At 40.6% G+C, this 72089-nt stretch overlaps 1 protein-coding gene across 1 annotated transcript; it reads left to right on the top strand.

The window, feature by feature from the left end:
- Positions 1-26298: 26298 nt before the first annotated feature.
- Positions 26299-28076, top strand: LOC127135318 (probable pectin methylesterase CGR3). The gene is made up of 7 exons (XM_051062058.1): positions 26299-26436; positions 26520-26659; positions 26762-26801; positions 26935-26976; positions 27113-27487; positions 27602-27654; positions 27824-28076. The coding sequence occupies exons 2-7, from the start codon at positions 26543-26545 to the stop codon at positions 27974-27976; spliced, it is 780 nt and encodes a 259-aa protein (XP_050918015.1). The 5' UTR covers positions 26299-26436; positions 26520-26542; the 3' UTR covers positions 27977-28076.
- Positions 28077-72089: the final 44013 nt, after the last annotated feature.

The following is a 72089-nucleotide window of genomic DNA, read 5'->3' as shown; positions in this document are numbered from 1 at the left end:
CTATTAACTGTTTTGATAAGACTGTGATTTTTCCTGAGATTGAGGAAGGAAAGAGTTTATTTCTATCTGCAAGACAGGTGAATGAGGAAGTGGCAGATGGGGCAGAGTTGTTTATGCTGTTAGCGACTTTGGAGGCTAAAGATAAACTGGTGATTGGTGATCTAGCAGTGGTGTGTGATTTTCCTGATGTGTTTCCGGAAGAGGTGAATGAATTGCCACCAGAGCGTGAAGTTGAGTTCTCGATTGATTTGGTACCTGGTACTAGACCGATATCGATGGCTCCGTACCGTATGTCTGCTGTTGAGTTAACTGAATTGAAGAGTCAGTTGGAAGATCTGTTGGATAAGAAGTTTATTCGTCCGAGTGTGTCACCGTGGGGTGCACCAGTGTTGTTGGTTAAGAAGAAAGAAGGTACTATGAGGTTGTGTGTGGACTACAGGCAACTGAATAAAGTGACGATCAAGAATCGGTATCCTTTGCCGAGGATTGATGATTTGATGGATCAGTTGGTTGGTGCGAGTGTGTTCAGCAAAATAGATTTGAGATCTGGGTATCATCAGATACGTGTGAAAACTGAGGATATTCAGAAGACTGCTTTCAGAACAAGGTATGGACATTATGAGTATTCTGTGATGCCTTTTGGTGTGACTAATGCGCCTGGAGTATTTATGGAGTATATGAATAGGATTTTCCATCCGTATCTAGATAAGTTTGTTGTGGTGTTTATTGATGACATTTTGGTGTATTCGAAATCTGAAGAAGAGCATGCTGAGCATTTGAGAGTGGTTTTAGAAGTTCTCCGAGAAAAGAAGTTATTTGCTAAACTCTCTAAATGTGAATTTTGGTTAGAAGAGGTTAGTTTTCTTGGTCATGTGATTTCAAGAGGTGGTGTTGCTGTTGATCCTTCTAAGATAGAAGCGGTATCTAAGTGGGAAGCTCCTAAGTCTGTAGCTGAGATTCGAAGTTTTCTTGGATTGGCTGGTTATTATAGGAAGTTCATCGAGGGATTTTCTAAGTTGGCGTTACCGTTGACAATGTTGACTAGAAAGGGGCAAGCGTTTGTTTGGGACTCAAAATGTGAAGAAGGTTTCCAAGAGTTGAAGAGAAGGTTGACTAGTGCTCCTATTCTGATATTACCGAGCTCGTCGGAACCATTTGAAGTTTACTGTGATGCTTCATTGTTGGGCTTGGGTGGTGTGTTGATGCAGAATAAGCAGGTTATAGCTTATGCTTCGAGACAACTGAGGGTTCATGAGAGGAACTATCCGACACATGATTTAGAGTTGGCAGCTGTGGTATTTGTTCTGAAGTTATGGAGGCATTATTTGTACGGGTCAAGATTTGAGGTTTTCAGTGATCATAAAAGTTTAAAGTATTTGTTTGATCAGAAAGAGCTGAATATGAGGCAGAGGAGATGGTTAGAATTTCTGAAGGATTATGATTTCGGTTTGAATTACCATCCGGGTAAAGCAAACGTAGTGGCTGATGCATTGAGTCGGAAATCCTTACATATGTCTATGTTAATGGTTAGAGAATTGGATTTAATTGAGCAGTTTAGAGACTTGAGTTTGGTGTGTGAGAGTACTCACAATAGTGTTAAATTGGGAATGTTGAAGTTAACGAGTAGTATTCTGGATGAGATTAGAGAGGGTCAGAAATCCGATATGCTTTTGGTCGATAAGTTGACTTTAGTGAATCAAGGTCAAGGTGGTGAATTCAGAGTTGATGAGAACGGTATTTTGAAATTTGGTAGTCGAGTGTGTATTCCGGATGTTACTGAGCTTAAGAAGAGTATTCTGGAAGAGGGACATCGTAGTGGTTTGAGTATTCATCCTGGAGCTACGAAGATGTATCATGATCTGAAGAAGTTGTTTTGGTGGCCGGGGATGAAAAGAGAAATTGCGAGTTTTGTTTATTCTTGCTTGACTTGTCAGAAGTCGAAGATTGAGCATCAGAAGCCGTCTGGGCTACTGCAACCGTTGGCTATTCCAGAGTGGAAGTGGGATAGTATCAGTATGGATTTTGTTTCTGGGCTACCGAGGACGAGTAAGAGTTTTGAAGCCATTTGGGTGATTATTGACAGACTGACGAAGTCGGCTCATTTCATTCCGATCAGAATGGATTATCCGTTAGAGAGACTAGCTGAGTTGTATATTGAGAGGATTGTAAGTTTGCATGGTATTCCGTCTAGTATTGTTTCGGACAGAGATCCTAGATTCACATCGAAGTTTTGGGAAGGTTTGCAGAGAGCTTTGGGAACTAAGTTGAGATTGAGTTCTGCATATCATCCGCAGACTGATGGTCAGACTGAGAGGACGATTCAGTCACTAGAGGATCTTTTGAGAGCCTGTGTTTTGGAAAAAGGAGGTGCTTGGGATTATTATTTACCTTTGATTGAGTTTACCTACAACAATAGTTTTCATTCGAGCATTGGTATGGCACCGTTTGAAGCTTTGTATGGTAGGAGATGTCGGACACCTTTGTGTTGGTATGAGTCCGGTGAGAGTGCTGTGGTTGGACCGGAGATTGTTCAACAAACTACCGAACAGATTAAGATGATTCAGGATAAGATGAGAATTGCTCAGAGTCGTCAGAAGAGTTATCATGATAAGGGGAGGAAGTCACTTGAGTTCCAAGAGGGAGATCATGTGTTTCTTCGTGTTACTCCGATAACTGGTGTTGGTAGAGCTTTGAAGTCGAAGAAGTTGACACCTCGATTTATTGGTCCTTATCAGATTTTGGAGAGGATAGGGGAGGTAGCCTATCGTGTCGCTTTACCGCCGTCGCTTGCGAATTTGCATGAGGTTTTTCATGTGTCTCAGTTGAGGAGGTACATCCATGATCCGTCGCATGTTGTCCAAATAGATGATGTACAGGTGAGAGATAACCTGACTGTGGAAACATCACCTATGAGGATCGAGGATCGAGAGTTGAAGCAGTTGCGGGGTAAAGAGATTGCCTTAGTGAAGGTAGCTTGGGGAGGACCAGCAGGTGGCAATGTGACTTGGGAACTGGAAAGTAAGATGAAGGAGTCTTATCCGGAGTTGTTCGCTTGAGGTATGTTTTCGAGGACGAAAACTCTTTTAGTGGGGGAGAGTTGTAACACCCCAATAAAATAAAATAACTATTTAAATTGAGTTAATAGTATAATATTAATTTAATTGAATAATTGGGTTATTTTATTATTGGAATAAAATAAATTGGAATATTATTATTGGATTATAATTATTATTATTTTGGAATAATAATTATTGGATTTTAATATTATTATTGGAAAATATATAAGTGGAATAAGGAAATAGGGTTCATTTGGAAAAATAAGTTTTTCACGTGAAACTCAGAGAAGCTGCAGAGAAGAGAAAAAGGGCAAAGAGACAGAGCAAGGGCTGAAGGTTGGAGAAGAGCTTGAAGCTTAGAGATTTTTGCCGGATTAATCAGGTAAGGGGGGTTTATCGTCGATTAATGGGTATTATGGGATAATACGTAGTGGGTAGTGATAAGCCGTTAAATTAACCCTAATTGGGACGGTATATGCTGATTTTGATGTTGGATAAACGGTGTTAAAATCTGTAAATTGAATCGGTAGTGGTGTAAGTCGTAAATGTTAGACTAGAACACGAATTCCAGTTAAAAACTTGAATCGGCGCTACCAATTTACCGGGCAAATTGTTCTGTTTAGAGATGGTCGTAGTTGAGGAAACGGCCGGAAAACCTGTGAAACGTAAGCTAACGGAACCCTGGAAAACTCAGAAAAATCTGAGTCTGCGCGCGAGCGGTCGACCATAGGGTCGGCGTGCGCTGACCCGTGAGGCATGCGCTGACTGCATGCGTCGACGCATGGTAGTTTTGCGCCGATCAGTGAGCTAAGCGTCGACTGTATGCGTCGACGCATAGGGCTTTTGCGCCGACTCCCTCCAGTTGAGCAGAGTCTTTGCGCCGACCTGTGAGCTTCGAGCTGTGGAAAAATTGATATAGTATGTTGCAGAGTGGGAAAAATGAATATTCTAATGTTGTGTGCCTATTTGAGGGTTGGCCTATGTCGGCCTATGATGTAATAGGGATTAATTCCCGCTGTTTTGAGCAGTATAGATATTAGTGGAGTGTGCTAATATTGTGGTTGTTGTTTGGCATGATATAATATACTTTTGTGATAAATTGTGTCGATAATGTGGAATGGTATACATGATGTTGTGAATGTATGCATTTGTGAATAGACTATTCTATGGCTTAGAGTGTGAGCATGTGTCTATTCTTGATTATCGTTGATGTTGCATTGCTAGGTGATTAGCATGTGTATTGTGGCCTTCGGGTGGTAGCTAATTCCCATGGTGAGGAATTAGTGAGTAAATCATGTTGGTTGTTGTTGTTGTTGTTTGCATGCTAGGTGATTAGCGTGCATATCATGGCCCATTTGGGGTGGTAGCTAATTCCCATGGTGAGGAATTAGTGAGTGAGTCACTATGTCTCAAATGAGTGGGACTAGTGAGCTTGGTAGCCGTGCCTGGATTTGGACGGTGAGGTTGAACTATATGTTCACAACATAGTCGGTACCGCATGCATAGAGTCTCATTGCATAATGAATGTGTGGCATATGATATGATTGGATGTATTCCAGTATCATATGTGTGATGTGTGTTGGGTTGTTAATGATTGAATATGATGGAGAATTGTACTGTTGAGTATGATGTTTGAATGGATATTACTGTTGCTGAATGTGTAGTCTAATTAGGGTGAATTAATGTGTTAATTACTTGGCATTACATGTTGTTCTATAATGCTTATTATATTGATTGAGGAACTCACCCTTACGCCTATTTTTCAGGTAACGAGAAATGAGTTGAGTAGAAGCTTATGCTTGGAGTCTAGAGTAGTTTCTTATGGGTCATGCTCTGATAGATGTAACATCGGGAAGGGGATGTTTTAATTAAATTGATATTGGTTGTTGAATGATTTACATGTATTGTGTTACATGTTTTACATTGAGTTGAATTATTCCACTGCGAATTATGCAAAAGAATCTTATTGTGATTTAAACAAATGAGCATGACAGGATATTTTGATAAATGAAGTGAAATGATTGTGTGACACCCTTCGGGGCATAATTACTCTGATGAATATATGTGTATTTTAATTATAATAATTTGGGGTATTTAGAAGGGTGTTACATGTGTCGACTATAGAGATTTGAATAAATCCAGTCCGAAAGATGATTTCCCTCTGCCACACATCGATATGTTGGTAGACAGTACTGCTAAATTCAAAGTCTTTTCGTTTATGGATGGATTTTCCGGATATAATCAAATCAAGATGGCACCCGAAGATATGAAGAAGACCACATTCATTACACCCTGGGGAACATTCTGTTATAGAGTAATGCCTTTCGGTCTAAAGAATACTGGTGCAACTTACTAGAGAGCAATGACTACTCTTTTTCATGATATGGTGCATAAAGAGATTGAAGTTTATGTCGATGACATGATTTCTAAATCGATTGATGAAGAGGAACATGTTGAGCATTTGATGAAGCTATTCCAGCGTTTGAGGAAGTATAAACTCCGCTTGAATCCCAATAAGTGTACTTTTGGTGTTCGTTCTGGTAAGTTGTTGGGCTTTATTGTCAGCGATAAGGGTATTAAAGTTGATCTTGCCAAGATCAAAGCAATACAAGAGATGCATGCCCCCAAAACTGAGAAGCAAGTCAGAGGTTTTCTCGGCCGCTTGAATTATATTTCCAGATTCATTTCCCACATGACTGCCACATGTGCGCCTATATTCAAGCTTCTTCGGAAAGATCAGTCTTGTGATTGGACCGAAGATTGCCAGAAAGCATTTGATGGTATCAAGGAATATTTGCTTGAACCTCCTATTTTGTCTCCACCTGTTGAAGGAAGACCGTTGATCATGTATTCGACTGTGCTAGAAGATAGTATGGGTTGTGTTCTTGGGCAGCAAGATGAGACTGGGAAGAAAGAATTTGCAATTTACTACCTCAGTAAGAAGTTCATTGACTGTGAGACTCGGTATTCAATGCCTGAGAAGACTTGTTGCGCATTGGCTTGGGCTGCTAAGCGTCTGTGTCAGTATATGTTGAATCATACCACTTGGTTGATATCCAAAATGGATCCAATCAAGTATATTTTTAAGAAGCCTTCTTTAACTGGGAGGATTTCCCGTTGGCAGACGTTGTTGTCAGAGTATGATATCGAATACCGATCTCAGAAAGCGATCAAAGGTAGTATTTTGGCTGACCATTTGGCTCACCAACCAATTGAAGATTATCAGTCAGTGCAATATGATTTTCCAAATGAAGAGATTTTGTACTTGAAAATGAAAGATTGTGATGAACCATTGCTAGAAGAAGGGCCAGAACCTGGTTCCCGTTGGGGCATGGTATTTGATGGAGCTGTTAATCAATATGGAAATGGCATTGGGGCAGTTATTATTACTTCTCAAGGAACGCATCTACCATTTACAGCTAGATTGACTTTCAAGTGTAGAAACAACATGGCAGAATATGAAGCTTGCATTATGGGGATTGAAGAGGCCATGAATCTCAGAATCAAGTATTTGGATGTCTTCGGTGATTTGGCTTTGGTTGTGAATCAGATCAAAGGAGAATGGGAGACAAATCAACCCGGTTTAATACCATATAGAGATTATGCAAGGAGGATTTCAACTTTCTTTACAAAGGTTGAGTTTCATCATATCCCTCGAGATGAGAACCGGATGGCAGAGGCTCTTGCAACGTTGGCATCAATGATTATGGTAAAATATTGGAATGAAGTTCCCAATTTATCTGTGATGTGTCTTGATAGGCCAGCTCATGTGTTTGCTGTTGAAGAGATCAAAGATGAGAAACTGTGGTATTACGACATCAAGTGTTTCCTCCAAAGTCAGATTTACCTGCCTGGGGAATCTTTGAAAGATAAGAAGACTTTGAGAAGATTAGCCGGTAATTTCTACTTGAATGGTGATATACTGTACAAGAGAAACTTCGACATGGTTTTGCTCAGATGCGTGGATAGACACGAAGCAGACTTGTTGATGACCGAAGTGCATGAAGGTTCCTTTGGTACTCATTCCAATGGACATGCAATGGCGAAGAAGATGTTGCGAGCAGGTTACTATTGGCTGACAATGGAATCTGACTGTTGCAAATTTGTGAAGAAGTGCCACAAATGTCAAATTTATGTTGATAAGATTCGTGTTCCTCCGACACTATTGAATGTTATCTCTTCCCCATGGCCCTTCTCCATGTGGGGAATTTATATGATTGGGATGATTGAGCCCAAAGCTTAGAATGGACATCGTTTCATTTTAGTGGCAATTGTCTACTTCACAAAATGGGTTGAAGCGGCATCGTATGCAAATGTAACCAAGCAAGTCGTTGTAAGGTTTATCAAGAATCAGATCATATGTCGTTATGGTGTGCCAAGTAAGATCATTACTGATAATGGATCGAACTTGAATAACAATAAGATGGAAGATCTTTGATTGCACATCATAATTCTTCTCCCTATAGACCCAAGATGAATGGGGTTGTTGAAGTTGCGAATAAGAATATCAAGAAGATTATCCAAAATATGGTTGTCACATACAAGGATTGGCATGAGATGCTCTCATTTGCTTTGCATAGGTATCGTACATCCGTCCACACTTCAACAGGGGCAACCCATTTCTCTCTTGTATATGGTATGGAAGTCGTACTCCCTGTAGAGGTTGAGATTCCTTCATTACGTGTGCTCATGGAAGCCAAGTTGACTGAAGCTGAATGGTGTCAGATCAGGTTTGACCAGTTGAATTTGATTGAAGAGAAGAGGTTAACTGCCATGTGTCTTGGTCAGTTATATCAGCAGAGGATGAAGAAAGCTTTTGATAAGAAGGTCAAACCTCGTGTGTTCAGAGAAGGAGATCTTGTGCTCAAGAAGATTTTGACATCCAAACCAGATTCCAGAGGAAAATGGACTCCCAATTATGAAGGCCCATATGTTGTTAAGAGAGCCTTTTTAGGCGGTGCATTAATTCTTACAACTATGGATGGTGAAGAGTTCACTCGTCCTGTGAACGCAGATGCAGTCAATAAACACTTCGCCTAAAAAGAAAAGAACAACTCGCTAAGTTGAAAACCCGAAAGGGCGGCTTAGGCAAAAATGAGCGTCTCAGTGGATTGAAAATCCGAAAGGGCGATCCAGGCAAAAATTAGAGACATAAAAACAGAAAGAATTTCCCGATAAGTTGAGTACCCCACCTTGGGGCAACTTATGCAAAAATTAGGGATTATGGCAAGTAACTGCATTCTGCTGATCTTCATTGATTTTGAAGACTTGTTTGAGCACAAGGGTTGACATCAGTTCATCATCCCAGCAGCAGCCAAGAGCTCAATGGATATCAAGAGTTGGTAGAAGGATTAAGGATCATTTGTATTCAATGTACCCTTTTCCATGTAAATCACCATTTTCAATTTTTGTAAAATCTATGGAGCCTTGTTTCTGCTCTTATTTACTTCAACCAATAGTTTTAAATTTTATTATGATCATTTTTAAATTAAAATTTTTAAATCAAAATTAAGTTTTCTTTAAAAATAAATATAAAAGCAAGAACTTTTCCAAAGCAAGTAACAGTAATATCAACAACATTTCAATGGATAGCAAGTCCTTAAGTGCGAAGCATCTGAGGTTCCCCAAGCAGTAACTCTTCAGGTATCCTTAGACATCAGTGTTGATTCATGCTGTTATCCCTAGCTGATAGATTCAGTTCCCCGGTGGAGTGTTTAATCCCCAGTAGAACTTCTTTATCCCTAGCCGATTGGGTTGACTCAGATACTCTGTGGCGTGTTGTTTTCCTCAATGAAATCGCCAGATTCTTTTGTACATCCTCAGCAGAGCTTGTACATCCCCAGTGTAGTTTCTTTCTCCATCCCCATCAGAGTTTTGGCCTTCCCCATCGGAGTTTGTATATCTCTAGCGAGGTTCGTATCTCCTCAGCAGGGTTGATCTTCAGAGATTGGTTAATCTTCCCCAGCGGATTGCTTTTGATCCCAGTCAGAGTGTCCTCCTGGTTTTTGAGTGGCTTTTGTTAATTATTTTCTCTGTAGGGTTGTCTCCCATTTTTATGGTGTTGACCTAAAATTCCCCACAGATTCGGATGTTCCATCCTCAGCAGATCTCCTCTTTCCCCAGCTAGGGTTAAGCCCTTGGGATGTTGATCTCTCTGTTCTCCGGCAGTTGTCTCCATATTTTGTGGATTGACCGAGGATTGTACCGGTGGTTCAATTTCTTTGCGACACCTCTGTATCCTCTGTGATCGTTTGTCAACATAATCATCATATATACATATACATATACATTCATAATTTCATGATTTGCATATCCTGCATCTTCATATTTGATTTTCTTGAGATTCTTATTCTCTGTTATGGCGGTACTTTGTCCCCATATCAAATCTGGTGTCTGTCCTCCTTCAATTATAAAGTGTCAGCCCCTTAAGCAGAAAGACTTTAACCTTTCTCTATTTCCCCACTGAGTTTGTTTCCTCATGGATGATTATTATTTCAGTTTCCTCTCCAGTAGATTTTCTGGATGGAATTACTCCCCTTGAGTTATGTCCTCATTGGGTTGAGTCTTGATTGACTGTTTCTATCTAGCTCTTACCTAGATAGATGTTTAGGTCTCCTCAGTAGAGTCCCCTGGAAGCATATCCTTGATATGTTCATCCTAACCGGTGACAGATATCTTTCTTTTCCCCTGCTGGAGTTTATCCTTGATATGTTCACTTTAACCGGTGACAAATTTTCTCTTCTTTGGTTTTCTACCCAGTAAAAGGTAGTTGTAATTCCTATTTTGTTCCTCAGAGAGTTAATCCTTGATATGTTCATCTTAACTGATGACGGGTTTTCTTCTCCTTGTTGGTTTTCTATCCAGTAACCGGTAGTTGTAAATCCTACTTTTTTCCCTGAGCAGAGTTAATCCTTGATATGTTCACTCTAACCGGTGACGGATTTTCTCTTCTGTGGTATTCTATCCAGTAACTGATAGATGTAATTCCTACTTTTGTTCCCCTTTTCAGAGTCTATCCTTGATATGATCATCTTAACCGGTGACAAATTTTCTCTTTGATTTGGTCTTCTACCCAGTAACCGGTAGTTGTAAATCCTACTTTGTCCCCTCACAGAGTTGATCCTTGATATGTTCATCCTAACCGGTGATGGATTCTCTCTTCGACGGTTTTCTATCCAGATTTCGATAGATGTAATTCCCCTTTTGTTCAGTTGGTATATCCTTGATATGTTCATCCTAACCGATGACGGGTATCCTCCTGAACATCCCCAGGAAAGTCTATCCTTGATATGTTCACTTTAACTGGTGACGTATTTTCTTCCATGTCGAGTTTATCCTTGATATGTTCATCCTAACCGATGACAGATACTCTCACCCTTGGTCTTCTGCCCAGTAACTGGTAGTTGTAAATCCTACTTCTTTTGCAGTTTTTTCCCAACAAGGCTATTCTTACCCAGTAACCGGTAATGAATACTCCCTCCTGGCATTTCCTCAGCGAGTCATCCTTTATATATTCATCTTAACCGATGACGGATGTTTCTCTCTGTCAAATCTTTATTGTCTCCTTACCCAGTAACAGGTAGTGGATAATAGATTTCTACTCCTCCTATGTTGAAGTTTATTTCTTCCTCAGTTGAGTTGAGTGCATATTTCCTTAGTGAAATTGTTTTCCCCTGCGTGAGTCAAGTACTTCAGTTTTATCCTGACTTACTCGTATCCCCCGTAGACGTTTTGTTTCCCCGGCTGAGTCTTTCCATTTTGTGTGGAATATCTCTAGTCCCCTAGTAGTTTTAAGTCGTAGCATAGCCTACGCATACCTCCTTATCCCCCCAGAGTCTCTGTCTCCCCAGTGAGTTTTCCTTATGGAAGGAATTATGCTCTTGCGGACTTTCGTTCTCTCTGATTTCTTTTTCCTTTGTGGAAATATCTCCCCACAAAGTGTTAACCTTTGGCATTCATACCATATGCATCATGAGGTCTCTTAGGGCATTCATATCATATCATAGGCAGCTGTAAGACCCTAATTTTGACCCTAAGATCCCTCATGCATTTCATCATAAGCATAAGCATTGGGATCATATCTTGACATCCTCCTTACCCCTCCTTCATTGGGTTTATTTTGGGAGAGATCACCAAGCACTTTGTGATTATATCATACTTGTATATTATCATTTATACTAACTAAAATACCAAAAATATGTCTTTGCATCTATCTAACTTTCTTTTGTAGGTAGGGCATGATCTCATTGATTCATTGATCACATTTAGGGTTTGAGACCCTCATGAACAAAAGAGCACAACCAAGAATTGATTCAGGAATGGTTGTAATCATCATATATGAGTCCCAATGATCTCTACATGTTATATTGATCAAGTTTGCTTCAAGAGTTTGAGGGTGATTTGCCTTGGAAACCCTAGTTTGACTAGGTATCTTGAGTAACTTCTCCAACAAACTATCTCACCAAATGATTAAATTTCTCAAGGGATACTTCAAATTTCATCATCTTATGCATATATTATCTACCATGAGCCAAGAAAGTCAAGAGAATTGGAAATTAGCAAGTTGGTTGATGGTGGTTGGCCAGATGAATTTATCTGATCAAAAGTGGGTCTCCCTAGACCCTATCTCCTACAATTTTCAACATATGAAAATTATTCCAAGAGAAAACATACTCTAAATTACATTACAAACAACTTTCATGTTAAGAGCTAGGTCTAGGTTTGCATGGAAAATCATTTTCTATATTGAAACATTATAGGTCATTTTGTCTAAACCCTAATTTGAAAGTCAACCTCCCAAGGCCATAACTTGCTCAATTTTTATGAGATGAAAGATTTACAAGTTTCAAAATCAAATTCAATGTGTCTACTTCAACTTTGATGTTTAGATTGGAATCTAATTCAACTTGTTTGAGCATGTGATATGAGGCTACATTATAGGTCACTTTTGACATATACCATTGATCAAGTGATTTTTCTAAACTTCAAAAATGCATAACTCTATCATTTCAAATCCAAATGATATGAAATGGATGACCATTTTGAAGGTATTTGAGAGAGATACAACTTTGATGAAGACACTTTTCTCATTTGAAGTTCCCATAAAAAGTTAAGCAAGGTGGAATATTGAGACATATGGCTTGACACTTAGAAAAATTTTATGTCAAATTTTTCCAAACTTCTACCTCAAAATTCTCCAAGTTCTAAGCTCCAAATGAAAAAGTGTTCAACATCAAACTTGTTCCTCTTGATCTCACCTTCCAAAGAGCTCAAATTCATTCATTTTGGATGAGAAATGCATAGGCTACGCATGGCTTAAACAGGCTGATATCATTTGGCATGGATCCAACTTCAAGCAACAATGCACATGTGCCTTGCAATCTAAGCTAACTTCAACACATATGATCATTCATTTTGGACCTTCAGCTATCATTTCATTGGCCTATGCGCGCCCATGCACCATTCCATCATCATGTGCCAATTTTGGAAAGTGGAGAGAGTGTGCAAATATCACATGGATTCATCTATAAATTGAGGCCCTTATGCTTAGAATTAACACACACATTGCGCCAACTTTGATCCCGCATTGAAAATCCTTCACTCTCATAGGATAAACCTGATAAATTCATTTGAATTTAAGCTTGAATCTCCACTGTTTTGGAATTCAATTCTCCAGGAATCCATTGCTTCTAAACCTTTCCATTCCTCTCCTGCAAGTGATTGAAGTGAGTCCAAGTGCAAGCAAGCTCAAGATCCATCAAGTTCAGACCTCCATTGAAGGTAATTTGCAGAAATTTTAAACTCTTCGATTCTCTCAATTTATTGCTCAGTTCCATTGATTCTTTGGTTGTCTGAAGTCCTACCAATGTAGGCAAGAAGATTGAGTTGCTTTGAGGCCAAATCGAAGCAACTCAGATCATGTACCTCATTTTTCAATTCCACATATCTCTTAATATATTAGGAATTTGGGGAATTTGAGGTCAGATTCGAGCTCAGTGATGTTTTTTCTTTAAGATCATGTCCATGTTTCCTTTTTTGGTGATGGTTCATCTTGACCAGTCCGATGGAGCTCACCGGGGAAGATGACCGGAGCTCTGGCTCCGGCGATGAGGTGTCTCACTTCTGAACCATAGGATCCTCAAGCCACGTTTTAATCTGAAGCGTTTGTTTTAATTACCAATGGTACCACGCGGTTGACTCAGGAACACATGGAATGCGCGTTTTGGATCATCAGATCTGCCACCTCAATTAATGAGGGAGATCTGATGGTCCACGTATTTTAGAATTTTCTGATTTTTGTTTTAATTGCATTTTCTTCAATAATTCATATTAAATTCAATATTGATCCAAAAAATATGGGACTTTCACCAAAAATTTCAAAATATTTTTCTCTTGCATATTCTGAATTAAAATTATTTTTTGGATCATTATTAATATTTTTCATAAATTAATTGATTTTGCATTAGTTTTTAATTGTTTAAAAATATTTTTAAGTGTCCAAAAATTATGAAATTTTTTCTCCAAGGTCCTTTGACCTATGATAAATCTCATGGCCATTTCTTTGGTGTTTTTATAAGATTTTAGGAATTGGACAAAATATATTTGAATTTAATGCACTATTTTATTATTTTTAATTGAATAAATGTCATTTTAATTGTGTTGACCATTTGTATTGACTTGTTTGAGTTTGATTGTTTGTTGTTGGGTCTTGGTCAAGGTTGATTTGACTTTGTCAAATTAATATCATTGGATTTAGGGGATTGATGGAATGTACATTCCATCTCACAAAATGAATGAATGATATTAATTTGGTAAAAGTCCTCCTTTGACCAATTTGTGATCTCATTCATCCCCTTCCCTCTTCACTAATTCCCCTTCTTCATTCATTCATTTCCATTTGGCCTATGACATCTCAAAGTCCTAATACTTGTTGATTGAAAAATTGACATGAGTATGGATGAGATTAGGCCACCCCATTTGCATATTTTTTTGTGTGGTATGTTTCATGAGCATAGTTCATAATACTATGTCTATAACATGCATTAACACCAAAAGTCCATTGCCCGGCCTCAAATAGTTGTGACTTCTACATAAGTCCAATTACGATTGCTTAACATAGCGCTAAATTTTTGACACAAAGGCATAAGCATTCTAGTTAGTGAGATTGTAAGTCTCCCCTCTTTCATGGTATTGTATGGAAACTTGACCTTCTTTCCTTCCTTTGGAAGATGTTTTGGTTCAAGGATCCATGCTTGTGATAAGTGGGTTGAGTGTTCTCCAAAGAATGTCTTGAAACGAAAAGCAAAAGCAAAGCAAAACTAACCTCTAACTTACTAACTATTGACTTTTAATTTAAAGTTTTTATCTTAATGTAATTTGATTTTAGCACTTTATTTCATCTGCCATTGTACATATCATTCTAATTGTTTATGTTAATGCAATTTTCACTTTGTCCACTTGGACCATATTGTGTGATATATTTTATTTGTATATACTTTGTTTGTTTGTGTGGTCTTTGACCATTAATGCACATAATAATCATAAAAACCCTAAAAAACTTTTGAGTGGACTGTTGGCTTGATCTTGGACAAATGGACTTAGAATCTAAGCAACCTCCATTGTGAAGCTGTTATTTTGAACCTGTGACTTGTGGAATTCATCTGTTACATGGGCTATTTCTGAAGAAGATCATGGGATGGATAAGCTTGGATGAGGCCATCTTTATTTGATGCCTTTGCTCTTCAAGATAATATAATTGTGCATTTGTGTGTTGCTTGAATCTAAAAGTCCAAGGGAATTTTGGGTTTCTATTGACATACTTGTCTATTGGATTGCTACCCATTTGGTTAGATCTTTTCAACTTTAAACTTTTAAATTTTGTGCATAGGATAGTCTCTTCATCTTCTCCCCATTTATTTAATTTCAAAATCTCTCTCTATTTTCAAAATCTTCTTTGTGTGAACTATTTTTGTTCTAAACTTTGACCACTTTCAAAAAAGATAGAAACTTTGGCCTTATGTCATTGCACTTTCAAACTTATTTTTTTAAATCAAACTTGTAAATAAACTTAACTATACTTGACTTAAACTTTCAAAAAGCCAAAGAGAACTAACCCATTCAAATCATTTTGGGCCTTTGTGCCTTTCAAACTTAAAATTTTGTTAAAAAGCAATGCACTCATTTTGAAATTTGTAGCACGAACTACGAGGTTTTGATCCCTCATTTTTATGTTCGTACGTAGGCACAAGTCCGAAGGTCTTGTCAAACACAAAATATAATTAATGAATTCTTTTCTCATCCCTTCATTCTATTTGTTTGTAAACATCACTTTGTACAAAATACATATGCACACAAAAAGGGCTCCCTAGGAGTACGTATGACACTTTGGATGCTAACACCTTCCCTCTGTGTAACCAACCCCCTTAGCTATGATCTCTGATTTTTATTAGTTTTTATTTGAAAACTTCTTACTATTTGAGTTTTGTTAGTACTTTTCCCCTTTCCCTTAGAAACAATACACTACGCCAAAAATGACTTTTAACAGCGCATCTTAGACAGCGCTTTTAAAAGAAAGCGCTGTCTAAAGTTAAAATTAAAATAAAGCGCTGAAAATGTTCCAAGAAAATAAAGAAAGCGCTGTCTAAGGGGGGGTCTTAGACAGCGCTTTTTAAAAGCGCTGTCTAAGACCCCCCCTTAGACAGCGCTTTTAAAAAGCGCTTTTTAATATAGACCTTAGACAGCGCTTTTGATAAAGCGCTGTCTAAAGTCTTTAAATTAAAAAAAAATTAAAAAACAAAAGCGCTGTCTAAGGTGGGGTTTAGAAAGCGCTTTTTGAAAGCGCTGTCTAAGGCATACCTTAGAAAGCGCTTTCCACAAAAGCGCTGTCTAAGGTCTAATAAAAATAAAATTTCAGACCTTAGCGCTTTCGTTTTCTGTTCATTTGTTTTCCCTCTTCTTCACTCACGCAGTCGTAACCTTCTTCTCCTCAGTCTCCAACAGCCATAACCTTCTTCTCCAAAACACGACATCACGCATATCACCCTATTTTCCTTCAACTTCCGAAAACCCTAGTTTCTGCCTTCAAGGGTCCCTCCGCCGTCACCCGCCGTCACCCGCCGCACTCGCCTCTCAACTTCCGAAAACCCTAGTTTCTGCCTTCAACGGTACGTTCTGCTCTAATGTACTTCCTCTTCTTCCATTGTCAATTACAATAAGAAAAATTAATGAACTCAGTGGGATTTCTGTCATAGAATGAAGTTAGAATGTTGGAGTGTTCTTGGATTTGTTACTGCAATAGTTTCTTTCTTTTATACTTCTTGCAGTTGTATGTTTTGCCTATGTTAATTGCTCTGCTTGAATGGACCCGTTGTTGTTTATTATAGCCTTGTATGTGTGCAATTAGATCCATGGCTGAACGTATTTTGCCTATGTTAATTGCTCTGCTTGAATGGCTGAACGTATGTGTATGGCTGCCCTGTTTCAAGATACTTCTTTTTCGTTTTTATTGTTTTTCTTGTGTTTGTGTGTTTTTTCTGAGCTAGGGTGATTCTATCAGTACCATGTTCAATTTCTAAATTGTTTGGAGCCTCCTTAGGTTTAAAGTTTTTGCAGGCAGTTTATTTATTTGCATGCGCACTTGTGAGACTTTTTAAAGAACTTATGGAAACAACTTATAAGTTATAACATGTCCATAAGTTGTTTTCAGCTTATTTATTTGCATAGAGTATAATAAGTGCTTATGCCTTAAGTACTTATTTATTGGATATAGAGTCTAAATCAAATATTTGAGAATTAAAGTGAGGATTATTACAGCATATAGGATGGTAGAAAGCTCTTCTATTGATTGACAATTGAAAATTGATAATTGAAAATGTTTAGGGTTTAAACTTTAGGTATTTCCCGGTGTATGATTATTGATAATTATACCTGAAAAACTATCCAACCGGCCCATGATAAACAATGTCCAAGCAAGAATATGCAACCCCATGTCCAATTTTGATTTTTTGTTGAAGAGGTGATGTTTTCTTGCATTTGAATAGGTAGTTTTTTTTCTTTTTAACTGTGAAAGTGTTGTTCATCTCACTTTCATTCTAAAGTAGGAAAACCATGGATAAAACATGGATCTGTGCCGATCGAATGACCAAAGAGTACGAGAGTGGGGTTTTGGAATTCGTTAAGTATGCTGTTCAACACGCTGAAAACCCCAGACGAATGCATTGTCCTTGCTTGCGTTGTTGTTATATTGGTAAGGTTGACGCACATGGATTGAAATCGCATTTGCTGAGGCATGGAATTGATCAAAGTTATCAGTGTTGGATATTTCATGGTGAGAAAATTAACGAGAATGTTGAATCGAGTGGAAAAAGTAGTACGACCTATGCTTCATACGACAAAGACACGGAAACATACGATTGTGATCGAGTTGAAGAGATTGTAGAAGCACTGGAAGAAGATCTTCATGATTGTCCTGAAATGTTTGAGAGGATGGTAAGCGATGCTGAGAAACCGTTGTACAAAGGTTGCACTAAATTCTCAAGACTTTCTGCGGTATTAAAGTTGTACAACTTAAAGGCGGGTAATGGATGGTCGGATAAAAGTTTCACAGAGTTGTTGGCCCTTATGAGAGAAATGCTACCGGATGATAATGTTCTTCCTAATCGAACCTATGAGGCAAAAAAAATGTTGTGCTCTATTGGCATGAGCTATGATAAGATACATGCTTGTCCTAACGATTGCATTTTGTTTCGTAACGAATATGCAATGTTAACTGAGTGCCCTAAATGCGGTTTGTCTCGATATAAGAAAAGATTATCTCCCGCAAAAGTCTTATGGTATTTTCCGATAATTCCGAGATTTAGGCGCATGTTTCGTAGTGAAACCGATGCAAGACATCTTACTTGGCATGCAGATGAAAGAATTATTGATGGAATGTATCGGCATCCGGCTGATTCACCACAGTGGTCGAAGATTGATAATGATTATCCTGAGTTTGGATCAGAAGCAAGAAACCTTCGATTGGCATTATCTACTGATGGAATGAACCCACATGGTCTTCAAAGTATCTCACATACCACATGGCCTGTGATTCTTATGATTTATAACCTACCTCCGTGGCTATGTATGAAGCGTAAGTACATGATGTTATCTATGTTAATCTCTGGGCCTAAACAACCAGGGAATGACATTGACGTATACTTGACACCTCTGATCGAAGATTTAAAGATTTTGTGGGAGAACGGTGTGGAGGTTTATGATGGATATAGGAAAGAAAGTTTCAATTTGAGGGCGATGTTGTTTGGCACAATTAATGATTTTCCAGCATACGGGAATCTATCTGGGTATAGCATTAAAGGTCAACGTGCGTGTCCTGTTTGTGAAGACGGAACCGATACGATTCGATTGGAACTTTGCCAGAAGAATGTGTTTCTCGGTCATCGTAGATTCTTACATTCTAAACATCACTACCGTGGGTGGAGAAAAGCATTCAATGGAGACACCGAACATCGTAGAGCTCCACCCGCATTGTCAGGTGAACAAGTTTTTGAAAAGGTGAAAGATGTGCGTACTGAGTTTGGCAAGCCTTTTGCACATAAGATTGTGAAAGGTGGGTGGAAGAAAAGGTCGATATTTTTTGAATTGCCATATTGGAAGTCTTTGTACGTGAGACATTTTCTCGATGTTATGCATATTGAAAAAAACGTATTTGAAAGTGTTATCGGTACATTACTCAATATAAAAGGCAAGTCTAAGGATGGCCTTAAAGCAAGGGAGGACATGTTAAAAATGGGAATGAGAACTGAATTAGCACCCGTGAAGAAAGAAAGACGAACATATCTACCACCTGCTGCTTTTACTTTATCTAGAAAGGAGAAAAAAATTTTGTGTAAGTCTCTGAGTGAAGTTAAGGTTCCAGAAGGATACTCATCTGATATCAGAAGACTTGTTTCTATGAAAGACCTCAAGTTGAAGAATTTGAAGACACATGATTGCCATGTTATAATGGAACATTTTCTACCGATAGGTATACGTTCTATTTTGCCAGAAAAAGTAAGAAGTGCCATAACTAAATTGTGTTTTTTCTTTAGGTCAATTTGTAGTAAGGTGATCGATCTCGAGATCTTACCAACACTACAAAAAGAGATTGTAATTACCTTGTGTGAGCTTGAAATGTATTTTCCTCCGTCTTTTTTTGACATAATGGTTCATTTAGTTGTTCATCTTGTGAAAGAGACACAGTTGTGTGGACCAGCATATATGAGATGGATGTACCCTGCTGAACGGTACATGAAAATATTAAAAGGGTACGTGAAATCCCGAAGTCGACCAGAGGGTTGTATTGTTGAACGATACATTGTTGAAGAAGCTGTTGAGTTTTGTACTGAATATTTGTCTAACGTTCAATCGATTGGACTCCCCAGAGCTCAGATTTTCGACAAAATGGAAGGTAAAAAATTAATTGGGAATAAAATTGTGACAATATCAAGGGATGAACGGGATCAAGTTCATTTGTATGTTCTGCACAATAATAATGAGGTTGAGCCATATGTTGAAATGCACAAGGATGTACTCCGAAGGTTAAATCCGAACAGAAATGAAAATTGGATAGTTATAGAGCACAATCAAAGTTTCATACAATGGTTGAAGGATCATATTTATTTGAAGCGCTCTTCAGATCCTTCTTCGGTAACAGAAAGGTTGAGATGTTTGGCGTATGGTCCAAGTTTGCATGTGTTTTCTCATAGCGCATATTCAATTAATGGATACACATTTTATACCAAAGAACAAGATGATAAGAGTACTATGCAAAATAGTGGTGTCACCGTGCTAGCTGAAGCAATGCATATATCAAGTATGAAGGACTTAAACCCCAAATATGCAAATTTGTCATATTTTGGAGTTATTGAGCATATTTGGGTGTTTGATTACGAGAAGTTTCAGATTCCCATCTTTGGTTGCAAGTGGGTGAGTAGTAGTGGCATACGAATGGATAAGTCTGGATTTTTGCAAGTTGATTTTACTAGGGTGGGGTACAAAGATGAACCTTTTATTCTAGCATCTCAAGCTAAACAAGTGTTCTATGTGAATGACCCGAAGAGTACAAAATGGTCTATAGTGCTTTTCTCTAACAAAGTGACTGATGATAGCGGTGTCGATCAATGTGATATTGATGTTGAGAATGAGTCATGCATTAGACGGAATGAGTTGAATAGAAATGATGAAGTTGAGGATCTTATACCGGATGAGTCATATATAAGAAACGATCATAATGAGGGAATTTGGATCAATTCATCCGTACGCATTGCTAAGAAACAAGTGATTAATATTCCAACAAAGAAAAGAAAGAGATGTTAGTGACTTAGGTAAATTATCCATGGTTTCTTTATGTTTTTTTTTCATTTGTTTTGATTATAAGTTATATGTGGTAATGCATGATTTCATTATATTTTTGTATTCAATTGCTTTGATTATAAGTTATATTTGATATTTGATGGTTTCCTTGGTTTATTACAGGTTAGACATGGCTGATGACCAACATGAGGAAGTTAGTAAAGTATCCGCGGAAGAAGAAATCCGAAGAGGCATCACAGTAATGCGAAGGGTGGTCCAAGGAAGATCTCGAGGCATCATACTAGATGTCTCTTGGAACAACCAGGGACAACTTATAGAACCTAATGGGCATACCTTAACTAGTTTCATCGGTGCACTAGTAAGGAATGAAATTCCCATTACGTGTGATGATTGGAGAAATAAAGAGTTGAAAGAGTCCAAAGAAAAAATTTGGAGTGAGATAAAGGTACAATCATTTGGCCCTTAATTATACCGTATCAATTATGTTTTTTTCAATTACCGATACTAACTATCAATCTGTATGTTTTTCTTAGCGATGTTTTAACATCGAAGAAGAAAGAAGAGGGTTTTGCATGAAATTGGCCGGAAAGCTTCTTAGAGGGTTTCGGACATTTTTATCATCCAAGTTCCTTAAGGATGCGGATGGTAATTTTGTGGATGCGGAGCTTCCTAGAAAATATGAAAGTTTGATATCGGCTGAAGAATGGGAAGCTTTCAAATCCAAAAGACAAGACCCGACTTTTCCAGAAACATCTCTTCCTGCACATGTTTTGTGGAAGGAAGCCCGTGTGGGCAAATCCGGAGTTCCTCAAGAAGACGTTTTAAACGTATACCAGAAATGTGTAAGTATAACATTTTTTCATTAATTGAATAACATTTTTATACACAAATATTTGACAAGTATACGGTATTCATCTGATTTTTCAGGAGGAGCTATCTCAGACTCTATCTCCCGATGATACTAAGAACATACTTAGTCGGGCATTAGATGTCCCTGAGTATTCTGGTCGGGTGAGGGGTAAGGGATTTGGAGTCACTCCGACCTCCCTCAGTGTTAGAAAAGGAAAGGCTCCTAGTAATCGGGAGCTTCATGCAAGATTGGAAGCCATGCAAGCTGAGCTTGATGCACTGAGGAGAGAAAGAGAGGCTAGCGCCTCAACGGTATACAGAGATGCTTCGGACAAAAACAGTATCAACTGTACCTTTCAGCCGAACATTCCAGAGGTAATTACATATAATTGTCTTAAATTGAACTGTTTGCTTAAATTATGTATTTGACATATATACACATTAACGATTTCTTGTTATTATTGGTTTTAGGGCATTTCCCATTGTCAGCTGTATTTGTCGTCACCACACTATCGGATGGTTGGCAAGGGAAAAGTGCATAACGTTAGCGGAGTATTACTCCACACTAGAGAGCTCCCTGCTGGATGTTTGAAGGTATCAGTTGATATTGCAGTTGACCCGAATGCATTATTACCATATCCTAGCGATGATTCGGATGCAACAACGGTGCACGAAGCAGTAGGTTCGTTTGTTGCATGGCCGACAAACCTCATATGCGTAGGATATGAGGTATGCTTAAAACTTATGTTAACTTTAATGTGTATATTCAAAGTTTAAAATTTATGCTTAAAATTTTACTTACATATTTTCCTTGATTATGTTAAATAGACTCCCACAAAATCCAAATCAAGAAAAGAGGTAATATACAATTATATGACATATATTCATGGAAGTTGTTACATTCTTAATTTGATCTAACTATTTATATGACATGTAGGTTCAAGAAAATGAGGTTAGCAATGCCTCCGCACAACAAATAAAGGAGGTTAAGAACGCCTCCGCACGGGTAAAAAGTTCTGGTGCTAAGAAGACCGTAGCTAGGAAAAAACCTACCACCAAGTATAGGTCGTGCCTCAGGACATTTATAGAGATGACCGATATACCGACCGGAGGTGTTCGGACTATACATATGGAGGAAGGGATTTTCGGCTTTGCTCACGACCAAATGATTGGTAATGAAGACTTCATGCAAGTTTTTGGTCATGAAGAAATCGGCGTCAACGTTGTCAATACATATATTAGGTAAATCCGGTCTACTTTGTTTTATTAATTCGGTTTACTTTATGTTAATCTGGTTTACTTTATGTTTCAAAAGAGGTGTTAATGATGTTTTTATATTAGGTTTTTGTATGACAAAATGATGCGCCCCAATGATTTGGACCAGTCATTCGGATTCTTAGCACCAGCGAGCATCAACTTAGGTGCAATCTTAAATAACCCGGATTCCGTGACGGAGTACGTTCTTCGGATCCTCAATGACAATAAAAATGCGGAGAAGTTGTTTTTTATACCGTTTAATACCGGGTTAGCATTTCATTCTAAATTCATATATTATAATTATTTTCCAAGTTACCATCTAACATTTGCCTAATCATTACAGTGGACATTGGTTGTTGCTCGCAATCAATCCTATCCGAGAAATTGTGTATTATCTTGACTCGTTAGGAAATGATTGGACAACATACCCGGATATGAAGCGCCTAATTGACACGTAAGTGAGAATGTTCAAAATTTTTCTTAGTTTATGTTAATTGTTCTAATTGCTTCATTTTTATTTTATTAGCATCCTACAAGCTTTTCGGGCCCAACGAGATATCCAAACCTCAAGGAGGGGCGCCAACCGCATTACATGGATTAAAGTGGCGGTATATTTTTAATTACCACATTTTTTATTATATTAGTGATGACACTTGATAAAACTTAGGATTTATAATCCATATTTTTTTTCATGTAGTGTCCTCAACAACGTAATCAAATAGATTGCGGGTATTTCGTGTTGAGGTTTATGCGGGATACTCTTGCTTTGGGCCGATTAGTGATTCCCACCGATGTATGTATTACTAACTTATGAGTTAATTTTATATTTACACATATCTCATATAATTAAATAGTTGGAATTAATTCAAAATATTTTTTGCTTCATATGTAGTACTTTGAGGAATTCAAGTGTGCATTTTATACAAAGGATCAAGTGGACGAAATCAAAGAGGAGTGGTGTCAATTCATGATAGAGCTCAAAGTTTTTTCATAAATTTGTGTAATTTTGTAGTATATTTGTAATATATGTAATGACTTGTAAATTTGTACATAAATTTCGAGTATAGGTAATGACTTGTAAATGTGTACATAAATTTGTATATATTTTGATACATTTAAGGCAAAATTGGTTTGAATTGGTATATATATATTTGTTAGCCAAAAATTGGTAGAAAAAAGGCCAAAATGACATGTATAAAATGTGATTCTGTCTGTCAAAATCTGGTTGAAAACAGGTAGAAATTCTGGTTTATAAACCTGGAAAAAATGTGGTTTAAAACAAAAGCTACAAAAATTTTCGTATACATTAGACAGCGCTTTTGGAAAAAGCGCTGTCTAAGGGGGGGCTTAGAAAGCGCTTTAGGCAAAAGCGTTGTCTAAGGTATACCTAAAAAAATTAAAATAGGGGGGCTTAGACAGCGCTTTTCAAAAAGCGCTGTCTAAGCCCCCCTATTTTAATTTTTTTAGGTATACCTTAGACAGCGCTTTTGCCAAAAGCGCTGTCTAAGGTATACCTAAAAAAATTAAAATAGGAGGGTCTTAGAAAGCGCTTTAGGCCAAAGCGCTGTCTAAGGGGGGGGCTTAGACAGCGCTTTTAAGATTTCAAAAAGCGCTGTCTAAACCTTTAGCAGCGGAGGTTTAGACAGCGCTTTAAAGCGCTGTCTAAGGCTAAAAAAAGCGCTGTCTAAGGTCTTGTTTGGCGTAGTGATATAAGCGCGGTGGCGACTCTTGTTAATTGATCTCTAGCTTGTCAATAACTTGATGATCATGAATTTCCTGCTACACCAGCTGCCGCTACATTAAAAAAAATTAATAATTATTTATAACAATAAAAGAAAGACAAATAAAATTTATAGGGGGGAATGAAAATATTTTTTCACCAACATTAGTGTCGTCGATGATCGCCACTGAAATAAAATAAAATAAATAAATAATAAGTAAATAAATATATATATAAATATACCTTAGCGCCGGCCATCGTCGCCGCTAAACTAAAAATCAATAATTACTTATATCAATAAAAAATGGAGGAAAACGAAATTTGTGGGAAAAAATGGTTTTTTTTAACTAACTTTAGCGTCGGCTTTGACCGTCACTCGTATACATTAAAGTTAAATAAATAAATAATTAAATAACTAACAAGTAAATATACATTAGCGTCGACATATGTCGTCCATAACAAAAAAATAAATAGAAACTAATTAATATAAAATAAAATAAATGCATATGCAACGCTAGTGTTGAACGACGCTATGTTAGTGCTATAACGTTTTTTTTTGTAGTGTCTTCTCTCGTTGGGATAACATGTGCAAGCCCTAGGGGTTGGCTCCTTTCATTGGATTACGAAGTACTAACCCTGGGGCAACCACTTTTGAGTTAGCGTGTGCTAGTATTGGGGCGACCAAGTGCTAGTCTTGAGGGGCTTATCCCCTTCTTTGCGCTAGGGTGCTAGCCCAGGGGCGACGACTTTTGGGCTAGCAAGTTCTAGCCCTGGGGCGACCAAGTGATAGCCATGGGGTCTCACCTGCTTCTTTGGCCTACTAGGTGCTAGACCTAGGGCAACCACTTTTGGGCTAACACATATTTGCCCTAGGGTGACCATGTTTTAGCCTTGAGAGCTCGCCCTCTTCTTTGGGCTACCAGTTGCTAGCCCTGAGGCAACCACTTTTGGACTAGCATGTGCTAGCCTGGGGGAAACCAGGTGCTAGCCCTAGAGGCATTTCTTTGGGTGCTAGTCATCCTTAGGGTGCTAGTCCCCTTTTGGGTACTCCTTATTAAATCAGAATAAAATATAACACTACAATGTTTAAGTTTCAAGCACCAACAAACCTAACCTTTTGAGAATCTTCAAGTGAAGAGGATGAAAATTCATAATAACATTTCCCTAACAATGTAATGCACCATTTTCTAAGGAATGTCAAATAGTAGTAAGCTTGGTTGGTGTGCAAGGCACTGATAGTTAAAAGAGAAGTACTTTTGGGCCAAAGGATGCATCCATGGAGATTAAGCTTACAATCGGTTCCAGCTTGGTATTCATCTTCAACATTGTTATTGGCACATCATCCCCTTTGATTACCAGTTGAGGAAGTTTTGAAGTGGGGATGTCACATACATTGATATCTGAGTTATTAGTGAGCACATTTGCAAAATATTTCTTTGTTGTGGTTGTTTTGATTGGTATTTGGTCGGTTGAAAGCCCAAGCACGCCCAAGGGATGAAGATTGTAGGGTGCCAAAATTTATTGTGGTTGTTTCAGTTATTTTAACGGGTGGTGACGTAGAAGGAAGGTAAGAGTTTCAAACATTGTATGCTACAGTATTTTTTCCCACCATAGCATTCTCGAAGGATTAACATCTCACTCAAATTATCTCGATTCTCTAATATTTATATTTAACTTCTCTAATTTTTCTAATTGATTCATTATCTCAATAAAGTAATACACCAGAGAAACTTTAGTTATGTTAGTTAACAGGGAAGATTGAAATCTCTTTTTAAAAAATTTAAAAAGAATAAAATTCAAATTTTAAGTATTTATAAAAATCAAAAATATATTTAATTTTAAATAATATATAAATCACATTATTAAAAATAATAGGTGTAAAAGTCCCTAAACAACTTCTGTTAAACCAAACTAAAAAAACTAAAAGTCAATAAGGTAAATTTTTTAAACTAAAATTGATTGAAAAAAGTTTAGAATAATTATATAAAATATTTAAAATATTTATAAGACAAAAATACATTTAATCCAATTATAATCTATTTTACAATATCTATAAATGTGCCAATATTCGTTTGTTAAGGAAAAAAAAAAAAGCTTAATTCACGTACATTGTTGTATGTCATGTTAGATCTCTCTAATTTTTGTTCCGCTTAGATCTATCATATCTCTATTCCATTTCATATGCGGTTATGAATGTAAAATAAGGTTCTTTCTTGTTATATTTCCTTTTTCATCTTCCATGCTTTCAATTCAATTCATTGCTATAATCTTGTTTGTTGATGCTATAGGCTTCCCATTTTGATAAGAAGTAATGACAAGAAGACAAGCAAGTTCCACGAGACGCAGTGGTGGAACCTTTTCCTTTTCAGGAGTAATCAATTCCAAATCCAAATCTTCTTCTTTACTATCCATAATCCCTGTCCTTTTGGTAATTTCCTATATGCATCTTTCTTCTAAGGATGCTTCTGTTTCTAATAATATTCATGATTATGGTAATTAATCCATCTTTAATTTTGTTTAAAAAACTCAGGGAGCTTTCTTTCTCATTTTTTATGCTTTTGGTGGGTCAGGTAACATGAATTAAACAACTTTCTCACCTTACTATTTAGGGGTGGCAAACAGACACATCTGCGGTCCTGAAACCGCCCCGCAATATCCATCTATATTTATGAACTGACTAATCTTATGATTTTAAGTGAACAGGTCTCTTTCGAGGAAGGAAGAATGTTGTTATCAGGGCTGAAGGTGACTAACGATACAACCATGTTTTCCGATATATCAATTTTGTTACTGATTTAGCGACCGGTTTATCTGTCAGGTGCAAAGTTGTTTTTTACATACATTCTTTTAGAAAGGAATACTAGTTTGTTCTATCTTGCAGGTGATTTTTCATGCACATTTGAACTTCAAAGTGCATTTCCTATTTTGAGGAATGTATACGGCGACAACATGAAAAACATCTTGCATGTTGGCCCAGAGAGTTGTTCAGTAGTATCAAAATTGTTAACAGAAGGGGAAGTTGAAGCATGGGGTGTGGAGCCATATGACATAGAAGATGCTGATATAAACTGCAAGGCTCTAGTGCATAGAGGCGTCGTACGCGTTGCCGATATAAAATATCCTCTACCTTACAGGCCAAAGTCTTTCTCACATGTCATAATATCAGATGCTTTGGATTACATTTCTCCTAAATATTTAAACAAAACTCTTCCTGAGCTTGTTAGGGTATCTGCTGATGGTGTTATTATTTTAGCAGGTACTTCGCTTTGAAAATAAACGCGATCTCTGTCACACACACTAATAAACATGAATGCAGCTATTTGTTCACATAATTTCCATTGAAGAATATTATTGTTTCTTGTCTTGTAAGGTTCCCCTGGACAACAGAGAGAAGCAGCACAGTTATCCAAATTCGGACGTCCGGTTAGTGGCTTTCTCTTGTGATTTTCTCTTTATAATTAATTAATAGCGATAGAAACGGAACAACGATAATAGACTTTCCTACAGAAATTATCAACATTATTTTGAATTGTTTTAGAAGATTTTGTTTTCATTTTGTATGACAACAAATAATTCTGCTGTGATTGTGAAGGCGAAAATGAGGAGTTCGTCTTGGTGGAAAGAGTTTTTCAGTGAAAACAACTTAGAAGAAAATGTAGCTGCTGTCAAGAAGTTTGAACAAGCTGCATATAAGATGTTTTATAATCCAACCTGTCAAATTTTCCACATCAAACCATACAACTGATATATCTTGAAGTTTGAGTAATTGATTATTCTCCATATTCACCATTTGGTCATTTTTGTATTACTATAAACATGTAAGTATAATGTCATTAAATAAGCAATTTTTTACCACCTATGGACAAGCATTAAGATGCCTGCTTGCTAAAAGAATAGGCAAATTAGAACTATTTTATCTGATTATTATTCTTAAGGGTCTTAATGTTAGAGTTTTTCTTAGTTTAATGGTAAATCTGATTGGCGCCCATACCACAACACAAACAGAAGCTAAATCACAACAGCCCTTGTAGAAATCCCAGCAAATATGAAGATAAGACAAGCTTTTAAACTCAAAGATGAACTTTCTCTGGTGTAGAAGCCGCATCACCCACACACTGCACCAACAATTGATCCTAATAACATAGCAGTACCAGTGAAAAACAACATCAACATGACTTTTAAAACTTGAAACTACGAGATTGTGCATGATGGAGAAATTAGAATGTGGAGAGGAAAAAAAAAGTTAATTGAGAGAGATAATTGAGGGTGACAACATTTTCTTTTCCAGAGAATGTCTCAAAGACATTGATACAATTACACAATGATTGAAATACGTGTCACGTAAGCAAATAATTGAAAAAGAAAACATAAAACTCGGACAAATGCCACAAAAATTAATTCCCTTTTAATAGTAAGCTATAATACATAGGTATGGGTACAATTTAAAAAAAAAATCAAGATACAATTACGTTAATGAAAGACAAGAGTTTTTTATAAAATGGTTGAGTAAATAATTAAATTGTTATGATCATAACAAAACATAAAAAATATATAAAATAATGTTTAGATACAATAATAAATAAATTAAAACACATAAATATACTATACCGATGTTTGGGAAGATCACAAATTTCACTCGAAATTAAATAGTGAAAAAAATGAAGTACCGTACGTGTAATTGATATGAGTGTATACCCGGTGTAGCACCTCAAATTTGCACCTCCCATTTTGAATACATTTTCATGTTTAGGTCATTAACATTGCATTGCTCATTGCATAGTCCTTCAAGTCATCAGTCAAGACTGGTCAGGAGATTCAGTTGTGCAAGCAAGCAAGTGCATTTTCTATGGAATCAAAGCCCTAGGGTTGGTGCAATGAGTTCATGTGATCCAAAGATCATTTTGAAGTGATTTGACCAAGCATTGAAGGTTCAAAGTTCATCAGTCAATGTGAAATTCATCTGAAACCCTAAAAAGTCAACAAAAGTCAACTGTCAACTCAACCATGGATTTGGAGGTGGGAGATGGTTAGAGATGTCTCATTCATGTTCAAATGAGTCTCATTTGACATTTCAAACATCAACATTGAAGAATTTGAAGCCAGATCAAAACTTTCCAAAAATAGCAGGTGACCTGTAATTTGAATTTGCCAAAAATGGAAAGTTTTTCAACTCAAGATTACATCATCAAGAAAGCTTCAAATGAAATTTTATCCAACATGAAAGTTGAATATCTTTCTCTCCCATTTCCAAAAAGTCCAAGATCATGAATTTCTCATGTGTGGTTGGAGAGATATGGATCAATCTTGGCCAAGTGTGACTTGAACTTCAAATGTGCATAACTTTCAAACCAAATGTCCAAATTAAATGGTTCTTTTTGCATTGTTCTTGTTTTGACCTATATTTTCCAAATCATGCATCATATTACACCAATTCTCATCACATAATCATTTGCATTTTTTCTTGATTTTTGGAGGGAAAATTCAATATTCAAATTTGGTTCATTGTTTAAGCATTCTATCATTGCCAATAGCTCCAAAATGGTTTTTTAAGTGGATTTGGTCACAAACTCGTGTACTGTTCATCATGATTCCATGCATAGAGGTGAAATATCCAATTTTGCATATGCACCTTATTTTGGCTAATACACTTAACCAATGCTTAAACCTGATTAGAGGCATGATTAAGAGGGAGTATAAAGCCTGAAACCCTAACTGTTTCATCATTAACACAACCATATTTTCAGATCTAGAAAAATTCTCCAAACTTTCTCTCTCAATTTTCTTTGAAATTCTTCAAACAAATTGTACTTCTCTTGATCCATTCATGGTTCTGAAGCATCATTGAGCATTATTGAACCTAGATCCACAGCAAATCGTGCAAGGTTGAAGTATTCTTGAAGCTTTGAAGCATCCATGGCAGATCTAAATTCTGGAGGATTCATGTGCAATTGAGCCTTAATTCTTCATCTAATCATCCATACAAGTGTTCTAGAAGAGATTGGAAGCATTACACAGCCTGAACAACACGAAATCCAAAGCTGCTTCTTCAAGAGGTTCTAAATTGAATCTCTCCTTTCTTAAAATGATTGTGCTATTGTTGTTCACCTTTCAATGCTGGTTAACCTGAGCTTTAGATCATTAAATTTCGTGCAGAATTGAGTGAGTTAGGTCAAGTTAAAGGTTCATGCATGAAAATATATTTGCTCGATTCTTCTTGTATGTGTTGATATAACCTTAGCCATGCACGGATTCGTGTTGTATGTTGAAAGATCTATCCATTGATGTGCTTATTGTTGAAATCTGAGAAAAAAGTTCTTGAGCCATGATGAACACGATGAAGCTGATGCAATTTCGTTTCCAGAACGTGTTTTGATCCATTAAAATGCTTTCCTGCGTGTCTGCATGTGTTTGTGAAAAGCTTAACATGTATTCGTCCACGTAGCATCTGCATGGCGTTTTGATTGGATAACATTGTTTGACTGGCCACGTCTAATTAATGAAACGCAGAGTTTCATGTGCTGCGCGCTAACATTCAAATTTCACTTCACTTCGATTCCTTGGCACAACATATATTCAAAATGCTTTACATGTTATTTGATTTCCCTCCATGCTATTTCCATATGCTTGCTACATTTTTTTTTATTTTTTCTTTGACTTCCATAATTCATAAATAATTGATAAATGATCCAAAAAATATGAGGATTTTTGCATTGCATTCCATTTTCTCTCTAGTTTTTTTTGATTATTTTTTCATAAATTGTGCTTGGCTGGAAAATAATTTGTGCCAGGGTTTATGTACACATGTCCATTTTGAACATTGCCTTACCATATCTTTTGTGAAATGCTGAGATTTTATTCAATGCTCATGATATTTTACATGTTGAAACTAGACTCTTGGCTGGACATTTTGGTGTTGATTTGGTATTTTTACCATTTGTGGTTTCTGTTTTATGATCATGTGAATGTAGGTGTGACAATGTGTGTCACACTTTTGCTTGTTCAACTTGATTGATTAATTTGCCATGCCAAATGAATTCCAATTGCTATGATTTTTTGTATGATGCTTGATATGGATGTTATGATTGCTCATGATGTTTATTGGAATTTTTGGATTGATTTCTGATTTGATTGAGATTTTTCTTTCGGGATGGTCATATGTGAGCTTTTGAATTGCATTGATTTTCATTTGATCATGAAATGCTTGTTCTTTATCCAATGAATGTGAAATTTTGCACACTAATTCTAGACATGTTGAATGTTGTCTTGGCTTTGGTTTGAGGTTTTTAGCATGTTCCATTTCTGTTTTAGGCCTATGCTAAGTTGGTGTGCCATTTGGTGTCACACATGTGCTTGTTATGTTTGCCTTGACTTATGCAATTTGATTATCGTGTCTAATTATGTCCAATGCTCCTAATTTTTTGTGTGATGATCATGTGGTATGTCCTGTTTGCTCATGAATTTTTCCAAGATTATTTGAATCATTTTTGAATTAATGTGCATTTGTTCATTCTGATGTCCCAATGTGGTCACAACTTGCATACCTTGCCATGTTTGGTTCATGAAATGATTTTGGTTAATAATATTGACATGAGACCTTTTGGATTGTGTTCTTGATTGATTAAGGATGATTCATGTTAAATTTCATGTTCTGTTTTAAATTTTTTTCTCCATCTTTGACCCTAGGCCTTGACCTAGTGGTTGGTGACTCACAGTTGAGCTTTGATTTCAGGTTAAGAAGTACATTGCTATGATGGGATTGATTCACTTTCTTGAGTTGATTAAATGATTGATGTTGACTAACATTGAGTTGTGTTGTAGGTTGGTGCTTATGTTGGGCCCATTGGCTTGTGCCTTGCACATTGCTTGCTTATCTGTCTGATTGTGTGATTGACTGTCTGTCTGATTGTTTGACTTGTATACTGATTGGGTTAGAATTTTTTTCAGGTACATTAGTTGCTTAAGTTCTTTTGAACTTGCTTTTGCTTTGCTTGGTTGCTTAACCATTTGAGGTATAACTCTCTGACTTCATGTAGTCTGAAAGACCTGTCCTGTTACTTGGGCAGGCACCTGTCTGAAGCCCTCCTTAAGAGGCAATGCTTGTGTTTGTTTATTTTTGTGCCAAGCAGGAAAAGTCCTCTTATGAGGCAATTGGCAGATAAAAGAGATGTGTAATCCATCTCCTGCTATTCAGTGTGTCATTCACTTTGCTCACACACCTTGCGTTGATGCATTGTGGATATTAACCCAAGATCTTTGTTGTGTCAGTCATATGTGGAGAAGAGTTCCAACTTTCTGAACTCCCACACTTTCATCTGTCTGAAGCTCTCCCAGGCCAGGGATAAGAGCTGTGAGGTCTTACCCTCACTTCCCATTTCATCTGCTTCACCCTAACTCTCAATGTTAGGGTTAAGAGACAATTACACCCGATTCCAGTTGGTTTGTGTTTCACAGCCTAACCTTGTGTGAGCCCACTTTGTTTGTATATAGTGTGTGCTAATTGTGTGTATGTTTGCTTTGCCTGTGTTGTTTAGGATAGCTTGCTCCCTGTGCAAGTTAGATAGAAACCTTAACATAGGGATCGTATGCATGACAACTTCTAGGCTCGAGTCGTAGTCTCCCTAGTAGTTTGTGTCTCCCTTTGTATCTGGTTAGGCTAGTCCTTTTTCCCTGTGTAGGGGAACTACGTCGCCTTGATCCTCAACCAGATGAGGTACGTAGGAAGGAGATGAGTTGATCTCTCCGGGCGCCCTTTTTCTTTTTGCAATTTCTTTGTGTGTGTTTGGAGTCTGACGTAAGTCCAGCGATTGGCATTCGGTTTCCATGTTTGCCTGTTTGTGTGGAGTCTGACATAAGTCCAGCGATTGGCAGTCGGTTTCCTCTTTGTGTTTTGTTTGGCGTGCGTTAGCCGAGCTACGAGTGCTCTGATTCTTCTCCTGTCAGAGAAGATACGTATGCATAGGATGCGACATCCTAGCGAGCACGTTTCCCCCTGTCCCGAACTACGTCGACTCTGATGTCTGTGCCTGACAGACTACGTAGGCCCAGGATGCGATATCCTGCCGAGTTAGTTTCTTTTGTCATTTCTGTGTCTCTTTCAGCCATGTGTGGTGTTTGTGAGCAGTTTTTAGCAACCCTTATCCTTTCTTTTGTGCGTGGATCCCGTCGAGTACGACGGATGCGTAGGGGTGCTAATACCTTCCCTTCGCATAACCGACTCCCGATCCCATCTCTCTCTGGTCGCGAGACCATGTCTTTCCCAGGTTTACTTCGAGCGTTTCCTTTCCCTCTTTTGGGATAAATAACGCACGGTGGCGGCTCTGTTGTTTTGTTTCCCGCCGGTTTTTCGCGTAATGCGACAGTTGGCGACTCCGCTGGGGAAAAAGAGAAGTTGACCTCTTGCTGGTCCATCTTCCCTAAGCGAGTCAGTCCTAGCGCTCTCTAGGATATGGTTTAGGTTGCTTGTGTTGCTCTATTTGTTGCATTTATGATTATTATGTTGTGTATATATTTGCATAAATGTTTGCATGCATCATACTATCATTGTGCTGTCTCCTGTACAGGTTGGTTCCTCTGTTTGGGGTGGGTGTTCTGAGTGGGGCTAAAACCCAAGTCCGAGTATACACCTAGGATTAGTGTGGTCTCATGTTGCCTCTCATGTTAGGTCAACATGTTTTTGGCGACGTGACATACCACAAACCGGACGAGGTTTATTTGAGAGTGCTCTTCCTTTGTGGAGTATCCACTTTGGTTGAGTACCTCTTATGAGCTGTTGACTTCGGTGACCGTTCTTTCCCGGATCGTTGGTTTAGACGATCTTAAGAGAGCTGCAACGGCACACCCGAAAGGGCAAACCCGTTGAGTATCTTTGCCCGATTGTCGAGACCATTGTCCGCCTTAGGATGACCTTGTTAGAATTCACCTGTGAGGGGAGGGTTTGATTCTTGCAAGTACAGGTTTCTGCCAGTGATGCTGTGTTGGTGATCTTAAGCCGGATTTATGGATCTTTATTTCTGGACGCCGGAGGTTTGACCCTGGTATTGATCAGAGGGTTCCGTTTATTTCGGATCCCTGGGCTGAATTTGAGGGTACTTGCTCAGATGTTGACTTGGTTCAGAAGTATGGGTTCAGATGACTTTGGGTTTCAGATGATTTGTGGTTCCGAGCTCAGGCCGAAGCTTTGATCCCGTGCCGCGAGATACTCAGCCGACCAGTCATGGTTCCATCATTTGCATCATAGCATGTTTATTTTCAAAAAAATAATGCATAAGAAAAAGAAAAGTTAACCTGCATACGCATCACACGCATCATACACATATCATTCTTGCATAACAGGAGTTCTTGTTCGTGACTTCTCACTCTGGTTCCTGTGTCAGGCAGGATAGCTGATCAGCGACCGCATCGCTACTCAACCAGACTGAATCATCAGAGGAATATGGACCAGGTTCAAGCAGAATTGGCTGAGATGAGGGCTAACATGGCCCAATTTATGACGATGATGCAAGGGGTTGTTCAGGGGCAAGAGGAGCTGCGTGCCTTAGCCCAGAGACAGGAAGCTGTGCTCCCACCGCCTAGCCGTGCCTCACCAGTGGGTGTGCCTGTTCATGAGAATGTTGTTGCTGCTCCCGTCAATGACTACGTTGTAGGGGATGAATTGAGGGGTATCAGAATCAACGGACAACCTCTTGCTGCAGAGACTGTTAATGCCAGAGCTACTCGGGCTCCGATTCGTCATCCTGCTCCGCTTGTCGACAGGCAGGAGGATATGTTCACTCTGCTCAGTGAAGATGATGAGGTTGTGGGGAGAGTTGAAGAGAGGGACCGTAAAGTTGATGCCCTTGCTGAGAAAATTAGAGCTATGGAATGTCAGAACTCCCTTGGGTTTGATGTGACTAACATGGGTCTGGTGGAAGGGTTGAGGATTCCCTACAAGTTTAAAGCACCCTCATTTGATAAATACAACGGAACTTCTTGCCCTCGCACCCACGTGCAGGCCTATTATAGGAAGATCTCTGCTTATACAGATGACGAGAAAATGTGGATGTATTTCTTCCAGGATAGCTTGTCTGGGGCTTCCTTGGATTGGTATATGGAGCTTAAGAGAGATTCTATCCGATACTGGAAAGATCTGGGTGAAGCCTTCTTGAGGCAGTATAAACATAACATGGACATGGCGCCGAGCCGGACTCAGTTGCAGAGTCTTTGTCAAAAATCTGGAGAGAGCTTCAAGGAGTACGCCCAGAGGTGGCGTGAGTTGGCTGCAAGAGTACAACCCCCTATGCTGGAGAGGGAACTGACTGATATGTTCATTGGTACCTTACAAGGTGTGTTCATGGATCGGATGGGGAGTTGCCCACTCGGTAGTTTCTCAGACGTTGTGATTTGAGGAGAAAGGACTGAAAGTTTGATTAAAGCTGGCAAAATTCAGGATGCAGGGTCCTCGTCTTCGAAGAAACCATTTGCGGGGGCACCTCGCAGGAGAGAGGGTGAAACCAATGCGGTGCAACACCGAAGAAATGTAAACAGGAATCAATATCGCCAGGTTGCTGCTGTGACAATTCCAGCACCTCAACCTCGTCAACAGCAACAACAGAGGGTTCAACAACCGCCACAACAACTACAACAACAACGTTCGTATCAGCCTAGACAGAGGATGCCTGATCGATGTTTTGATCCTTTACCGATGACCTATGCTGAGTTGCTGCCTGAGTTGCTCAGATTGGGATTCGTGGAGTTGAGAACCATGGCTCCGTTGACAAAAATACCACCTGGGTATGATGCCAACGTGCGTTGTGATTTCCAGTCTGATGCACCGGGGCACCACATTGAGAACTGCAGGGCTTTTCATCATAAGGTCCAGGACCTAATTGACGCTAAAATTATCAATTTTGCTCCTGTGCCGAATGTTGTAAACAACCCTATGCCGCAACATGGTGCACACAGAGTTAACAATGTTGAAGGTGGACAAGCTAAAGATTTGGTGGCCAGTGTTGAAGATGTTCAGACATCGCTGTTGGTTGTAAAGGACCGTTTGTTGAAGGGGGGCGTATTCCCGGGCTGTTGTGAGGGTTGTGCAGAGTGTGTTGAATCTGAGAATGGTTGTAATCAATTGAGGGCTGGTATTCAGAATTTGATTGACGAGGGCTGTTTGCAATTCAGTCGGGCTGTTAGAGATCGTGGGGTGGTGTCAACCGTCACTATCTATTTTAAACCGTCTGAGGGGCATGGTCAGAGGGCTGTTAGTGCGCCTGCAGTTAATGGTACTCCTGTTACTATTTCCACTCCTGTAACTGTCAGTGCTTCGGGTAGAAGGGTTGTTGATAGTAGGGTTGTGCCATGGAAATATGACAACGCTTACCGCAACAATCGAAGGGCTGAGAGTCAGGCTAGACCGGTGAACCAGTCTCTTGTGACTATTGGGCTGCCTGGTAGAACTCCTGTGATTGTGAGTCCAGTTGTGGACAATGTTGGAGGACCAGGAGGGTTTACCAGAAGTGGACGTCTGTTTGCTCCGCAACCGTTGAGAGATAATAATGACGAGGCTCTCGCTAAAGCCAAAGGTAAACAGGCTGCTGTTGATGAAGAACCGGCTCAGAAGGATGCGCCTGAGGGTTCGTTTGAGAAAGACGTGGAAGAGTTCATGAAGATAATCAAGAAGAGTGACTACAAGATTGTAGATCAATTGAATCAGACTCCGTCCAAAATTTCTATCCTCTCATTGCTTCTGTGCTCTGAGGCGCACCGTAATGCCCTATTGAAGATGTTGAATCTGGCTTACGTGCCTCAAGAGATATCTGTCAACCAGTTGGAGGGAGTGATTGCCAACGTAAGTACTAGGCACGGTTTGGGGTTCACCGATTTGGACTTAACGCCTGAGGGTCGCAAACATAACAAGGCCTTGCACATCACCATGGAGTGCAAGGGGGCAGTGTTGTCTCATGTGTTGGTAGACACTGGCTCTTCGCTGAATGTGCTGCCTAAGAAGACTTTGGGCAAGATTGATGTGGAAGGAGTTATCCTTACTCCGAGTGACTTGATTGTGTGTGCATTTGATGGATCCAAACGGTCTGTTTTTGGTGAAGTCACCTTGCCGGTGAAGATCGGTCCGGAGGTATTCGACATTGTCTTCTATGTGATGGACATCCAGCCCGCATACAGTTGTTTGTTGGGGCGTCCTTGGATTCACGCAGCTGGGGCAGTTTCGTCAACTCTCCACCAGAAGTTGAAGTATGTCTGGAATGGTCAGATTGTGACCGTGTGAGGTGAAGAAGATATTCTGGTGAGTCACCTATCCTCTTTCAAGTATGTAGAGGTGGATGGCGAGATCCATGAAACTTTATGCCAGGCGTTCGAAACCGTTGCTCTTGAGAGGGTGGCTTTTGCTGAGCAGAAGAAGCCAAGTGCCTCAATTGCATCGTATAAACAGGCCAAGGAGGTTGTCAACTCTGGTAAAGCTGAGGGCTGGGGCAAGATGGTGGATTTTCCTATCAAATAAGACAAGTTCGGAATTGGCTATCAACCTCTGCAGGCGGAGCAGGGTGTGCAGACAGGTCCGAGTACCTTTACCAGCGCTGGGCTGATGAATCACGGTGATGTCTTTGCAGCCAGTAGCGAAGATGGTGATAGTGATTGGGATCTGGACAATTGGGTTCGCCCGTGTGCACTAGGGGAGTCGATCAACAATTGGACAGCAGAAGATGTGGTCCAAGTTACTCTTCAAACAGAGTAATTTTCTTTTGTTTTTCATTTTGCACAAAACCCTACGTTCTGCCCAAGGCGTAATGGTTCATTGTAGGGCCTCAGCATGTTTTTCAATGATATCATTAATAAAGGACGTTTTGCAAACAATTTTGTGATCCCTGTCTTTCTGTTTTATTTTTCATTTTTCAAAAAATAAAAATGGCAATGTTTTTGTTTTTTGTGACTTTATTGAACTCTTTTTTCTAAAACAAAGCATTAAACATGCAGAAGTGACCTCACGGAATCCACTATGAACAGTTCTGTTATGGCTCAGTATGATTTCAATAATCCCATCTACCAAGCTGAAGAGGAGAGTGAGGAAGACTGTGAACTCCCTAAAGAATTGGTCAGATTGTTGAAGCAAGAGGAAAGGGTCATCCAACCTCATCAGGAGGAGTTGGAGATTGTTAATCTTGGTATTGAGGACGCCAGAAGAGATATTAAGATCGGGCCTGCTTTGAAGACAAATGTCAAGAGCAGGTTGATTGAGATGCTGAGAGAGTATGTGGAGATATTCGCCTGGTCGTATCAAGATATGCCTGGGTTGGATACTGATATTGTGGTGCATAGACTACCTCTTAGAGAAGATTGTCCTTCAGTCAAGCAGAAGCTTCGCAGAACGAGTCCTGATATGGCTGTTAAGATCAAGGAAGAGGTTCAGAAGCAGTTCGATGCGGGTTTCTTGTTAGTGACGACTTATCCCCCGTGGGTGGCCAACATCGTTCCCGTGCCGAAGAAGGATGACAAAGTCAGAATGTGTGTCGACTACCGGGATTTGAATAGGGCGAGTCCGAAAGATGATTTCCCATTACCTCACATTGACGTATTGGTTGATAATACGGCTCAATCCTCGGTTTTCTCTTTCATGGACGGTTTTTCTGGTTATAATCAGATTAAGATGGCGCCAGAAGACATGGAAAAGACGACATTCATTACACCTTGGGGCACGTTCTGCTATAAGGTTATGCCATTTGGGCTGAAGAATGTCGGTGCTACCTATCAGAGGGCTATGACGACTCTCTTTCATGACATGATGCACAAAGAGATTGAAGTGTACGTGGATGATATGATTGCGAAGTCGCAGACAGAAGAGGAGCACCTGGTAAATTTGCAGAAGTTGTTTGACCGACTAAGAAAGTTCAAACTGAGGCTGAATCCAAACAAGTGTACGTTTGGGGTGAGATCTGGGAAGCTGTTAGGCTTCATTGTCAGTGAGAAAGGGATTGAGGTTGATCCAGCAAAAGTAAAAGCTATACAAGAAATGCCTGAACCGAAAACAGAAAAGCAGGTTCGTGGGTTTTTAGGGAGATTGAACTACATTGCAAGGTTTGTATCTCACCTAACTGCCACGTGTGAACCAATATTCAAATTGCTAAGAAATAATCAAGCAATCAGGTGGAATGATGACTGTCAGAAAGCTTTTGACAAAATAAAAGAGTATTTACAGAAACCTCCAATCCTTATTCCTCCAGTTCCCGGGAGACCTCTGATAATGTACCTGTCAGTGACTGAGAACTCGATGGGGTGTGTATTGGGACAGCATGACGAGTCTGGTCGAAAAGAGCATGCCATATACTACCTTAGCAAAAAGTTTACCGACTGTGAAATCAAATATTCACAGCTTGAGAAAACTTGTTGTGCTTTGGCCTGGGCTGCTCGCCGACTGAGGCAGTATATGTTGAACCATACTACCTTATTGATTTCTAAGATGGATCCAGTGAAGTACATCTTTGAGAAGCCGGCTCTCACCGGACGTGTTGCCCGTTGGCAGATGATCTTAACAGAATATGATATCCAGTACACGTCGTAGAAGGCCATCAAAGGTAGTATTCTGTCAGACTACCTTACCGAGCAACCAATCGAGGATTATCATCCGATGATGTTTGAATTCCCTGATGAAGACATCATGTATCTGAAGATGAAAGATTGTGAAAAGCCTCTTGTCGAGGAAGGACCGGATCCTGATGACAAGTGGACATTGATGTTTGATGGGGCTGTGAATGTGAATGGTAACGGTGTTGGTGTAGTGCTTATCAATCCTAAAGGTGCTCATATACCTTTTTCTGCCAGATTGACTTTTGACGTCACCAACAACGAAGTTGAGTATGAGGCTTGCATCATGGGGATAGAAGAAGCCATCGATCTGAGGATCAAAACGCTTGACATTTATGGAGATTCTGCTCTAGTGATCAACCAGGTCAATGGAGATTGGAATACTAATCAACCTCATTTGATGCCGTATAGAGATTACACCAGAAGAATACTGACGTTCTTCAAGAAGGTGAAGCTGTATCATGTACCCCGTGATGAGAATCAGATGGCTGATGCCTTGGCTACTTTGTCTTCTATGATCAAAGTTCATTGGTGGAATCATGTGCCACATGTTGCGGTGAATCGACTCGAGAGGCCTGCGTATGTGTTTGCAGCCGAGTCTGTTGTTGATGAGAAACCGTGGTACTATGTGTAGCACCTCAAATTTGCACCTATCATTGTACATACCATTTCATATTAGGTCATAGCATAGCATAACCCATTGCATAGCATTTGCATTGTCCTCAGTTGCCTCAAGAGCAAGCAAGCAAGAATTAGGTCAAACTGATCAAGAGATCAGTCCACCAATCAAGCAAAGTTGTTTCTCAAGGAATCAAAGCCCTAGGGTTTATCCAACAAGTTCACATGACTAGAGGGTTCATTTGAAGTGTTCAAGTCAAGGGTTGAAGGCTCAGAGGTCATCAGTTCATGCACAGACAGGCAGAAACCCTAGGAGGTCAACAATCAATCAAAGCAGTGGATGGTGGCCATTCTTGTGGAATTTGGGCACCATGATCAATCATCAAGAGTTCATATGTCTTGGGACATCATTTGAAGTCAAAGTCTCAAGGAATTAGGGTTTGGAATTCATCAGAAGTGCCCAGTCAAGTCCGAAACCCTAGAAAGTCAAAGTTGGTCAACTGTGGTTGATTCTTTGGTTCTGATGGATGGAAATGGTTTGAGAGAGCTTATTCATGTCCCAATAGGCCTCATATGTCATGGCAATCAACATCATTGAAGAATTTGAAGCCAATCAGAAAATTTCCCAAAATAGAAAGTGGACCTGTAATTTCAACTGCCAAAAATAGAAACTTCTTGATCCTCAACTTGCATCATGATACAAGCTTCAAATGAATTTTTGCCCAACATGAAAGTTGAAGATCTTGTTCTCCCATTTTCAAAAAGTCCAAGAACTCTCAAATCCTATGTGTGGTTGTCAAGATATGATCAATTCATTTTCACCAATTTTTGAACTTCAAAGGGGCATATCTCTCAAACCATAAGGCCAAATTTGGTGGGGTTTTTTCCTAAAAACCACATTTTTCATCCTCTTTCCAAAAATATAAACTTCATGACCTAAAACCTTGCCAATCAAAATGGCATTTTTTGACCTTTTTCATTAAAAATCAAAGTTTGACCAAACTTTGACTTTTTGATTTATGGACTTTTTCTCACATTGGCCAATTGGGATTCACTTTATATCATATTTGTGACATGTTCCAAGCTTAATCTCATGCCCATGCCTTCATCATGCTACCATTTTAGACCAAAGGGCAAAATGTGCAAATATAGTAAAATTAGCTTCATTAAGTACACAAGCTTAGCAATTCTTTGAGCAGACAAAAAAACAGTTGAACTGTAGGCCATTTTGCAGCCTTGCCAAGCCCAAAATCGTGCATCTCTACACCCTCCCATATCCACTTATTTCAACTTAGCATTTTTGGCAAATCATTTCATTAAGGATAATCCAGCTTTGCATTTGATTAAACAACTTTAAACAGACATATTTAAACCTTTTTTCTGCTCATTCCACAACCCTAGAGCAGCCTTGGCACCAGAATTCTCCCTTCTCTCACCATTTTGCATTTTGGCCATAAGTGAATTTTCTGCCAAACCCTTGAAAGAACCCGAGCTTTTCTTCATTGCTTCACCATCTAGGCATTATTTGAGGTGGATTTCCACCATTCTTCTCCAACTGGAAGTGAGGATCGTGCTTCTTTTCCTTCAAGGACCTTTCATGGCAAGTTGAGTTCTGGAAGTTCTCAAGAGTTGCTGAGCTAACATACTTCATTCTCCATCATTGCAAAGGCCAAGAGTACATCTGTTTGAGCTCAAAACCTTCAAACATCACTGTTGCACGAATTCCTTCAAATCAAGTAAGTTTTTAGACCTTCCTTTTTCTCCAATCCATGTTATATTTCTGATAGAATGTTCATTGCTAAGTTCATTGATGTTTATATCATGCTGAATGGTTAATTATGCTGAGAGAAAACTGGCTTTCATATTTTGTGTGCATGGAAACTTTTGCTCGATTTGCCTTGCTGGAAGTGTTTTGATGGAATGTGATGATATATTTGTGATGCTGGATGAATGCTGATGAGCTTGCATTGCTTGATTTTTATTTCTGGACAGTTTGAATTTTCGAGTTCATGTGATGAAGCTAAATGTTGTTCTGTTTTGAAAACCCTAAGACTCATTTCCAGAAATTCCTGTTTGTGTTGATTTGTTGTCTATGATGTGGTTACATGAAGGATGTTATTGTTGCCATGCTTTTGCTTGATCCAATTCAAATTTGTTGTTTGATGTTGAATGAAGATGATGAAGCATACTGTAACTTTGTAAAACCCTAGCAATGATTCCCAGAAGTTCGCATGATTACTCTTGTTTGATTTTGCTTTTGTTGTATGAACATTATTGCCATGCTGTTGCCATGCTACTGGAATATGAATTGTTGATGCTTGCATGAGAACGAGTTGATGTTGTTGCCCTGCTTCCAAAACCCTAATATTGCCTGAAATTCCCAGAAAATATGAAGTTGGATTGGCTGATTTATTTGTCCTTCAGGCGTGCACTGTTCCATTGGCTGGGAGCCAATGAGAACATTTCGTTCTCTTCCCCAATGCACTGCCGTTTTACTAAGTGGCACGCTATATTACCATAATGCCATGCGTTGACTAATTGTTTGACCTATGCTATGTCAATTTGTTCATGCTTATTCCAATTAATCACTCAACTTCACAAATTAATTTCTCACTCAATTTTCATCCAAAAATCATGAGAATTTTTCCATCATGTTCATGAATGAGTCTAGTATTTAATGATAATTTTCAATTAATTTTTCATTGGCTGGATTTTTATTGATAATTGTTTTCCCAACATGTATGCATAAATGATACATCTTACCATTTCTTTTGTGAAATTGTCATGACATATCCATTGCCCCTGAAATTTTTTGTGGTAAAACTAGACATGCTCACCTTCATTTCCATATAAAGTTTGTGCATTTATCATGTGTGGATTGAGAGTTATGATTTTCTGAAGTTATGTGTCACATTTGGTGTCATACCATGATCATGCATTTCCCCTAATTTTGTTCACATGCTTACGTGCATCCACTTGACCCCATTTTTTGCATGAATCATCTATCATATGTCTAATTCATGTATGAATTTTCTTGGAATTAATTGTGCAATTTTCCATTTGATTGTGATTTTTCTTCCCTGCCTAGTCCATGGTTGACGTTTTGTGCTACATGTTGCCAAATCTTTTGTGAAATTCTCACATCATATTGTATGTCCATGAAATTTCATATGTGATAACTAGACTCTTTGAGCTTTGCATTGGTGTCAATCTCATTCATTTCTCATCTGTTTTCAATTTGATATGATTTTTTGAAGTTGACCCATGTTTGTTGACTTCCATTGTGCATGTTTGAACTTGGTTTGATTTCATGATTTTAATTGACTGCCTTCCTCTCATCCAAATGCCATGAAATTTTACATGTATACCATGTTAGATGTTAGGATTGAGTGTGATTTATTTGATGATTTTTGAAAATGTTTGGGTTGACTTTTGATGCAAGTCATTCTGTTGACTTTTTTGTGCTTTCCTTTGCCTTACTGTGACTTCAAATGTTCATGAAATGATCATAATACATGATTTGAATGTGGGCCCAATTGTGATAGCTTCTCAAATGTTTGACCTTGACTTTGGTTGACTTTTCCTTGCTGCCTTGACTTTTTCTTTCATCCTTGACCCTAGGCTAGTCCTAGTGGTCTATTGTGCTCACTATTGAGTTTCTGTTTCAGGTTAAGCACCATTGCCATTGAGATCATGCAAATGCGATTGGTTTTGATTACATATCATGTACTAACCTTTGTTTTGTAGGTTTGACTCATGTGTTTGAGTCTTGCTTTGCACAGTTGACCTTCTGTAGTTGACTGTTTATCCATTCCTTTTGGTTTTAACTGTGGAACTGTGAACTAATCTGTTTGACTTTTGCAGGTACTTTTAGTTGCTTAAGTTCTCTGAACTTGATTTGCTTTGCTTTTTAGCAAATTGCTTGAGGTATAATCTCTTTTACTTCATGTAGTCTGGAGTCCCGGCTTGTTATTTTGGCCGGGCAAACTGTCTGAAGTCCTCCTTAAGAGGCAATGTTTGTGTATGTTTACTTTGTCCCTGTACAGAGTCAAAGACCTCCTAAGCGAAGAGGCAATTGGCAGAACCCAAGGGATAAGTAGCCTATCCCCTGCTATTCAGTGTGTCTTCTGTTTTGCTCACACCATTGTGTTGATGCATCTCAGATAAAAACCCAAGATCTTGTGCAATTGCACAGTTGAGTCAGTTTTAAATGTGTAGAAGGGTTCCCACTTTCTGAACCCACACATTCTTGTCAAATGCTCTCCCAGGCCAGGGATAGAAGCAATGAGGCACACCCCTCATCTCCTTTTCATCTGCTTCACCTTAGCCTCTCAATGGCGAGGTTAAGAGCACACTTACCCTATTCCAGTTGGCCCTAGTGCCTAACCTTTGATGTTTGAGCCCCCTTGTTGGTGTGTTTATTTTATGCTGTATGTGTTTGTGATTGCCTGTTTGCTTTGCCTCTTTAGGTTTAGCTTAGACTTGCCCTTGTGCAAGGTAGGTTGTGCTTGACTTGCTTCCTGTGCAAGTCAAGTCTGTGTGGCTTAACCCTTGTGTGAGCCATGCTTAGAGCTGTTCGGCCGAACTACGGCAACTCTGATTCTCACATTCAGGTGAGATACGTAGGCACGAGACGCGATGTCTTGCCGAGTTTGACTAACCACTAACACTAATTCTTTTCTCTCACCCCTGTTGTGATTGAGATATCCTCTTTCTCTTGCCCTAGTTGCAATCGAGACTTTGCTTTTTCTTGTGTCTGTCCAGGATAGGTTGGCCCTTGTGCCATTTAGCTAGAAACCTTAACTTAGGGTTGACTTTGCATGACAACATCTAGGCTCGAGTCGTAGTCTCCCTAGTGTTGTGTCTCCCTCTGTTATCTGGTTAGGCTAGATCCTTTATCCCTGCGTAGGGGAACTACATCGCCCTGATCTTCACACCAGATGAAGTATGTAGGCAGGAGATTGAGCTGATCTCTCCGGGCGCTTTTTCTCTTCTTTTGTGTGTGTTTGACAGTTATAGGCTCGAGTCCCCGACTCCCTATTAACTTGTTGTGTTGTTGTGTGCTTGGAGGCCGATGTAAGTCCATCGAGTGGCATTTGGGTTCCAGTGTGTGTGTTTAGGTTCGGATGCTGATGTAAGTCCAGTGATTGGCATTCGGGCTCCACGTTTGCCTTTGTTTTGTTTGTGTGCGTGTCAGCCGAGCTACGGATGCTCTGATTCTTCTCTCGTCCGAGAAGATACGTATGCATAGGATGCGATATCCTAGCGAGCATGTGTCGTCTTCCCAGTCCGAACTACTTCGACTCTGATGTCTATGCCTGATAGACTAAGTAGGCCCAGGATACGATATCCTGCCGAGTCAGTTTCAGTCAGTCTCTTTCGCTTCTTTCAGCCAGTGTGTGTGTGTTTTAGCATTGTTTTAGCAACCATATTCTTTCCTTTTGTGCGTGGATCCCGTAGAGTACTACGGATGCGTAGGGTGCCTAACACCTTCCCTTCGCATAACCGACTCCCGATCCCATTCTCTTTGGTCGCGAGACCATGCTTTTTCCAGGTTTACTCTGAGCGTTTCCTTTCCCTCTTTTGGGATAAATAACGCACGGTGGCGGCTCTGTTGTTTCTTTCTTTTCCCGCCGGTTTTTCGCGCGATGCGTCAGCTGGCGACTCTGCTGGGGACATAGAGAAGTTGACCTATGCTGGTCCATCTTCCCTGAGCGAGTCTCTCCTAGCGCTCTCTAGGATTAGGGTTTTGGTTGCTTTCTGCTTTTTGTATTTTATTGCACTCATTGTATATATGTACATTTATTGTTTGCATTGATTGTGTGCATTGATGTTTGCATTTCATATTCATTATTCATTGCTGGCTGGCTGTCTGTTTTCTCTGTGTGGGGGGGGAGTCAGTCGAGGTAAAAGGTCCAATACCCAGACCATGAGTGAAAATCTAGGATGATTAGGAATAGAGTGATTCATGGGAAGCGGGTGGTATGGCGCCACTTAGCGGAACATTGATATCACGAGCAGTTCAGACCCTGGTAGGATACTGTCGTTACATACTTCGGATGTGTATATGATAGTATTTCTGCGAAAGGTTATTTATGCTGCGTTTCTCTCAGCTTTACCCCGGCCTAGACTACACCCGTGAGTGGGGAAGGGTATTCATTACAGGTACCGTTGGTGACTTTGGTTCTGATGGTGACTTTATGTTCAGACAGTGTGATCAGTTTGACCTTAAGTTGGATTTAAGTTCCGAGTTTTGACTGAAGCTCCGACCTAGCCAGAGATTGCACAACCAGCCAGTCCAGTCTGCATCATGTGCATCATAGCATATTTATTTTTCAAAAGAAACGCATTGAAAAAAAAATCGAAAAAATATTGAGAAAAAAAAAAGAGAAAAAAAAAAAGAAGAAAAAAAACTAATCTCTGCATGCATATCATTTCTCAGGTACATTCCAGAGTTTGTCTACTGATAGAGATGGCAACAGTTCCTGAGCTGAAGCGGAAGACCTGTTCCTACAGTTTCCACCGTGAGCCGTTGACTCCGCTAGTTGAGCTGGGTAGCCTCGTGACAGACGATCGATTGAAGAGTTTCGTTGGGCGGTATGGAGACATCTTGACAGTGTTGAAGACGATAGTGGATCCAGTACCTCTGCAGACACTACTTCAGTTCTATGATCCAGAGCTCAGATGCTTCACATTCCAGGATTACCAGCTTGCACCTACTCTCGAAGAGTATTCCATCCTGTTGAGTATCCCTGTTCAGCATCAGATTCCCTTCTTGGACGTCCCCAAGGAGGTCGACTTCAGATTAATTGCCAGAGCTCTCCGGTTGAGTGTTGAGGAGGTTGGTAAGAATTGGAAGCCCTGTGGGGAAGTTGTTGGTCTGCCGTTGAAATTTTTGTTGAGGGTAGCCAGAGATGAAGCAGAGAAGGGGAATTGGGAAGTTTTTCACGCACAGCTAGCTGCCATGATCTATGGGATCATCCTATTTCCTAGTATGCCGAACTTCATTGACTATGCTGCCATCAGCATTTTCATCAGAGGGAATCCAGTCCCTACCCTCTTAGCAGATACTTACTATGCCATCCACAGTAGGCATGGTAAGGGTGGAGCCATCAGGTGTTGCTTACCTCTTCTATTCAAGTGGTTCATGTCTTTTCTGCCAGCCAGTGGACCATTTGTAGATACCCAGAGCACTCTGAAGTGGACTCAGAGGGTCATGTCGCTCACTTCTTACGACATCAGGTGGCAGTCGTACCGGATGGATGTGAAGGATGTCATCATAAGTTGTGGTGAATTCCGGGGTGTGCCACTCATAGGGACCAAGGGTTGCATCAACTACAACCCAGTTCTCTCCCTTCGCCAGCTAGGGTTCGTCATGTGTAGAAGGCCGCTCGAAGCAGAGATAGCTGAGAGTTTTTGTTTTGAGAAGAAGGATGACCCTGCTAAGTTGGAGCAGATAGGGAAAGCCTGGAGAGATGTTGGAGTGAAGGATGGATCCGTCTTAGGAAAGAAGTTTGCCATTGCAATGCCCGATTACACCGATTGGATAAAGAAAAGAGTGGAAACTTTGCTGCTTCCCTACGATAGGATGGAGCCGTTGCAAGAGCAACCACCTTTGGTACTTGCTGATAGTGTGCCTGCTGAGCACTATAAGCAAGCCCTGATGGAGAGTCGTCGTCTGAGAGAGAAGGAGCAGGACACTCAGATGGAGCTGTACAAAGCTAAGGCTGACAAGCTGCACTTGGCCCATCAACTCAGGGAAGTGCAAGGAGAGGATGCTAGTAGAGCAAGGGGTAAAAAGAGATCATATGATGAGATAGAGTCCATGTTGGATACAGAGCATAGGGAGTGTCTGAGATTGCAGAGAGCAGAAGTCAGTTATCAAAAGAAAATCAGAGACTTGGAGAAGCAACTCAAAGACAAAGACAATCAGTTAAAGAAAGAGATGGAGTTGAGACAGAAGTCAGAGGAGTATCTTGGAGGAGAAGTCTTGGAGCTAAGAAGACAGTTGAAAGAGAAGATCACTCCCCTACCAGATTGCTCAGAATGCTCACTGTTGATAGACCAGTGTCATTACCTGAAGACCCTCATTCCAGAAGACCGTCTGCCTTAGACTGTATCTTTGTTGGTATTTTTGTTGAATCACCTCCAGGCTTGTTGGATGGGATTCATTTGCTTGTACTCCGTCTTTGGATCATTTTGTTGAGAATCACCTTCAGGCTTGTTGGATGGGATTCTTCTTCTTTGTACTCTGTTTTCGAATATTCAGTTGTATGACTATTTTACCCTTATTCATATATAAGGATGTCTGATTTTCCCTGTTGCTCTCTTTTTCCCTGTATCTGTTTGTTCTCTTGTTGCAGGTTGCCATCTTTTCAGGATGGGTCAGGCTCTTTGAATGCCTGAGAAATGAGCATCTCATGTGCATCATGCATATCATTAAACATCATACTCATATCATTTGCATAACAGGTGTTCTCGTGCAGTCTTCTCACTGTGGTTTCCTGTGTCCAGACAGGATAGCTGACCAAAGGCCGCACCGCTACTCAACGAGGCTCAACCATCAACGCAACATGGATCAAGTACAAGCCGAGTTGGCAGAGATGAGGGCAAGCATGGCCCAATTTATTCATATGATGCAAGGGGTTGCACAAGGCCAGGAAGAGCTCCGAGCACTGGTTCAGAGGCAAGAAGCTGCATTGCCACCGCCCAACCAGCCTCTGCAAGAAGGAAACCCAGTTCCTGAAGTCCCTGCTGCTGCTATTCCCGTCAACGACTATGCTGTAGGTGAAGAGTTGAGGGGTATCCGAGTCAACGGTCAACCGATTGCTCCAGATGATGTTAGTCCCAGAGTCATCCATGCTCCGGTCCGTAACAGAATTCCAATTGTTGACAGACAAGAGGATTTGTTTACTATGCTCAGTGAAGACGACAACATGTTGGGTAGAAATGATGCGAGAGATCGCAAAGTGGAGGCCCTTGCTGAGAAGATCAGGGCAATGGAATGTCAAAACTCCCTCGGTTTTGATGTTACAAATATGGGATTGGTTGAAGGACTCAGAATCCCGCACAAATTCAAGGCACCGTCATTTGACAAATACAACGGTACCTCTTGCCCTCGCACCCACGTGCAGGCGTATTACAGAAAAATATCCGCATACACTGATGATGAGAAGATGTTGATGTATTTCTTCCAAGACAGCCTATCTGGGGCGTCCTTGGACTGGTATATGGAATTGAAGCGGGATTCAATTCGGTGCTGGAGAGACCTGGGTGAGGCGTTCCTCAGGCAGTATAAGCACAACATGGACATGGCTCCGACCAGAACTCAGTTACAAAGCTTATGTCAGAAGAACAACGAGAGCTTCAAAGAGTACGCCCAGAGATGGCGCGAACTAGCTGCGAGAGTTCAACCCCCTATGCTGGAAAGGGAGTTGACTGACATGTTCATTAGCACTCTGCAAGGTGTCTACATGGACCGGATGGGAAGCTGCCCATTCGGAAGCTTTTCTGACGTCGTAATCTGCGGCGAAAGAACTGAGAGCCTGATCAAGGTTGGGAGGATCCACGATACTGGTTCCTCATCTTCTTCAAAGAAACCCTTCTCTGGGGCACCTCGCCGTAGAGAAGGAGAAACCAATGCTGTACAGCACAGAGAGGGTGCATACAGAGCCAACAACAGGGACCAGTATCGTCCGATAGCTGCAGTGACCATTCCTGCACCTCAACCGCGTCCACAACAACAACAGAGGGTTCAGCAACAACAGCCGCAACAACAACAACAACAACAACAACGACCTTTTCAGCAGAGACAGAGATTGAATCCTGATAGGAGATTTGACCCTCTGCCCATGTCCTACGCAGAGCTACTACCCGAACTACTCCGGTTAGGGTTCGTAGAATTGCGTACAATGGCCACTCCTACTGTGCTGCCTCCAGGCTATGACGCAAATGTCCGCTGTGACTTTCATTCTGGGGCACCAGGCCACCATACTGAAAGATGCCGGGCGTTTCAGCACAAGGTCCAGGACTTGATTGATTCCAAGGCAATCAACTTCTCTCCGGTTCCGAATGTGGTAAACAATCCTATGCCACAGCATGGAGGGCATAGGGTTAATAACATTGAAGATGGGGAAGCTGAAGACCTAATCGTAGATGTTGAAGATGTTCAGACGTCTTTGTTGGTCGTCAAGGGCCGATTGTTGAAGGGGGGTGTTGACCCGGGTTGTTCAGAAGATTGTGTGGGTTGTTCAGAATCTACCAACGGTTGTGACCAACTGAGGGCTGGAATTCAGAGTCTGATGGATGAGGGCTGTTTGCAGTTCAGCCGTGCTACCAGAGATAATGGGGCAGTGTCTACTGTCACCATTTTTTATAAACCGGCTGAAGGAAGAGGGCGTGGGGCTGTCAGTACACCCACCACCAGCAATACTCCGGTTACCATCCCAGCACCGGTAACCATCCGAGCACCAGCTACTATCGTTGCGCATGGTAGAAGGCAGATTGAGAATAGTAGAGCTGTGCCCTGGAGATATGACAATGCCTATCGCCGAGATAGGAGGGCTGGTAACCAAACGAGGCCAGTTAACCAAGCACCGGTTACGATCAGTGCTCCTGTGAGGATCCCTGCTGTTACAAGTCCTGTGGTGGACAATGTCGGGGGACAGGGAGGCTTCACTAGGAGCGGACGACTGTTTGCTCCTCAGCCTTTGAGAGATACTGCTGCTGAGTCATCTGCAAGGGCTAAGGGCAAACAAACAATGGTTGACGAAGAACCGGCTCAGAAGGAGACTGAGGGTTCTTTCCAGAAAGATGTCGAGGAGTTTATGAAGATCATTAAGAAGAGTGATTACAAGATTGTTGATCAACTCAACCAGACTCCGTCGAAGATCTCGATACTCTCTTTGCTGATGTGTTCTGAGGCACATCGGGACGCCTTGCTGAAAATGTTGAATATGGCGTACGTCCCGCAGGAGATATCAGTCAACCAGCTGGAAGGTGTTCTAGCAAACGTGAGTACCAGGCACGGTGTAGGTTTCACTGACCTAGACCTGACGCCTGAGGGTCGCAATCACAACAAAGCCTTGCACATCACTATGGAGTGCAAAGGAGCTGTGCTATCTCACGTGCTAGTGGACACCGGGTCGTCCCTGAATGTCCTGCCCAAGCAGATTCTCAAGAAGATTGATGTCGAGGGAGTCGTGCTCACTCCTAGTGATCTGATTGTACGCGCATTTGACGGATCCAAACGTTCTGTGTTTGGTGAAGTCACCTTGCCAGTGAAGATAGGTCCTGAGATCTTCGACATCGTGTTCTACGTGATGGACATTCAGCCTGCTTATAGCTGTCTGTTGGGGCGTCCTTGGATTCACGCGGCTGGAGCGGTCTCGTCGACTCTCCATCAGAAGCTCAAGTATGTCTGGAACGGTCAGATCGTAACCGTCTGTGGTGAAGAAGAGATTCTGGTGAGTCATCTCTCCTCATTCAAATATGTTGAGGTGGATGGCGAGATCCACGAAACCCTGTGCCAGGCATTTGAGACGGTGGCCTTGGAAGGGGTAGCTTGTGCTGAGCAGAGGAAGCCGGGCGCTTCGATATCGTCGTACAAGCAAGCCAAGGAAGTGGTTGACTCCGGAAGAGCAGAGGGCTGGGGCAAGATGGTTGACTTGCCAGTGAAAGAAGACAAATTCGGCATCGGGTACGAGCCTCTCCAAGCAGAGCAGAGTGTACAAGCAGGTCCGAGCACCTTCACCAGCGCCGGGCTGATGAACCATGGAGATGTCTTTGCTACTGATGGTGAAGACAGTGATTGTGATTTGGATGTCTGGGTCCGCCCTTGTGCACCAGGCGAGATTATCAACAATTGGACAGCAGAAGATGTAGTCCAAGTTACTCTACTGACAGAGTAATTTTCTTTTGTTTTTCATTTTTGCATGAAAACCCTACGTTCTGCCCAAGGCGTAGTGGTTCATTGTAGGGCCACATCATGTTTTACAATGTTTATAAATAAAGGACGTTTTTTCAATCAAATTTTGAGATCTCTGTCTTTCTATTTTCTGTTTTTCTGTTTCTCACTTTTTCAAAACAATAAAAATGGCAATGTTTTTGTTTTTTGCGACTTTATTGAAATCTTTTTCTAAAAACAAAACATTAAACATGCAGAAGTGATCTTTTGGCATCCACTGTGAACGACTCTGTTATGGCTCAGTATGATTTCAACAATCCCATCTACCAAGCTGAAGAGGAGAGTGAGGAAGACTGTGAACTCCCTGCAGAATTGGTCAGACTACTGAAGCAAGAGGAAAGGGTCATCCAACCTCATCAGGAAGAGTTGGAAATCATCAATCTGGGTACCGAGGACGCCAGAAGAGAGATCAAGATTGGGGCTGCTTTAGAAGACTCTGTCAAGAGGAGGCTAATCGAGATGCTGAAAGAATATGTGGAAATATTCGCCTGGTCATACCAAGATATGCCTGGGCTGGATACGGACATTGTGGTGCATCGGTTACCTCTCAGAGAAGAGTGCCCGTCGGTTAAGCAGAAACTTCGCAGAACTAGTCCTGACATGGCCGTGAAGATCAAGGAAGAGGTTCAGAAGCAGTGGGACGCAGGTTTTCTGGCTGTAACAAGTTACCCACCGTGGGTTGCCAACATTGTTCCCGTGCCAAAGAAGGATGGCAAAGTCAGGATGTGTGTCGATTACCGGGATCTGAACAGGGCGAGTCCGAAAGATGATTTCCCGTTACCTCACATTGATGTATTGGTGGATAATACGGCTCAATCCTCGGTATTCTCTTTCATGGACGGTTTCTCAGGCTACAACCAGATCAAGATGGCGCCAGAGGACATGGAAAAGACGACATTCATTACACCTTGGGGCACGTTCTGCTACAAAGTGATGCCATTTGGGCTGAAGAATGCCGGTGCTACCTATCAAAGGGCAATGACGACTCTCTTTCATGACATGATGCACAACGAAATCGAAGTGTACGTGGATGATATGATTGCGAAGTCGCAGACGGAAGAGGAGCACTTGGTAAATCTACAGAAGTTGTTTGACAGACTGGTCAAGTTCAAACTGAGGCTAAATCCGAACAAGTGCACGTTTGGAGTGAGATCCGGGAAGCTCTTAGGCTTCATTGTCAGTGAGAAAGGGATTGAGGTAGATCCAGCTAAAGTCAAAGCTATTCAAGAGATGCCTGAACCGAAGACGGAAAAGCAAGTCCGTGGGTTTTTAGGGAGGTTGAACTACATTGCAAGGTTCATATCTCATCTAACTGCTACATGTGAACCAATTTTCAAACTGCTCAGAAAAAATCAGGCGATCAAATGGAATGATGACTGTCAGGAAGCTTTTGACAAAATCAAAGAATACTTGCAAAACCCTCCAATCCTTATCCCTCCAGTTCCAGGGAGACCACTGATCATGTACCTTTCAGTCACCGAGACTTCGATGGGGTGTGTATTGGGTCAGCATGACGAGTCTGGTCGAAAAGAGCATGCCATATACTACCTAAGCAAAAAGTTTACCGACTGTGAAACACGATATTCACTGCTCGAGAAAACTTGCTGTGCTTTGGCCTGGGCTGCTCGCCGACTAAGGCAGTATATGTTGAACCATACTACTCTGTTGATTTCTAAGATGGATCCTGTGAAATACATCTTTGAGAAGCCAGCTCTCACCGGACGTGTTGCCCGTTGGCAAATGATCTTAACAGAGTACGACATTCAGTACACGTCACAGAAGGCCATCAAAGGTAGTATTCTGTCAGACTATCTCGCCGAACAACCGATCGACGACTATCAGCCTATGATGTTTGAATTCCCTGATGAAGACATCATGTACCTGAAGACGAAAGACTGTGAAGAGCCGCTTGTTGAGGAAGGACCAGATCCTGATGACAAGTGGACACTGATGTTTGATGGGGCTGTGAATATGAACGGTAACGGTGTTGGGGCAGTGTTGATCAATCCCAAAGGTGCTCATATACCTTTCTCTGCCAGATTGACATTCGACGTCACCAACAATGAAGCTGAGTATGAGGCTTGTATCATGGGGATAGAAGAAGCCATTGATCTGAGGATCAAAACACTCGACATATTTGGAGATTCAGCTCTAGTGATCAATCAGGTCAATGGAGATTGGAATACGAACCAGCCACATTTGATTCCATACAGAGATTACACCAGAAGAATACTGACGTTCTTCAAGAAGGTGAAGTTGTATCACGTCCCCCGAGACGAGAATCAGATGGCTGATGCATTGGCTACTTTATCCTCTATGATAAAAGTTCATTGGTGGAACCATGTGCCACATGTTGCTGTAAATCGACTCGAGAGGCCTGCGTATGTGTTTGCAGCCGAGTCTGTTAATGCTATTGATGATAAGCCGTGGTACTTTGACATCAAGAACTTCCTCAAGACTCAAGAATATCCTGAGGGTGCGTCGAAGAATGATAAGAAGACCCTGAGAAGGCTTGCTGGAAGCTTTTACTTGAATCAGGATGATGTGCTATACAAGAGAAACTTTGACATGGTCTTGCTCAGATGCGTGGATAGACACGAAGCAGACATGTTAATGCAAGAAGTGCACGAGGGTTCGTTTGGTACCCACGCTGGTGGTCATGCAATGTCGAAGAAATTGCTGAGAGCCGGATATTATTGGATGACTATGGAATCCGATTGCTTCAAATATGCTCGGAAATGCCATAAATGTCAAATCTATGCTGATAAAGTGCATGTACCACCAAGCCCGTTGAATGTCATGAACTCGCCTTGGCCGTTTGCCATGTGGGGCATTGATATGATCGGAAGGATTGAACCAACTGCTTCTAATGGACATCGCTTCATCTTGGTTGCGATCGATTACTTCACCAAATGGGTAGAAGCAGCTTCCTATGCCAACGTCACCAAACAAGTGGTTGCCCGGTTCATCAAGAAAGAAATCATCTGTCGTTATGGAGTTCCCGAGAGAATCATCACTGACAATGGTTCGAATCTCAACAACAAAATGATGAAAGACTTATGCAGAGATTTCAAGATTGAACATCACAACTCTTCTCCTTACAGACCAAAGATGAATGGTGCTGTTGAGGCAGCTAATAAGAACATCAAGAAGATTGTGCAGAAGATGGTCGTTACGTACAAAGATTGGCATGAGATGTTGCCTTTCGCTTTGCATGGATACCGTACCTCAGTGCGTACGTCGACCGGGGCAACCCCCTACTCCCTCGTGTATGGTATGGAAGCAGTCCTACCAGTTGAGGTGGAGATCCCTTCTCTGAGGGTATTATTGGATGTCAAGCTGGACGAAGCCGAGTGGATTCGTACAAGGTTTAATGAGTTAAGCCTTATCGAAGAAAGACGGTTAGCAGCTGTTTGCCATGGGCAGTTGTATCAGAGAAGGATGAAGCGAGCCTTTGATCAGAAAGTGCGTCCTCGGACATTTCAAACTGGCGATCTAGTTTTGAAGAGGATCCTTCCTCCCGGTACAGATAACAGGGGCAAGTGGACTCCTAATTACGAAGGTCCATATGTTGTGAAGAAGGTCTTCTCCGGTGGAGCCTTGATGCTTACAACAATGGACGGTGAAGACTTTCCTTCCCCTGTCAACTCAGATGTAGTCAAAAAATACTTCGCGTAAATTGACCCGCTGGACAAAAAGAACAAAAGAGTCCAGGCAAAAATGGGCATCCCGGCGAACCAAAAAACAGAAAGAAAAGGTTCGGGCAAAAGTTAGGGATAAAAATGAAAAAATCGTACACCCGGTAAGTCGAAAACCCGCAAGGGCGGCTTAGGCAAAAATGGGTATCCCGGTGGATTGAAAACCCGAAAGGGCGATCCAGCCAAAAGAGGGATTAAAGCGAAGACTACAGTCTGAGTCATCTGTACTTCGTCATGCTTCGTCAGCTGCCATCTCGAAAGATGTGATCGGTCCAGTCAGTCTTCTCAGAAAGCACGGAAGTGGGAGGAAACTGATGATCTATGAGTTATAACAGAGTTGGGAAACAGTGGATGCCATGTTCACATTGCCATTAGGATAGTTTATTTTCCTTTTGTGCGCAATTACCTCTTTTTAGGAATTGCTTCCCAATGTATTTGCCCCTTCAGGCACACTTCCAATTAATAAAAGTCGTTATTCAGATAAATTGCTCTCTTGTTTTTACTTTTACTGTTTTGTTTGCAAAAACGTCCGAATTTTTGATAAACATTGCATACAAAAACATGAAGGCTACACAATGACGTGCAGAAAGATTAAAACATTTGAAAATCATTTTGAATGTTGAGGACACTTGAGCGCATCTTGTCCATATACTCACTGGGGCATCTGTTGTTCCGATTCGCAGGTCGTCACCTGTGAATATTTTCCCCAGTAAGATCGTCACATGTGAGCATTCCTCAACAGTGCTTTTCCCCAGACAGAATCATTCTCCTAGCTGGTTTTTTTTAGCCTTCCCCAGCGAAGCAATCATTTCTCCAGCAGAGTTCATCCCACCAGTGGATTGGACAGGTTTTCATAGCAGACGGATACCTACATCCCCAGCTGAGTTGTTTCTGCTTGTATGGTATGGGTCGTCCCCGGCAGAGTAACAGATATTCCCCGAAGCAGAGTTCATCATATCTGAGGATTGTCTGAGCCTTATCCCCAGAGAGTTTTCTTGGTTTATCTTCCCTAGCGGAATAGTGATTTCCTCAGCAGAGCGGTTATTTCCCCAAGCGGAAGTTTTTGTGGATTCGTTGGACTCTCTCCAGCAGACTACCTGTATTGATTCATTTCTCCCCAACAGAGTTGCTTTCTTACTCCCCAGCGAGCTGCCTTATTTTCCCCTAGTGGAATGGTATTGTTGGTTCCCCAGCAGCTGTATTGTTTCCCCCAGCGGATTTAGCTTGAAGATTCCTCAGCACAGTCGTCCTGTGTATCTCTCCCCGCAGAATTCTCATCATTTTGCATTGCATATAGTAATCATTGCATCCTCAAAACTGCGTAGCATTTCCATCCCATATGGAGCATTACGCCATGGAAAAATTCAAACATATGCATTCATGTGTTCGAAACCGCATCAAACTGTATCCCCCAGCAGAGGCAGGATCACATTTGTTCAACATCAACACAGCAAGCCTGCTACAGTTGCTTCGACAGCATTTCAGAATTGATTATCCCCACAGAGGTTTATTTCCTCACCCGATGGTGACAGAGGTTTATTTCCTCACCCGATGGTGACAGAGGTTTATTTCCTCACCCGATGGTGACAGAAAGTTTGTTTCTCCCCAGTGAGACCCCCCAGCAAGTGATCTGTCTTGCCTTGACATATCTAAGATGCTATCCTTGTGATACCAGTAAGTGTCATTTCAGCACCCGCGTGTGTTCTATTTTTGGGTGTCGGTAAACGCCATTGTTTCGGTGTCGGTAAACATCGAGTCTCACCCCAGTCATCGGAAAATGTCTGGTCATTTTTTTGGTGTCGGTAAACGCCATTGTTTCGGTGTCGGTAAACATCGAGTCTCATCCCAGTCATCGGAAAATGTCTGGTCATTTTTTTTGGTGTCGGTAAACGCCATTGTTTCGGTGTCGGTAAACATCGAGTCCTTTTCGTCAGTCATCGGTAAATGCCTGATAATCCCCAACAGAAATCCCCAGTAGAGTCATCGGTAAATGTCCTATCTGGTTTTCAGTTGCAATATTTGTTTGTCTTTCCCCAATAAATTTCTCATCCCAGTCATCGGTAAATGTCTGGTCTTTCTTTTAATGTCGGTAAACATCATCTTTCGATGTCGGTAAACATCGTGTCTCACCCCAGTCATCGGTAAATGTCTGGTCATTCTTTTTGATGTCGGTAAACATCATCTTTCGATGTCGGTAAACATCGTGTCTCACTCCAGTCATCGGTAAATGTCTGGTCATTCTTTGTTCTCTTACTAATAAAATCAAAATCCCCAGAAGTCGTCGGTAAACGTCTTGTCTGGTATCACCACAAAGATTTTGTTCCTCCCCAAGCGGAGATGCCATCAGTAAATGGCCCAGTTTCTTCGATATCGGTAAATGTCGAATTCCCAGTTGCAGCAGCCATCGGTAAATGGCCTTGTTGAAGTTGACATCGGTAAATGTCAAGTGTGCTCTGAAGCCACCATCGGTAAATGGTCTTGCTTCCTTTCTACATCAATTTGTTTCCCAGCCGCCATCGGTAAATGGTCTGGCTGAAGTTGATATCGGTAAATATCAAGTTTTAACCATCGGTAAATGGTATCACTTTTCAGAAGTTGTTTCCCAGCAGCCATCGGTAAATGGTCTGGCTGAAGTTGATATCGGTAAATATCAAGGTCCCAGTTCTAACCATCGGTAAATGGTTTTGTTTGTCAGAAGTTTGTTTTCCCCAGCCGCCATCGGTAAACGGTCGTGCTGAAGTTGATATCGGTAAATATCAAGGTTCCAGTTCTTTAACCATCGGTAAATGGTTTTGCTTTTCTGAAGCTGTCATGCAGTTTGTCATCGGTAAATGACGTGGTTTCTTTGTATTATATCCAGTCGGTGCAAATTTCTACGGTTCTTTTGTATTCAATCCCTGTTTACCCTGAAAGTCTGACAGCCGTTGCTCTCATCCGTTCGGGTTCCCAGCTGATTGAATAGGGGCAGCTGTAGCACCTCAAATTTGCACCTATCATTGTACATACCATTTCATATTAGGTCATAGCATAGCATAACCCATTGCATAGCATTTGCATTGTCCTCAGTTGCCTCAAGAGCAAGCAAGCAAGAATTAGGTCAAACTGATCAGGAGATCAGTCCACCAATCAAGCAAAGTTGTTTCTCAAGGAATCAAAGCCCTAGGGTTTATCCAACAAGTTCACATGACTAGAGGGTTCATTTGAAGTGTTCAAGTCAAGGGTTGAAGGCTCAGAGGTCATCAGTTCATGCACAGACAGGCAGAAACCCTAGGAGGTCAACAATCAATCAAAGCAGTGGATGGTGGCCATTCTTGTGGAATTTGGGCACCATGATCAATCATCAAGAGTTCATATGTCTTGGGACATCATTTGAAGTCAAAGTCTCAAGGAATTAGGGTTTGGAATTCATCAGAAGTGCCCAGTCAAGTCCGAAACCCTAGAAAGTCAAAGTTGGTCAACTGTGGTTGATTCTTTGGTTCTGATGGATGGAAATGGTTTGAGAGAGCTTATTCATGTCCCAATAGGCCTCATATGTCATGGCAATCAACATCATTGAAGAATTTGAAGCCAATCAGAAAATTTCCCAAAATAGAAAGTGGACCTGTAATTTCAACTGCCAAAAATAGAAACTTCTTGATCCTCAACTTGCATCATGATACAAGCTTCAAATGAATTTTTTCCCAACATGAAAGTTGAAGATCTTGTTCTCCCATTTTCAAAAAGTCCAAGAACTCTCAAATCCTATGTGTGGTTGTCAAGATATGATCAATTCATTTTCACCAATTTTTGAACTTCAAAGGGGCATATCTCTCAAACCATAAGGCCAAATTTGGTGGGGTTTTTTCCTACAAACCACATTTTTCATCCTCTTTCCAAAAATATAAACTTCATGACCTAAAACCTTGCCAATCAAAATGGCATTTTTTGACCTTTTTCATTAAAAATCAAAGTTTGACCAAACTTTGACTTTTTGATTTATGGACTTTTTCTCACATTGGCCAATTGGGATTCACTTTATATCATATTTGTGACATGTTCCAAGCTTAATCTCATGCCCATGCCTTCATCATGCTACCATTTTAGACCAAAGGGCAAAATGTGCAAATATAGTAAAATTAGCTTCATTAAGTACACAAGCTTAGCAATTCTTTGAGCAGACAAAAAAACAGTTGAACTGTAGGCCATTTTGCAGCCTTGCCAAGCCCAAAATCGTGCATCCCTACACCCTCCCATATCCACTTATTTCAACTTAGCATTTTTGGCAAATCATTTCATTAAGGATAATCCAGCTTTGCATTTGATTAAACAACTTTAAACAGACATATTTAAACCTTTTTTCTGCTCATTCCACAACCCTAGAGCAGCCTTGGCACCAGAATTCTCCCTTCTCTCACCATTTTGCATTTTGGCCATAAGTGAATTTTCTGCCAAACCCTTGAAAGAACCCGAGCTTTTCTTCATTGCTTCACCATCTAGGCATTATTTGAGGTGGATTTCCACCATTCTTCTCCAACTGGAAGTGAGGATCGTGCTTCTTTTCCTTCAAGGACCTTTCATGGCAAGTTGAGTTCTGGAAGTTCTCAAGAGTTGCTGAGCTAACATACTTCATTCTCCATCATTGCAAAGGCCAAGAGTACATCTGTTTGAGCTCAAAACCTTCAAACATCACTGTTGCACGAATTCCTTCAAATCAAGTAAGTTTTTAGACCTTCCTTTTTCTCCAATCCATGTTATATTTCTGATAGAATGTTCATTGCTAAGTTCATTGATGTTTATATCATGCTGAATGGTTAATTATGCTGAGATAAAACTGGCTTTCATATTTTGTGTGCATGGAAACTTTTGCTCGATTTGCCTTGCTGGAAGTGTTTTGATGGAATGTGATGATATATTTGTGATGCTGGATGAATGCTGATGAGCTTGCATTGCTTGATTTTTATTTCTGGACAGTTTGAATTTTCGAGTTCATGTGATGAAGCTAAATGTTGTTCTGTTTTGAAAACCCTAAGACTCATTTCCAGAAATTCCTGTTTGTGTTGATTTGTTGTCTATGATGTGGTTACATGAAGGATGTTATTGTTGCCATGCTTTTGCTTGATCCAATTCAAATTTGTTGTTTGATGTTGAATGAAGATGATGAAGCATACTGTAACTTTGTAAAACCCTAGCAATGATTCCCAGAAGTTCGCATGATTACTCTTGTTTGATTTTGCTTTTGCTGTATGAACATTATTGCCATGCTGTTGCCATGCTACTGGAATATGAATTGTTGATGCTTGCATGAGAACGAGTTGATGTTGTTGCCCTGCTTCCAAAACCCTAATATTGCCTGAAATTCCCAGAAAATATGAAGTTGGATTGGCTGATTTATTTGTCCTTCAGGCGTGCACTGTTCCATTGGCTGGGAGCCAATGAGAACATTTCGTTCTCTTCCCCAATGCACTGCCGTTTTACTAAGTGGCACGCTATATTACCATAATGCCATGCGTTGACTAATTGTTTGACCTATGCTATGTCAATTTGTTCATGCTTATTCCAATTAATCACTCAACTTCACAAATTAATTTCTCACTCAATTTTCATCCAACAATCATGAGAATTTTTCCATCATGTTCATGAATGAGTCTAGTATTTAATGATAATTTTCAATTAATTTTTCATTGGCTGGATTTTTATTGATAATTGTTTTCCCAACATGTATGCATAAATGATACATCTTACCATTTCTTTTGTGAAATTGTCATGACATATCCATTGCCCCTGAAATTTTTTGTGGTAAAACTAGACATGCTCACCTTCATTTCCATATAAAGTTTATGCATTTATCATGTGTGGATTGAGAGTTATGATTTTCTGAAGTTATGTGTCACATTTGGTGTCATACCATGATCATGCATTTCCCCTAATTTTGTTCACATGCTTACGTGCATCCACTTGACCCCATTTTTTGCATGAATCATCTATCATATGTCTAATTCATGTATGAATTTTCTTGGAATTAATTGTGCAATTTTCCATTTGATTGTGATTTTTCTTCCCTGCCTAGTCCATGGTTGACTTTTTGTGCTACATGTTGCCAAATCTTTTGTGAAATTCTCACATCATATTGTATGTCCATGAAATTTCATATGTGATAACTAGACTCTTTGAGCTTTGCATTGGTGTCAATCTCATTCATTTCTCATCTGTTTTCAATTTGATATGATTTTTTGAAGTTGACCCATGTTTGTTGACTTCCATTGTGCATGTTTGAACTTGGTTTGATTTCATGATTTTAATTGACTGCCTTCCTCTCATCCAAATGCCATGAAATTTTACATGTATACCATGTTAGATGTTAGGATTGAGTGTGATTTATTTGATGATTTTTGAAAATGTTTGGGTTGACTTTTGATGCAAGTCATTCTGTTGACTTTTTTGTGCTTTCCTTTGCCTTACTGTGACTTCAAATGTTCATGAAATGATCATAATACATGATTTGAATGTGGGCCCAATTGTGATAGCTTCTCAAATGTTTGACCTTGACTTTGGTTGACTTTTCCTTGCTGCCTTGACTTTTTCTTTCATCCTTGACCCTAGGCTAGTCCTAGTGGTCTATTGTGCTCACTATTGAGTTTCTGTTTCAGGTTAAGCACCATTGCCATTGAGATCATGCAAATGCGATTGGTTTTGATTACATATCATGTACTAACCTTTGTTTTGTAGGTTTGACTCATGTGTTTGAGTCTTGCTTTGCACAGTTGACCTTCTGTAGTTGACTGTTTATCCATTCCTTTTGGTTTTAACTGTGGAACTGTGAACTAATCTGTTTGACTTTTGCAGGTACTTTTAGTTGCTTAAGTTCTCTGAACTTGATTTGCTTTGCTTTTTAGCAAATTGCTTGAGGTATAATCTCTTTTACTTCATGTAGTCTGGAGTCCCGGCTTGTTATTTTGGCTGGGCAAACTGTCTGAAGTCCTCCTTAAGAGGCAATGTTTGTGTATGTTTACTTTGTCCCTGTACAGAGTCAAAGACCTCCTAAGCGAAGAGGCAATTGGCAGAACCCAAGGGATAAGTAGCCTATCCCCTGCTATTCAGTGTGTCTTCTGTTTTGCTCACACCATTGTGTTGATGCATCTCAGATAAAAACCCAAGATCTTGTGCAATTGCACAGTTGAGTCAGTTTTAAATGTGTAGAAGGGTTCCCACTTTCTGAACCCACACATTCTTGTCAAATGCTCTCCCAGGCCAGGGATAGAAGCAATGAGGCACACCCCTCATCTCCTTTTCATCTGCTTCACCTTAGCCTCTCAATGGCGAGGTTAAGAGCACACTTACCCTATTCCAGTTGGCCCTAGTGCCTAACCTTTGATGTTTGAGCCCCCTTGTTGGTGTGTTTATTTTATGCTGTATGTGTTTGTGATTGCCTGTTTGCTTTGCCTCTTTAGGTTTAGCTTAGACTTGCCCTTGTGCAAGGTAGGTTGTGCTTGACTTGCTTCCTGTGCAAGTCAAGTCTGTGTGGCTTAACCCTTGTGTGAGCCATGCTTAGAGCTGTTCGGCCGAACTACGGCAACTCTGATTCTCACATTCAGGTGAGATACGTAGGCACGAGACGCGATGTCTTGCCGAGTTTGACTAACCACTAACACTAATTCTTTTCTCTCACCCCTGTTGTGATTGAGATATCCCCTTTCTCTTGCCCTAGTTGCAATCGAGACTTTGCTTTTTCTTGTGTCTGTCCAGGATAGGTTGGCCCTTGTGCCATTTAGCTAGAAAACTTAACTTAGGGTTGACTTTGCATGACAACATCTAGGCTCGAGTCGTAGTCTCCCTAGTGTTGTGTCTCCCTCTGTTATCTGGTTAGGCTAGATCCTTTATCCCTGCGTAGGGGAACTACATCGCCCTGATCTTCACACCAGATGAAGTATGTAGGCAGGAGATTGAGCTGATCTCTCCGGGCGCTTTTTCTCTTCTTTTGTGTGTGTTTGACAGTTATAGGCTCGAGTCCCCGACTCCCTATTAACTTGTTGTGTTGTTGTGTGCTTGGAGGCCGATGTAAGTCCATCGAGTGGCATTTGGGTTCCAGTGTGTGTGTTTAGGTTCGGATGCTGATGTAAGTCCAGTGATTGGCATTCGGGCTCCACGTTTGCCTTTGTTTTGTTTGTGTGCGTGTCAGCCGAGCTACGGATGCTCTGATTCTTCTCTCGTCCGAGAAGATACGTATGCATAGGATGCGATATCCTAGCGAGCATGTGTCGTCTTCCCAGTCCGAACTACTTCGACTCTGATGTCTATGCCTGATAGACTAAGTAGGCCCAGGATACGATATCCTGCCGAGTCAGTTTCAGTCAGTCTCTTTCGCTTCTTTCAGCCAGTGTGTGTGTGTTTTAGCATTGTTTTAGCAACCATATTCTTTCCTTTTGTGCGTGGATCCCGTAGAGTACTACGGATGCGTAGGGTGCCTAACACCTTCCCTTCGCATAACCGACTCCCGATCCCATTCTCTTTGGTCGCGAGACCATGCTTTTTCCAGGTTTACTCTGAGCGTTTCCTTTCCCTCTTTTGGGATAAATAACGCACGGTGGCGGCTCTGTTGTTTCTTTCTTTTCCCGCCGGTTTTTCGCGCGATGCGTCACTATGATATCAAGAATTTCCTCAAGAGCCAGGAATATCCTGAAGGTGCGTCAAAGAATGACAAGAAAACCCTGAGAAGGCTAGCTGGAAGCTTTTATTTGAATCAGGATGATGTGTTGTACAAGAGGAACTTTGACATGGTTCTGCTCAAATGCGTGGATAGACACGAAGCAGACATGTTGATGCAGGAAGTGCATGAAGGTTCGTTTGGTACCCATGCTGGTGGTCATGCAATGTCTAAGAAATTGTTGAGAGCCGGTTATTACTGGATGACTATGGAATCCAATTGTTTCAAATATGCTCGGAAGTGCCATAAGTGTCAAATCTATGCTGATAAGGTGCATGTACCACCAAGCCCTCTGAATGTCATGAATTCGCCTTGGCCGTTCGCCATGTGGGGCATTGATATGATTGGGAAAATCGAGCCGACTGCTTCGAATGGACATCGCTTCATCTTGGTTGCGATTGATTACTTCACCAAATGGGTGGAGGCAACTTCCTACGCTAATGTTACCAAACAAGTGGTTGCCCGGTTCATTAAGAAGGAAATCATCTGTCGTTATGGGGTTCCTGAGAGAATCATTACTGATAATGGTTCGAATCTCAATAACAAGATGATGAAAGAACTTTGTAGAGATTTCAAGATTGAACATCACAATTCTTCTCCTTACAGACCGAAGATGAATGGTGCTGTAGAGGCGGCAAACAAGAATATTAAGAAGATTGTGCAGAAGATGGTTGTGACGTACAAGGATTGGCATGAGATGCTACCTTTCGCCTTGCATGGGTACCGTACCTCAGTACGTACGTCGACTGGGGCAACCCCATACTCCCTTGTGTATGGTATGGAAGTTGTCCTACCAGTTGAAGTGGAGATTCCTTCTTTGAGAGTCTTGTTGGATGTTAAGCTGGACAAAGCCGAGTGGATTCGGACAAGGTTTAACGAGTTAAGCCTTATCGAAGAGAGACAGCTAGCAGCTGTATGCCATGGGCAGTTATATCAGAGAAGGATGAAGAGAGCCTTTGATCAGAAAGTGCGTCCTCGAAGCTATCAGACTGGTGATTTAGTTTTGAAGAGGATCCTTCCTCCCGGTACAGATAATAGGGGCAAGTGGACTCCTAATTACGAAGGTCCATATGTTGTGAAGAAGGTCTTCTCCGGTGGAGCCTTGATGCTTACAACTATGGATGGTGAAGATTTTCCGTCCCCTGTTAACTCAGATGTAGTCAAAAAATACTTCGTATAAATTGACCCGCTGGACAAAAAGAATAAAAGAGTCCAGGCAAAAAAGGGCATCCCGGCGAACCAAAAAACAGAAAAAAAGGTTCGGGCAAAAGTTAGGGATAAAAATGAAAAGAATTTGTACACCCGGTAAGTCGAAAACCCGCAAGGGAGGCTTAGGCAAAAATGGGTATCCCGGTGGATTGAAAACCCGAAAGGGCGATCCAGGCAAAAGAGGGATTAAAGCGAAGACTACAGTCTGAGTTATCTGTACTTCATCGCGCTTCATCATCTGCCATCTCGAAAGATGTGATCGGTCCAGTCATTCTTCTCAGAAAGCAAGGAAGTTGGGAGGAAAACTGATGATCTGTGAGTTATAACAGAATTGGGAAATAGTGGATGCCGTGTTCACATTGCCATTAGGATAGATTTTTCCTTTTGTGCGCAATTACCTCTTTCTAGGAATTGCTTCCTGATGTATTCGCCTTGTCAGGCCCATTTTCAATCAATAAAAGTCGTTATTCAAATAAATTGCTCTCTTGTTTTTATTTTTACTGTTTTGTTTGCAAAAACGTCCGAATTTTTGATAAACATTGCATATAAAAACATGAAGGTTAGACAATAACGTGCAGGAAGATAAAACATTTGAAAATCATTTTGAAGGTTGAGGACACTTGAGCGTATCTTGTCCATGCAACCCCTGGGGCATGTATGATGTGCTGTTTTGCAGGTTGTTACTTGTTGATTTCCTGGCTGAAGCAGATAAGCCCCGGTTGTTTCCTCAGCAGTACGAGAGGATGGGGATGTTCCCCAGCAGATGAGGCAAGTTCGAGACTTGTCTCCCCAGCATAGTTAAGCCATGGTTGACTCCCCAGTAGGCTTGGAAGTGGCTGTTTTCCCCAAGCAAGTTGGAAGGCTATCAAAGCTATTTTTCTCCCCTGCAGAGACGTCTGTGGATAGTGCTTTCTATCCCCAGCAGAGCTAGAGATTGTTGAGTCCCCAGCAGGACTGAGAGTGGGTTGTACCCCCGGCTAGTCTAAAAGCTATCAAGTTCCCAGCTGAGTCTGAAGATTGATTATCCCCACTGAGTTGGAAGGATGTTGTATCCCCAGCAAAGGTGTCAGTGGAGTGGTTTTATTCTCCAGTAGTCTGATTTGAAGTAATGTTATCCCCAGCGTGGTCATGAACGTTTGTCCTCGGCAGGGTTGTTGTAGTCTATCCCAAGCGTGGTCTGGTATATTACTTTCCCCACCAGAGTTGCTTTTCCTCAGCAAAGTGTTGAATTCCTGTCCCCATCAGGGTAGTTGTATATTCCCCTAGCGGATCTCCCGAGCAGAGGTTTGTGTTGATGATTTTCCCCAGCAGGTTCCCCGAATGGATCGGGTTCGGTGAAGTTTATCTCCAGCAGAGTTAATTCTACCTGTGGATTGGCAGCTCTCCCCAGCGAAGTCACATTGATTGGTGTTTCCCTAGCAGAGTCCCCGAGTGGATTGGGATCCTTTCCCCAGCAGCAGTGCTATTCTCCAGCAGGAGTGAGAAGTCGGTGTTACTCCCCGTAGAGGATTCCTCAGACAGAGTCTCCCCACAGAGTTGGAGTGTCTGATCAGTTCGCTCCCCAGCAAGAGTTTTCATCATTTGCATCTTGCATGTAGTAAACATTGCATCCTCAAATCGCGTAGCATTTCCATTCAACATGGAGCATTACGCCATAGAAAAATTCAAACATATGCATTCATGTGTTAACCTAATCAGACCATGTCCCCGACAGAGGCGGATCTTTGTTCAACATCTGTACATCACGTTTGCTACAGTTGCTCCTGACAGCATTCAGGTTGGATATTCCCCAGAGAGGTTTATTTCCTCACCCGTCCGTGAACGGAAAGTTTGATTCTCCTCAGTGAGATCCCGAGCAAGTGTTTAACTTTGCCCTGGCATATGTAGATGTCGTCTCCGTGATATCGATAAGTGCCATGTCAACACCCGCGTGTGTTCTTTCTTTGGTGTCGGTAAACACCATTCTTTCGGTGTCGGTAAACATCGAGTCTCACCCCAGTCATCGGTAAATGTCTGGTCTTCTTTGTTGATGTCGGTAAACATCATCTTTCGGTGTTCGTAACATCCTTCTCCTTCCCTAGTGAAGTGGTCACCTCTCCGTTGGTGTCGATAAACGTTGAGTTTTTCCTATTCGTCCGTTGACGCATAGTTGTATCTCCCCACCAGTCATTCGTTAATGTCTATTCACCTCTCCGTTGGTGTCGATAAATGTCGAGTTTTTCCTATTCATCCGTTGACGTATAGACGTATTATCCCCACAGGTCATCCGTTGATGTCTGTTCACCTCTCCGTTGGTGTCGATAAACGTTGAGTTTTTCCCGATCGTCCGTTGACGTTTGGTTGTGTTAACTCTTTCCCCAGTGTTCACCTCTCCGTTGGTGTCGATAAACGTCGAGCTTCTCCTGTTCGTCCGTTGACGTCTGGTCGAGTCTCATCCCAGTCATCGGTCCATGTCTGGTAATTCCCCAGCCAGAGATCCCTAGTAGAGTCGTCGGTAAACGTCCTATTTGGTTTCCGGTTGCAAATATTTGTTTTCCTTCCCCAGTGAAGTGTTCACCTCTCCGTTGGTGTCGATAAACGTCGAGCTTCTCCCGTTCGTCCGTTGACGTCTGGTCAAGTCTTTTCCATTCATCCGTTGATGTCTGGTCACCTCTCCGTTGGTGTCGATAAACGTCGAGCTTCTCCCGTTCTTCCGTTGACGTCTGGTCGAGTCTTCCCAGTCATTCGTTAATGTCTGGTGACCTCTCCGTTGGTGTCGATAAACGTTGAGTTTTTCCCATTCGTCCATTGACGTTTGGTGGTACCTTTCTTTTGATAAAAATCAAAATCCCCAGGAGTCGTCGGTAAACGTCTTGTCTGGTTGTTGTTGCAAATATCATGTATCATATCCCCCGCGGAATGCAAATTTCTACGGTTCTTTGGTATTCAATCCCTATTTACCCTGAAGGTCTGACAGCCATTGCTCTCATCCGTTTGGGTTCCCAGTTGATTGAATAGGGGCAGCTGTAGCACCTCAAATTTGCACCTCCCATTTTGAATACATTTTCATGTTTAGGTCATTAACATTGCATTGTTCATTGCACAGTCCTTCAAGTCATCAGTCAAGACTGGTCAGGAGATTCAGTTGTGCAAGCAAGCAAGTGCATTTTCTATAGAATCAAAGCCCTAGGGTTGGTGCAATGAGTTCATGTGACCCAAAGATCATTTTGAAGTGATTTGGCCAAGCATTGAAGGTTCAAAGTTCATCAGTCAATGTGAAATTCATCTGAAACCCTAAAAAGTCAACAAAAGTCAACTGTCAACTCAACCATGGATTTGGAGGTGGGAGATGGTTAGAGATGTCTCATTCATGTTAAAATGAGTCTCATTTGACATTTCAAACATCAACATTGAAGAATTTGAAGCCAGATCAAAACTTTCCAAACATAGCAGGTGACCGGTAATTTGAATTTGCCAAAAATGGAAAGGTTTTCAACTCAAGATTACATCATCAAGAAAGCTTCAAATGAAATTTTGTCCAACATGAAAGTTTAAGATCTTTCTCTCTCATTTCCAAAAAGTCCAAGATCATGAATTTCTCATGTGTGGTTGGAGAGATATGGATCAATCTTGGCCAAGTGTGACTTGAACTTCAAATGTGCATAACTTTCAAACCAAATGTCCAAATTAAGTGGTTCTTTTTGCATTGTTCTTGTTTTGACCTATATTTTCCAAATCATGCATCATATTACACCAATTCTCATCACATAATCATTTGCATTTTCACTTGATTTTTGGAGGGAAAATTCAATATTCAAATTTGGTTCATTGTTTAAGCATTCTATCATTGCCAATAGCTCCAAAATGGTTTTTTAAGTGGATTTGGTCACAAACTCGTGTACTGTTCATCATGATTCCATGCATAGAGGTGAAATATCCAATTTTGCATATGCACCTTATTTTGGCTAATACACTTAACCAATGCTTAAACCTGATTAGAGGCATGATTAAGAGGGAGTATAAAGTCTGAAACCCTAACTGTTTCATCATTAACACAACCATATTTTCAGATCTAGAAAAATTCTCCAAACTTTATCTCTCAATTTTCTTTGAAATTCTTCAAACAAATTGTACTTCTCTTGATCCATTCATGGTTCTGAAGCATCATTGAGCATTATTGAACCTAGATCCACAGCAAATCGTGCAAGGTTGAAGTATTCTTGAAGCTTTGAAGTGACAGATCTAAATTCTGGAGGATTCATGTGCAATTGAGCCTTAATTCTTCATCTAATCATCCATACAAGTGTTCTAGAAGAGATTAGAAGCATTACACAGCCTGAACAACACGAAATCCAAAGCTGCTTCTTCAAGAGGTTCTAAATTGAATCTCTCCTTTCTTAAAATGATTGTGCTATTGTTGTTCACCTTTCAATGCTGGTTAACCTGAGCTTTAGATCATTAAATTTCGTGCAGAATTGAGTGAGTTAGGTCAAGTTAAAGGTTCATGCATGAAAATATATTTGCTCGATTCTTCTTGTATGTGTTGATATAACCTTAGCCATGCACGGATTCGTGTTGTATGTTGAAAGATCTATCCATTGATGTGCTTATTGTTGAAATCTGAGAAAAAAGTTCTTGAGCCATGATGAACACGATGAAGCTGATGCAATTTCGTTTCCAGAACGTGTTTTGATCCATTAAAATGCTTTCCTGCGTGTCTGCATGTGTTTGTGAAAAGCTTAACATGTATTCGTCCACGTAGCATCTGCATGGCGTTTTGATTGGATAACATTGTTTGACTGGCCACGTCTGATTAATGAAACGCAGAGTTTCATGTGTTGCACGCTAACATTCAAATTTCGCTTCACTTCGATTCCTGGCCACAGCATATATTCAAAATGCTTTACATGTTATTTGATTTCCCTCCATGCTATTTCCATATGCTTGCTACATTCTTTTTATTTTTTCTTTGACTTCCAAAATTCATAAATAATTGATAAATGATCCAAAAAATATGAGGATTTTTGCATTGCATTCCATTTTCTCTCTAGTTTTTTTTTTTTTTTTCATAAATTGTGCTTGGCTGGAAAATAATTTGTGCCAGGGTTTATGTACACATGTCCATTTTGAACATTGCCTTACCATATCTTTTGTGAAATGCTGAGATTTTATCCAATGCTCATGAGATTTTACATGTTGAAACTAGACTCTTGGCTGGACATTTTGGTGTTGATTTGGTATTCTTACCATTTGTGGTTTCTGTTTTATGATCATGTGAATGTAGGTGTGACAATGTGTGTCACACCTTTGCTTATTCAACTTGATTGATTAATTTGCCATGCCAAATGAATTCCAATTGCTATGATTTTTTGTATGATGCTTGATATGGATGTTATGATTGCTCATGATTTTTGTTGGAATTTTCGGATTGATTTCTGATTTGATTGAGATTTTTCTTTCTGGATGGTCATATGTGAGCTTTTGAATTGCATTGATTTTCATTTGATCATGAAATGCTTGTTCTTTATCCAATGAAAGTGAAATTTTGCACACTAATTCTAGACATGTTAAATGTTATCTTGGCTTTGGTTTGAGGTTTTTACCATGTTCCATTTCTGTTTTAGGCCTATGCTAAGTTGGTGTGCCATTTGGTGTCACACATGTGCTTGTTATGTTTGCCTTGACTTATGCAATTTGATTATCATGTCTAATGATGTCCAATGCTCCTAATTTTTTTGTGTGATGATCATGTGGTATGTCCTGTTTGCTCATGAATTTTGCCAAGATTATTTGAATCATTTTTGAATTAATGTGCATTTGTTCATTCTGATGTCACAATGTGGTCACAACTTGCATACCTTGCCATGTTTGGTTCATGAAATGATTTTGGTTAATGATATTGACATTAGACCTTTTGGATTGCGTTCTTGATTGATTAAGGATGATTCATGTTAAATTTCATGTTCTGTTTTGAATTTTTTCTACATCTTTGACCCTAGGCCTTGACCTAGTGGTTGGTGACTCACAGTTGAGCTTTGATTTCAGGTTAAGAAGTACATTGCTATGATGGGATTGATTCACTTTCTTGAGTTGATTAAATGATTGATGTTAACTAACATTGAGTTGTGTTGTAGGTTGG

The sequence above is a fragment of the Lathyrus oleraceus genome, chromosome 4 (genome assembly GCF_024323335.1).
Source record: "Lathyrus oleraceus cultivar Zhongwan6 chromosome 4, CAAS_Psat_ZW6_1.0, whole genome shotgun sequence".
NCBI lineage: Eukaryota > Viridiplantae > Streptophyta > Magnoliopsida > Fabales > Fabaceae > Lathyrus > Lathyrus oleraceus.
Note: the sequence above shows the minus strand (reverse complement) of the source record. Positions and strands in the feature narration are given on the sequence as shown.

Coding starts and splice junctions, on each gene's coding strand:
- LOC127135318 (XM_051062058.1), top strand. CDS start 26,543: ATGACAAGAAGACAAGCAAGTTCCACGAGACGCAGTGGTGGAACCTTT. Junction 26,660..26,761: donor CCATAATCCCTGTCCTTTTG/GTAATTTCCTAT, acceptor TAAAAAACTCAG/GGAGCTTTCTTTCTCATTTT. Junction 26,977..27,112: donor TGTTGTTATCAGGGCTGAAG/GTGACTAACGAT, acceptor TCTATCTTGCAG/GTGATTTTTCATGCACATTT.